The 72,089-nt window shown below is 38.3% G+C and overlaps 1 protein-coding gene across 2 annotated transcripts; it reads right to left on the bottom strand.

Moving 5' to 3' along the window:
- Nucleotides 1-31,530: 31,530 nt before the first annotated feature.
- LOC311291892 (uncharacterized protein) lies at nt 31,531-48,937 on the bottom strand. Of its 2 annotated transcripts, none has more exons than XM_084411245.1 (3): nt 48,856-48,937; nt 48,437-48,562; nt 31,531-33,441 (listed from the first exon to the last, which is right to left on the bottom strand). In XM_084411245.1, the coding sequence occupies exons 2-3, from the start codon at nt 48,534-48,536 to the stop codon at nt 32,036-32,038; spliced, it is 1,506 nt and encodes a 501-aa protein (XP_084267371.1). In that variant the 5' UTR covers nt 48,537-48,562; nt 48,856-48,937; the 3' UTR covers nt 31,531-32,035. The 2 variants fall into 2 exon arrangements, with proteins under 2 accessions (XP_084267371.1, XP_084267372.1); XM_084411246.1 differs by lacking the exon at nt 31,531-33,441 and adding an exon at nt 34,109-36,508 and having other exon boundaries at nt 48,856-48,930.
- Nucleotides 48,938-72,089: the final 23,152 nt, after the last annotated feature.

The raw sequence follows: 72,089 nt of genomic DNA, 5'->3' as shown, positions 1-72,089 counted from the left end.
AAGCAACAAAAATCACAACTAAAGAGTGATGAAAAAGCCACAAAATAGCGACAAAAAGGTGACAAAGATATGACTCACAAACTACGAAACACACGACATAAAAGCTTCAAAAATGTGACAAAAACGTGGCAACAAAAATGTTGCGGTTAGTTTTGTAGGCCTTAGCTTTCAAATGAGACGTTAACCCTGTCCCATATAGGTTTTAAGCTCCAGTCGAGAAGCTTTTAGATTTGGGTAATATGAACTGGAGAAAATGCGCTCGGTTAAGGCGGGGGTTAAGAGGTTAAATATGGAGTAACTGGTAATATTTTCTTCTATTGCACATTTAAGACTGCTAAATATGCCTATTTTCTTATTATTAATTAGAGATGATGGCTAGGGCTTTGGATGCGTCAGCTATAACAGCACAGTTTAAGCACAATTTAACACGTTTTGGTTAGTAAACTAAAAATACCTATTCATATTAGCCTTAGTATTTTATATATGGAACATGTATAATCAATGAAATAATACCTCATGACAGATTTCTTTGATACTGTTATCATCAAAGTTAGCCTGATTTCAGTTACAAATAATTTAGACCCTGGACATCATAATGTTTCTACAGGGGTGTATACAAATAAGTTTAGTCCAATATTTGACATTGAGAGACTTAAATGTAAGAGATTTGTGCAAATATGACGCTTAACTTCAATTAAACACTCCTTTTTCAGATGCTCAAAAACAGACCAAGAGACCGTGGAGTGGGGAGGAAAAGAGTGCAGTGGAGAGAAGGATGGGCAAATTCATAGCTGTGAGAGACGAGTGCCTGGGAAAGAAGCCTGCATGTTGTGCATCACACATGAGTCCCCAGCACTGAAGAACCGCACCTGGAAGGATGTCAAGTATTATGTTTACAATGAGATGATTAAAGTCAAGAGAAGGCTGTTTCAAAATGTTTAAGGATGCTGCTAAAGTTTGTCGTGGCTTCAGAGAGGAGGAGAAGTTTGATTTTCTGCTGTGGTTCTGTCAGTGTTCAGCACCAGTTAGTTGTAGCATTTAAAAGTTGTTCATTCACCCATGCACACTGTGGACTGTAAGGGACATATATACATACAAGGGACGTTTCCTTGAATTTCCCTGTGTTGGGACAAAGCCTTTTTATGCCTGTTAAGCACTTTTCAGTTGTGGATAAAACAGATTTACATTCTGTGAGCCAAACATGTTGCACTTATAAGATGAGACACAATGTATTGTTGTCTTGGTTAAAGACCAATATTTTATTTATCTTTTATTTGCAAGCTGCCAGATATTAATCTTTTTATTTTATTGATGATCAAAGCTGCTATAACTGTTTTATTGTAAGCCCTCAAATAATTTAGGTTTGTTCTGCAAAAAATATAAAGGCAAATATGCTTAAAACATTTTGGTCTAGTTTGTGGTGTTTAATTCACCTAATTCCACCACAGACCTCCCAAAAATGCAAATGAACAGTATTGATAAGAATGAACTTTTTCATAAATTTACATTAAAATCATGAAACAATTATTCTAAGATAAATACTCATTCAAACAAAACATTTGTAACTCACTTACACTCAACTCCATATAATTCTATGTACTTGTCATGTAGGCAATCTTTGGCCAGAAGGCCCTGGACTGCACTTTGTGAACCACTGTTCTACACATTCTATTTATAGTTCATAGTGTGATGGGTCCTCAGTATGATGATTAAAAACTTCAAGGGTCATTAGGTTTGATGATAAGCAGACAAGAATTGCTTGACGTGCAAACGACAAATTAGCAGCAATCCGGCTTGTGTGGAACAAAAAGGTTGAACGTCTGCTGATGATGTATAATCCTGGCTCAAATGTCATGGTTGATGAGTACCTGGTGCCAATTAGAGAGGGCGCTGTCCATTCAGACAGTACATACCCAGTAAGCCAGCGAAGTATGGCATCAAAATTTGGGCAGCATGTGATTAAAAAACAAGCTACACCTGTCAAAATACAAGTTTACACAGGCAAGTCTGTGATTGGACAGCAAGAAAAGAGGGGATGTGCTTGATGTCACAGAAGGCCTGCGGGGTCACACAATCTTCTGTAACAATTTTTTCATGTCACATGTCCTTTCCCTGGAGCTGCAAAAGAGGAGGTTTACAATGGTCGGAACAATTACAAAAATAAGACAGAACTCCCACATGCCCTGCTTGCAACTAAAGACCAAGCTTGCTTTTCGTCAATGTTTACCTTTACGGAGACACAGTCCCTTGTTTCTTACTGTCCCAAAAAAGGGAAAAGTGTGCTTTTGCTTAGCACACTGCACAGGGAGGCCTCAGTAAACAGCAGAGATGACAAGAAGCCACAGATAATCTTGGATTATAACAATTTCAAAGGAGGAATGGACAACCTGGATAAGGTTTTTTTTTATTTATTTTATTGAAATGTGAATAGTAGTTATAAAGTGAGTGCCATATTTATTTTGCAAGCAAACAGCAGCAGATGAACTAAATGTGTGTGTCTGTGTTTGTAATATTGCAGATGGTAGCCACTTACACCTGTAAAAACACCTGCTTGTTGGCCGATGGTGCTGTTTTTCAACATGCTTGATGTCTCTGCACTGAATCTGTCCAAAATGGCACTCAGGGAAAAGCTTCAAGAGAAGGCTATTTCTGGAGGAGCTTGGAACTGCTCTGGTGGCTCCCCTTATGGAGAATCGACAGCACCTTTCACGTACCACAGCCTCTCTCTGTGTCTTGAAACAAGCCAAAGGATCTCTAGAGGTGGAAAATGAAGCTTCCACATCTCATACAGAAGCAACCCCCAGGAAGAGGATGAGATGCTACCTCTGTTCCCGTGAACAGGATCGAAAAACCACGGTGATGGACAGAACCTGCAACAACCCCATCTGCAGAAGTCATGCTGTTTACCATGCCTACTGCAGTGCACTGACTCATAAACAAGACCGTATGAGATGAGACCACCAATTATCGCTCCTAGGTGTTCGATTTTTTCCTATTTATTGTTTATTTACAATATTTGCAATTTATCATCCATATCAGAACTAACAAGCTAAAGTTGTTCTTCACTCAGCCATAACCGAGCACCACATGCTATACTTCCTAGTGTGTCCGCACAGACGCATCAAACACCTCTGCTAATGCTGGAGACTTCTCAATTCATTACACATGCCCTCTTTTTTACCCTCCACTTTCACCTTCTGTGTACATTGATTTTTCTCCATGTCCAACTCTTTCATCTGCCCGAATGCCACCAGAGCCAAAAGTGCATCATCCGAAAATTGTTTTGATGTAGTCTGTGTGACGCAAAGAGATGTATAAAAAGAACCTTAACATTAGAAGAAAGCACACAGATGTTCAAGAAACCATTACATTAGAATGACATTTACTTTACTATATTGAGAGCAAATACTGAATATTTGCTGCGGAAAAATCTTTCAGTGGCCCGTCAATTCCCATACATGTTCAGAAAAGGATTTGGGGAGAAAACGACAGAGTTACGTGTGAGCTAGAGCAATGTAATACCAATGCTGAATTTGAGTGCAGTCATCTCAGTCATCTCAAAAAATGTATAAAGAAAAGATTTTCAAGAAGTATCAAGAAGCACTGTAGTGAAAGTAGGAGTGCTCCTTTGTTATGATTTAAATACTTGTTAGTGGTCACTTTGATGCATGTATGTAGGTATGTAAATATGTAGGTATGTATGTATAGGTATATGTATATGTATGTGTACATGTATGTATATGTATGTGTATATGTATGTGTGTATAAGTGTGTATGTGATATCAGATAACAAAAAAATAATAATAACATAAAAAATTGTTATTTAAAGGAATGTAAGAATTAAAGGGGTAGGAGTACATAAGTTTAGCTTCTTCCTACTCCTTTTCGCACATGAGATAGAAGTATGTTCACACAGGAAAAAAAAAATTGTAATTTGTTACGGCTTATCTGGTGTTATTTTTTCTCTTTTTTTTCTTTTATTTTTTAAAAAAAAATGGGCCTGTCCATGTAATAAATCAAAACAGTCCTGTATTAACAAAGCAACTGCTAAGTGGAATTTGTTTCAGAGTCAGAAGGCTCTTTTCCATAAGGTGAAAACCACAGAAAGGACTGATTCCATTCAGATACCTCAAAACCATATCGAGGGTGTGGATGATTGTGGTGTTCATCAGTACCCACCTAATAATGATGGCATAGAGAGGATGGTGCATGGTTTGATGAAAAATAAATCTCTGCCTGTAGACCTTCCTCAAAATTTGACAACATGGACACTTCCATAAGGAATTTTGACACCAACTAATTCCCGAAGAAACATTCTGTTCCGAATGTGAGGGTAATCACGTATTAAGTGACCCCATTCTCATTACCTCAAGAGCAAAGATTGTGACCTTTACTAGCATAGTTGGTAAATATTCTGAATTTAAATGTTCAGAATTGTGTGTACAGTTAATGTGTACAGAAAAGTGTACAGTTAATTTGTTTAACTTTTTGTTTTGTTTTTACAGTCCATTAAGGAATTTTAACTTACTACAAAGTATGTATCAACTGCAACATGATGTACAGATACCAGGAATTCACTGAGGGTATTCATAAGTTTAATGACCACTTACTGCTTTATCGGCACTTGTGTAATTCTTCGCAATGCTCTTCAGGTTTTACATATTTATTGAGGTTGGTGTTGCTTTATGCAATAATAAGCATAATGTTCTGTAATATAATATTTTTTCCTAATACTCTTTGAATTTGCTTAGTTAAAATTGCTGTTAGCAGGGTAGGGGAGAGCCGGGACAGTTGAAACGTCATTTTCTAAGATAAGGTTACAGATAGATGTTTTTTTTGTTTTTTTTTTAATCAACAACTCACATACAGTATGTGTTCTCTTAGTATCATGTTATTCGATACAAATATAGAATGATTTAAAGGGACTGTGTCTAGGAATTTCTCCCATCTAGTGGTGAAATTGTATTTTGCATTCAAACGAATCATACTCTCCAGCGCCTCACTTTTTCAAATGCGCGTTGCATCTACGGTAGCCGTTATGTACTAAAAAGCTATGACAGGATATCTTATAATAGCACTTCGAGTTTTTCTTCGGGTGAACAGGTTTGTTATTTAAAACAAACTGAAACTTGAAACAACGAAAAAAAGAATGTCACAGTATGAATTACTGACTGTGAAAAACATTAACTATGGTAATTAGTAGTAATGCCTTCTTTACTCGTTATATTTTTTGAAGTACGTGCATTGTTAGATATCATCATCAGAGCCTTCTCTAACCTTACTTTACTCAATAGCTGCATGGGCGTCAGTTTGGTTTGAAATGTGCTGGGTACAGAGACCCATTCGGAAGTGCATTTTCAGAAGTGCTGGGTACAACGACGCATTTTTTTCTCTCTTTTTCGCAGGTCATGTTTTGAAATACGATGTCCTGTAGCTAAGATTACTAATGAAAATAAATCAAAATGTATACAAAAATGTGATGATGTCCGACTCGTTTTATGAAGAAGAAAGCCTTTAGTTTTCAAAAAGCATTAAACATATGACCCACTATTCTGCTTCAGAAACCATGTTGACAATATGACATGACGCGGTTTAATGTACCTAAACAATGATTACCAAATTTCTTTCTCATATTGCTCCTCAAACCACTGAAAACGGTCAAAAAATCGAACCCAAAGTCTAATAATTATGGACGTTATCTGAAAAAAGTGGTGGGTACAAAATGACTCATGACGAAATCTGGTGGGTACGCTTACCCACCGCCCCCCCCCCGAAATCGACGCCTATGGCTGCTATTCATCAAAGAGCCTGTTTAACTTTTAACTATAAATGTTCTACTGTCTATATAATAAAGTACACAACCAAGCAATGAAAAAAAAGCTTGTAATTAAGACCGTAACATTGACTTACCTGTCGAGAAGAAAGCAGGCAACTTCAGGGTCTCTTTTGAAAGCTTTCTCCTGCATTAGCTATCCCGACATTAACCCTTGTTTTTGTAATCTCCGGTCACGTTTCCTTTTACGTCTATTTTGGACTTTTTCAACGACGAGGACTCATCCTGTGACTCAGCATATGTATGAATGAACGGTGTATAAATAACCGTGCAGTGCAGCCTTTTAAACTTGCCGCGGCAGTGACAAGCGCCTCTCACTGCTCTACTCCTCCGCTTCTGCTGGCTTCAGTCACGTGACACTGGTTCTGAACGAAAACGCGTTGTGGAAACGCGTTGGCCTAGTACTTTTTGTCCCTCTCTGCTATTATAGTTTTTCAAGATGGCGGAACTACATGGAAGCCTCCGTGGACCTACCCGTCCCATGTATATAAAGATAATAAATTCTTTGTTTACGAGGATTAGTCTGATCATTGGCATAGGTATTTGTACACCATTGAGGGCATATTTATTAATAAAAATATTGATTTTAGATAATAAAATACCTAAAAAGCTACACATAGTCCCTTTAAGTAAAAATTTACTTTGAATGGCAGTTGTGCTTTGTTTCACAGGGGTGGGACGGATGAAACATAACAGTTTAAACAGCAACTATTCATCTAATGCTTGTTTTTATGAACAATGCCTGACAAGTAACTTATGTACATATTGTTACAAAGATATTTTGTAATTTATTTTAATTTAAAGGTTCATATGAACCATTTTTGTTCTGTCGCCCAATAAACAATAGGTGATAAGCCTATGCGCATTTTGCGTAATCTTCTAATAGGCTATTTTGACGAAGACAGACAAATCCGTTTACAATTCATTTTCTTCATTTTCTTACATTTCTTCCTTGAGTCATATTGAGTGTTTGCTAGTTGAATAGCCTGTTATGATGAAGAAAACGAGGTCAACCGGAAGATGAAAAATGAAATTTATTGAAGATTGGACAATTGATGAATATTAAAGAGATAACGTGTTGCGTAATTGAGAATGAATTTGCATTAAAAGAAACACAAGTCTAGGAACAGTATTTGAATCTATGAACAGTATAGGCTAAATAACAATCTATGAACAGTAGCCTATAGGCTAAATAACCATGAACAGGTTTAATTAATGTCACAGTGATCACAGATGTAATGCTCTGCACCATCGGAGCAGGCCTTATGGGACCAGTGGAGGCAGAACAGGCACTGCACCCACACTTCCCCAGGCATGGAGGAATTAAAGGCCTCGCCACACATCACACATTCCTCCTCCTGGGAACCTGCATTTGCGGTGGCAGGAGCAACTGCAGCAAAGGCGGCGGTGGCAGGGATGGAGAAGAGTTGCTTCTTTGGACGACGGCACTTCTTCAAAGCTGGAGCAACTGCTGCTGAGGTGGAGGCAGGGGTGATTTACTTCTTCAGAAGACGCTGCTCCTGTTCCTTCTCTAAAGCCGCCTTGACTGGGGTGTCCGTAAGGATTGCAGTTGTCTTGGAACGGTAAATAGGACATTGGCAATAATTATCTTGATTTATATAGGCCTAAGTGTTTGTATCATGTTTTAATGTAGGCTAATGATAGTTAAACAACTTGGAATTCACTGCACATGACTGGAAAGGAAGACAATTCAAACACTAAACTTCACTTGCCTCCTCCTCCCTCCTCTCTTATTTTCCTTCCTAGGACCAGCCTTAGGAAAGGGAAGGACTGCCTCCGGGCTGAATTCTTGGGCAGCTTCAAGGATGTCGATGTCTGCAAATGGAAGGATGACATTTTTTAAAGAACTGTTTAATCTTAAATGTAAATGTTTATCTATCTATCTATCCATCCATCCATCCATTTAATGTGCCTGGAGTCGCAGAGGGTTCCGGCACCTGGTCTGCACTGTGTGATGGGGTAGGAGGTGGAGGAGGAGGACGGTCTGTCATGAATAATGGGTCAAAGGCATCCTTTGACAACATCACAATCCTGTGTGCCCTACAGTAGTCTATTGCTGCTACTGATGTGGGAGTGGTGGTTGTCCAGCAACAGAAGCAGCATAGACTCCTTGGACACACAGGTGTGATTAGCAAAATTCTGGAGGAAAAGCAAAAATTCTGCCTCTTGCATCCACCCAGATCCATTCGCAGACCCATTGGAGCCAGCCGGACCATCCCTGACGAAGTGCTCCTTGTATTTTTTCCTAGGGAATATGAAGAACGGGGGGACATGGTTGCCCTGCACGTTACCTGCGAAGGCGATGGTGACCAATGTCCCCCTCTCCACAGAAGTCATTGCTCCTACCTGCCGCTCCCCGTGGCGGCTATTACTCTGTCCAGCACCTGCACAGTGGTAATGCCTGCAAAAACAAATTAACTGTTAAATTAAATGTTAACTTTTAAATGAACTTGAGCACGTGCTTATAGTTAGACTAGTATTTATTTATTTATGGATGTATTGTATTTATTTATCTATTTCTTTATTAACGTGAGATTCATGAATATACCCGTCTCGTCCACATTCCAAATATCCTTTGCTGTGAATTTGTGGCAGTCCAGGACCTTCTGCAAATTGGGTTAGGAGTAGTTCACATTGTTCTCATTGAAACTGGTTGCGTGCTGCATGCTGGTGGTTTGGGGACGGCGGATGGACAGGGAGGTGGCATACTGGAGAAATGCTGTGAGCCAGTCCTTCCCTACCACCTCATTCTTCTCCCAGGAGGCAGGGCATTCGCAGCGAAATCTTGCTGCAAGTTGCTATGCAAGCCTGCGTAACTGAGGTCATGAAAACACAACGTTTTTATAATGAAACGGAACATTTTTAGAACTTATCTTGGTAATCACTGATTGTGTGTTTTGTATTCATATTTAACAAAACACTTTTTTATTCAATGCTTAAACACATAGTGTGACTACATTAACAGCGGTTTTCCTATGACCAGGTTTAACTGGCAGGAGGCGCTGTCGGGACGGTTGAAACACTTGGACACAAGGAAATCTCAATGGTTCATCCGTCCTGCGTTTCAATCGTCCCGGCTCTCCCCTACTCAGCATACTTGAAGCTACTGCCAAAACAAAATTCCCCAGGAAAGACACAGTACTCCATGGTTTCCTCCACTTTGAAGCCATGTGCAGTCGTGTTTATTCTTACACCTGCATGAACACCTGCAAGTCTCACACCTGAATTTGTGTGTTTTGCAGTCAGTGAAATACCCACACGACAGAGATGAATGCTCTGCGATTTTTTCCAAGTAAGTTATTGAATATTTAAGATAAATTAAGTTTGTGTTGTAAAAATCCCTTGGTAGTTCGCCCAATTTATGATTATTGGGCTCCATGGTTTGGGCCTAATACCAGAAAGTCAGGCATTGTTGTAAACACTGAGCATGCTAAACTACAAAAAATATAGCCCTATGATGTGCCAGATGTTGATGCCACAGAAGAAAGATTAGGTGATGAGCTCTTTAATTTGAAGGTAAGACGAACTTTACAATGTTTAATTTTTTTTAAGGTTTATCCAAATTTTGTCATAATCATGGTTTAGGTGGATGCAGTGAGGAAGCTGAGCAAGAATGTGGAGTGAATACAAATCTTGTGTTATGCTTACGAACAGAAAAAAAGAAAAAAAATAATACAGAAGATATAGAAACAGAAGCTGGTCTACAAGTTCTGGAGAGAGCATGCTGCGCGGTCACTATGTCCCTGGCAGTGGAGAATACCCTCTCTGTTGCAACACTAGTACCAGGGATGCATAGATAATGCACTCCTGGGACTTCCATCAGCTAAGGGGTTTTCTGAGAGTGAGAGCATCCTCCCCAGCAGTCGTGATACAGATGGCAGCTTCAGAACTAGCTGTGCAGCAAGGTTGATGGTATGAGCGAAACACCTTATGTGTGCAAAGTTGCTGCTATGTTAGCAGCATTATCTGTAACAATTACCTGGTTGGTGGTTGTTAGCTCCCATTATCTTGGTATAATGTCTCTTCACAGCAAAAAAGCCAGTGTGCATTTCACTCAATTTGAGTCAAATTTAACACTCCTGAAATGTATACATGACTCCCTCCATTTGGGAGTTAAAATAACACTTTCGAAAGTGTGAAATATGTACATTACTAACAGAGCACATTTTAACACAGTAAGAGTTTATTCGTAAATCCAACAGAAGTGTGTGTAACACACTTGATGGCATCATGAATAAGCTGCTGCCTGTGCTTGAATGTTAATTTCATCTTCTCAAAAATCTGGTCCTTTTCAGCACAATGATTCATACAAGATATAGCTTCCTTGCACTGGTCACCCTCCAGCTGCTTTTCCAAGTGGTTCCTGTACGAAAGCCCCCTGGAGGTATCTTTATGTATGTGACTTTGTTGGTGCTTGCACGGGCATGGACAAGTCGGGGCATGTCTGAACTAGTATCAGAGGGCAGTCCATATACATAGGTGGAGAGACTGACTTGCTTTCTTACACAAAGCGGACTGCTGCATGTTTGTTGTTCCCACCACACATACCTATGGGCAAATGCCTGTAATACTTCATACATGCTGAAATAATCCAAATAAAACCCTTCTGCTGGGATATTCTCTCTCTTGCTCCAGTTTCTCTAACCGGAAACTCCCACCACCATTTCTACTAGTGCTTAACGAACCCTTTGAGCGTCCCATATGCTCGTATAGTTCCAATTGGCTCTATGAGCTGTTGGCCCTCCACTGCCCTCATCATCAGATGTTGCACTTGACCTGGCATTCCTTGTGCTGTGGTGTTTGCTTTGACGTGAAACTGTTTTTAGTCGCCAGGATATGTATCCTTGATTGCTCTTGGGGTCATAGAAATGTTCCTTTAGATAAAAACAAAATGATTGCGGATGAGATTAATGCAAACATTTAAAAAGTCTGAACTTCTCACTATACTGGGCATCAGTGAGCAAATAGTCATTGATACAGAATATAACAGCACTTATTATAATTAGGGATGTACTACCGAAATGAAAATTCTGGGGTGAAATATATATATATATATATACACACATATAACAGGGACAAATAAAGTAGTTTAACTGTAGTGTATTCAGGTACATACATGTAGTAATTAGGCCTACTTGTAAATAACACTATAGTGTTCACTGTATAAATTAAACAAATTAAACTTTGTTACAATGACTTAGTAGCAGGTATTTTTAGGCTGCTGTCACTTTAAGACCGAAAGCATGGATCAAATATACTGATACACATCTGATTTCTTTCTCAAATCTTTTTATGTTCGCTTAAGACATAAATGTCTGTGTTTACAAGAATACTTGCGGAGACTGGTATTTTGACAATTTGTGTGTTCATGCGCACAGAGATTCAAAAGAGGAATCAATTTGCTGTTCACACACCATCTGAAAAGCGCCTGTCTGTGTGCACGGCCTTCAGGTGTGTGCGGCTATGCGCACAGATAACAGCATGTGACTGAGTACCCGAATTGACGGTGAAACTTAGCAATTAATCTGCAAAACACATGCGTGCCGAACCGTGGGGCCTGGTCCGTATGGATCACAGATCAACTACAATCCTTTTAACCCCTAGCATAGAGCAGAATATTGCATCACACCGTGCAGTGATAACAGCTTAAGTGAGAGTGAAACCTGAACGCTAAGCACTCACTCTTTTGGCTTGTTTTTTTCTTTCAGCCAAAAACCAAAAATGCCATTTTCGGCCGATAATTTTCGGGGGCTGAAAGTTTGGTCCATCCCTAAACATAAAGACTTAAAGCAACAGGAGATGTGACCTGGTTGCTGAAAACCTGAAATATGGCTTCACATTCCATTTTACAGCTTCTATTAGGTACTTTAACACAATGAGAAAAGGTTTCAATACTTACATATCCAGTTTTTGAGTATGGATCCTTGAGTGCTGGAAATAGTGTTACAATTCCCAAGGCACAAAGGTTTTTGTTTCTTTGGCAGGGATTTAAAAAGAGCATATGGGAGAGGTTAAAACATAACTTATCCGCTAAAAATGGTCTGATTACAAAAACGTAATAAATTATGAAGATTAAATCTTGCCTTACCCTTCTTTGTCAGTAATGTATGCAACTACAATACTGACTAAGTGTTGCCGCGTTGAGTCTGTGAGTTTCCCATGTTCTTTATATTCGGCCAAAATCGCAGGTCCACCTGCCTTTTCCTCCAAAATGCCATTGACAAACTATAATATATATATATATATATATATATATATATATATATATAAAAATATTTTAATATTTTTTAAAGTGCTATAATGCCCTCATAATATAAAAATGTGAATAACTGCTAAACAATTTCACTAGTAAATTAGGAATTTTAACAATCACCTGTTTTGCCTCAAAATGCTTCATCAACACGAGCACTTTCACTTGGTCCAGCACTTTCATCAGTCTCAGAGGACACTGATAGTGTGTCAGGGTGGGAGCTACAAGAAGAATCAAGGACTGGGCATTCTGGAAACATTTAAACATTAATTAATTACATGCTGGTTGTGAAAACAAAAAAAAACTAAATGTTAAGCATTTAAAAGTAGGCCTATATTTAACATAACCTAATAATATTATTTATAAATCCTGACTCATTTGAATTTAAGATGTAATTCTGCACTATAATGCTGCACTCTTCACAGCAAATTTTTTTTTAATTAGCTATACTGATTAAAAGAACATTCTTAAATTCTTAAGTAAGAAAACCTCAATTAATTACTATTATGTTTCAAAACCAAGAGCTATGGTAGAGGAACATTTTTCCAGCATATGGTGACTTAATGACAAATAATGCTAAACAGTAGCTTTGAAATACTTTAAATGTTTCTGGAATCTGGATTACTAACCCTCATGTCGTTCCAAACCTGTAAAACATTTGTTCATCTTCAGAACACAAATAAGGATATTTTAATGAAATCTGACTCCTGCTAATCTGTGATGTGACTCTCGTTTGGCTCATGCTGCATTGAGCAGACAATTTTTTTATTGTAGCGTTTGTTCTCTAAATGAAAAAAATTATTTTTATTACTATAATATATATATATATATATATATACACACACACACACACAGACTCACAAAATAAACATAATATTACAACTTACAATGGCACAAAAGGCTGTGAACGCTCAAGCGAATTTGACTGTTACTCTGTGGACGCGCTCTCTCCACAGCAACGCGCTGCGCACAAATAATTCACAGCATTCTTTTTACAGTCGTGTTCTCATTATCATTTTATGAAGCTTAGGCCTATACGACGGATTTGTGTTGCGCATGTTGCATTTAACTGTATCTTCCTTTTTGAAGTGATTCCAATCATATAAAAAAAAAATCAAATCAAATCCATCATGGTGAACAGTTCGCATCTGAAGCGTTCTCAGCTGAAGGAAATAATTATTTATCGGATTGAATATATCAGCCTAATTTTCTAATCGGATCGAGAACGATAACATTAAAAATTAAAAAATTTATATACCAATATAAAATACCGATACCAATATGGTGGCGATATATCGTGCATTCCTAATATCTTTACTACCTTTCTGGGGCTTGAAAGTGGTAGTTGCATCATGGACTGTCAATGGAGGGACAGAAAGCTCTCAGATTTCATTAAAAATATCCGAAGATGAACGAAGGTCTTACAGGTTTGGAACGACATGAGGGTGAGTAATTAACGACAGAATTGTCATTTTTGGGTGAACTAACCCTTTGAAGGCAGCAACTTTTAATGTGCTTGAAAGAGCAACATACTTCAAATTCAGTGTTCCACAGAAAAAAAAAAAGAATATAGAGCCGATTTGTTATGAAAGAGTGAGCATTTTTTGTTTATTCTGGGTAAACTATTTCTTTAAAGAATTTAATGAAGTGTGCTAGGGAAGTATTAGTATGTCATAGACACTTACCTGAATCTTGGCCAACAACTCTCCAAAGTATATCACAAGATTTCTCCTCCAGCACGCCAGTGAAAACATCCTCATCAACCTCCACACCGGTGTCATCTTGCAATATCAGATCTTTCTCAATTTCTTCTTTACTTTACGTTTGAGAAGAGATAAAAGATTTTTTTTTTCTCCACATGCAGCAACTGATATAAAGCTCAATAACGGCTTTAACTTGGGGTATGTTTTCATGACAGTTTCCACCGAAAACAGAAAACTTTTTTGTGCGGATAAAGCCATTTATTTACACGACAACGGCGTTTTGGGGGCCTGAAAACGCACATTTTTGAAAACGGGTTTCAAAGTGAAAGGTTTTTGAAAACGATGCCTTTACGGTCTCCATGTAAACAACAAAAATGCAAATCTGTGAAAACGGTGACTTCACGTGCATTACGTGTTCGCGGGGTGTTTCATGACAAAGTGACATCTCCAACTACTGGCCTGGCATACATAATAGTAGTGGGAAGTTCGGATCATTTTACAGACTCGGATCTTTGAATCTCGTTCAGCAAAATGAACAAATCTTTTTTCGAGTCATTTCGTTCATTTCAGCAGAATATAATTAAAGTGTCATGTTAAATAGCCAAACACATCTAGTACTTACGAAAATGTTGATTACATTTGAAAAAATTAAAATAAACTATAGGGTAATGCGGCCAAATCCAAATTGTAAGAAATCGAAATGTTTAATTAATTGATTAGTTGGGTCTTAAGTTCAGGCTAATGCAGTCTGTTAGTTAGTTCACCTGACCTCACCCCTCCTGATCCGAGACGTTCTTTCTTTTTTACTTTCAAATTGATCACGTCTGTTCCCCGCCTCGTGTCTTTGAGTTCGAACTTCGAGATGCACTGAAGTACTGGTTCATTTTGTGTTGACCGCACATGCGTGCAACATCCCATAGGTTCTGTATATGAACAGAGAATGTCTAATAGGAAGAGAATTGACACTCTCTGGTTACTTCCGGTTTCTGGACTGGCTGCAGTAACACGTCTCTGTCCATGCGGGGCCGCTCGCAGGCGAGTGCAGAATGAATGGAGGTCTATGACGCTATACCCATCAAAATCCACTTTTCTCAGGATATACAAATTTTTTCTAGTAATTTGAATATTGTATTCGAAAGGAGATGCAAAGAAATTACACATTGCTGGGTGTTAGATTTTTTAGAGTCACTTATTTGCTTTAAAAAGTCTTTTAAAGTGTCAATGACGTCATACACATCGTACGACCAGAGATACTGCTTAACGGCAATCCTTCAGTCACTCTGGTGCTTTCGCGCTCTGCACTTTCTTTTCTCTCGAGGCATCGACAACACAGCTGACACAGGTAAATACACGTGCTAGACGAGTTTTTGTTTTGTTTGTTTCTGGTCCCGCTTCGGATGTCACGATGCCATCAAGCGGTATCTCTGGTCGTAATCAGTCCTTCACTGACCAATCAGCGTTCAATAGCAGAATGCTAGCGTGTTATGGGCAACAACAACTCAACCTGCAAGAAATCGAAAGGACTCGTTCATTCAACTTTCAACCTATAACCCATGTTGAACTTGCAAAACCTACTATCAAATCTGAGATTTCTCAATGGCAATCGGGTGAAAGAGATGCATTTAGCCATCTAGCCCCATAGACTCCCATTCATTCTGCACTCGCCCGTGATCACCTCCAGTGGAGTTCTAATGGAACTGCAACCAAGATCGATACAATGGGGCTAATAGGAAGTGCCAAGGCTTTCCGTAGACGGGCTCTGATATGAAACAGAAATGATTAGTTCATCCCTCGAGATACCAGCGGTCACGTGACAAAAGAACAAAGACTCAGACCCGAAAGACTCGATGAACTAATCATTTGTCTTTCCGGTACTGACAGCATAGTCTCTATGGGACTGACAGGAAGAACGAAAGACTCTGAGGACCCGGTCGAGCCAAACCCGAACTCCCGAAGACTCGAACTATGGGATGTTGCGCGCATGCGCGGTCAACACAAAATGAACGAATCACTCTCTGAGACAACTCGGTAGTCCCGAGTCATATTAAAGATTCGTTCAAAATGAACAACACATCACTAATACATAATACAGCTTTTAGGCCCTGTAAGTAGACGAGGCAGACACATTACCGTTTACACCTGGTGTTTTAATTAGTCTCTTTTGTCCACTTTCAACTTGACCAATTCAGATTTCTTCGAGGGGTCTAACAAACGACATCTCGAATGTCAATACATCAAAAGTGGAAAAGTTGGTAAAAAAAAGTACATTTACAAAACTTTCAGACGCCATATATTTTTAGCTCTGCACTGTGAATAAAATCAATAGGCTTCACATTTCCAAGATGTTCGGGAAAACAGCACTCTATATCCTGAGTTATAAATATATAAATATAGGTTATTATAAATATTAAAACAAGATCTCGTACAGAAATTTTTTTTGCCCTATATATCTTGAATTTGGGAGCATTTTATTCATTTCGGAGGCATTTTTGCCACAAAACCCGATTTTTGGTTAGATACTCCTAGGGATTTATATTCTAGCGGATCACCCTTGAGTTTTTTTTAAGGTGACTGTTATTTTAGAACATTATTTTAGAACGTATTATTTCATTGCCGACGCGTCATGCAGCCACACAGACAGATAGCTAGCCTGACGTCGTCATACTCAATTCTAGTCAGAATGTGAGTCTGATACTTCTCCATTGAGCTTTGATTATGGGGCGTGTTTCAACCGAACCAGGAAAAAAAATTCCTCTGCACTCAAATGGATAGACCTACAACCAATCAGAGCAACGGAGTAAGTGACGTATGTTTTTCATTCATGTTTCCGATCGCGTTTCTCTGTTCCTCTTTTAAAATTAATGCGCTGTCGATATCTTCTATAACAGACGCGATGGCGGAATCTACACATGATGTTTTATAAACAAATTTCAGGAGGAGCACATTCAAATAATCAATCCAATCAACCGTCTATCAGCATGAGAGGAAAGCATATATTTATTCACTCGGTCAACTCACCTAACATGACAGTTTTCAGCATCCCTGCACTCACTCTTGGCTTGTTCTTCCACAGCCAGGAATACGGGGGGAGTACTTTGGGTTCGGGCCGAATACCGAGCCCGAAGCCTCTCCTCAGACAGCACGCCAAATATGCATTTATTCTATCTGACTTATTTGTAAGCGTGAACTCGTGAAATCTCAATTCTTCAGCGGCAGTCATTTGAATTCAACCCAAGCGCTCGTTGATGACGTGGATGATGACGTTACCGTTGCTTATCTGTCCATCATCGTATAAAGCCCGCCCTGACAATTTGATTGGTCCGAACAATTTTTGTTCGGGCATAATAGCTCCTCAACGGAGCGAGTCCAGACCGAACTTCCCGACCAAAAAATATTGTGGGCGGGGTTCGGGCTGGCACCCAGGCTAACAGATAGCCTTTGTATCGCGTTTATTTCCTTTTCCTTTTTTATTCAAAATATTCACAAACTTGTTAACTATACCATGAATTATATGATATATTCCGATTGTCAAATATGTGGAATTGAAGGTTTTTTGTCGTTTTAAACACCTTTATATTGATCATGTCAGTTGGTATAACGCGCAGTGAGTTTGCACTACAATTAAGAGATTCTGTCGGATTTACGTCACGTAAATTCATCAATTTTGTGGCCGGTCAACTGGGACAAGAAAAGAGTAAACTTTATTGTTACATACACAGTGTGTATCTAATTATAATTTTTATTGCATTGCAGATTATTATTGCAGATTCCATTGAAATCAGTGTATGAAATATGAATTTAACAAACTAAATGGGGCCTAAATAAATTGTTTATATAGTAGGGTACTTCATTTGAAACATCTATTTAAATGTCTGAAACCTAAAATAAACATTATGTGGTTGAAACACCAGTAGTTAAGAAGTGAATAGTTGCAACTGTATAATACTTATGGTTAAAATCGCTGTCAAATTAATATTATGAAAGAATTTTGCCACTAGTACACTTTGCTATAGAATGCGCTATGCAGAAGTAAAGACGCTGGCTGAGATTCTACCGGAAATACATCAGCAGTATTCATGCATTAACTGCTATAATGTTAACTGTTAAGTGTGAAAAATAATCACCTAACACACTCTAAAAAACGATTCGTTGGTTGAACAACCATTACTTATAAAAGTAATTAGATTAAATACAAAAAACTTAGTATTCATAACTTTTCAACCTCTACTTAACATATATAGTGTGTGTAACACAAAAATATAAGTTACCAGGTGAACTTAAATGTATGCATAAATAAAATGAAAATACATAAGTCAAATCAACTACTATAACAATTGCGTCAAAATTAAGTAAATCTAGCATAACATTGTAAAGGTATAGCGGAGGATTTTCCCGAATTTTAGAAAAAACCGCCCTCTCCACTTTTTGAAAAAATGCACATGCGCAACACTCTACCTGCTCCCGAGAGGGAACGCCTATTAAACGTGTGCACGAGAGAGCATGCACGAGCTAATCATAGCTTACGTTAACTTTTACTAGCAGTGATTTTAAATGGATTTCTCCAAATAGCATGCCAAACTTTACCTGTCAAGTAGAAACTTAGCGACTGAGGCATCAGTGGGAAGCCCAACCTGTGTTTTGAGCGCACGCCATCGTGTGAATCGTGTGCAAGGATGATTGACACTTAGGAGGACCAAGTCTTGATGATCCACCCGGAAAAAGAAAATCCTCCGCTATACCTGTAAGTAACTATACGAGCTACGTGATATGCAATTTCCCGTGATGCCTTTCCAGTAAAAATTTTTAGCCATTTTGCGAAGCACATGTGAAGATGGTGAAAAGGTAAGCTTAACTTTCTATACTAGTAACTTAGTAAAATATTAGATTTTGACGTTTTAACATTAATAAACACTTTTTATTGTGTTAGTGGGTGAAGATTTTCTGAAACGCAACGTGATGAAGACGTTTATTGCATTTTGGGTCAAGAAATGAACTTTTAAACTGAATTTCAGAATTGCTACGAATTTTCAACAATTAGAAACGTGTTACTTACGAATACGTATGAAAACGTTTGTAGCCTACATGTTAGTTAATGTAGCCTATGAAATGAGTGACTTTGTGCATGTGTATTCAAAAACATATATTTTATTAGAATTATTAAGCTAGTGAGCTTCCATCGAATGGTCAAGTGTTTATAGTAGTCAGAGTATTTATTGTTTATTTCGAAGTATATGACCATGCATCACATTTTCACGTATGCATTAAGATTGCATTAGAGGACAATTCGGACGGCGCTATTGGTAGGCCCGCTCTCCCCCACGGAGAAATTCGTACTTTACATTAACAAATTGTCACGTAGCTTATACTTGAGTATTTTTTAAGTAAATGTAGTTGTCATTTATTATATATATATGCATATGAGTAAAAAAAAAAAAAAAAAGTACTTTGCATATTTACATATTCTCTATGGATCGCGGGAAAGGGGGGTGGCCAGGCCTTGGGCGCGGGTAACTTTTGGTAACGTTAACGTACAAATATTAAATTCGAAAACACATTGGCTACAGCTCCATATATGTGCTGTGCACGATTTATCATTAAATAATGGCAATCTTGATTCAAGCACAATGTTATTCCTAAATGACAACGATGACTCTGTCTATTAAACCTTCGCAATTATTATCAAATGCCCTTTAAACAAAAGTTTAGCTTTAAATAAAGATTGTAGATCTATACACTGTTAGGCTATTCCAGTAGTGACTGTTAAAATGTTTTCAATGAGATTCGTTCAAAACCTCTGGACAAAATATAGATATATTTGTTTTTTTATTAATAAATATTATTTAATGGACTAATTTGTATATTTATAGGCATTTAATAATGGACTAATTTGTAACATTTAATTATTATTTATTTTATTTTTTAGATAGATTTTTGATCAACAGAAAAAAAAATTTTGCAAATGCAATTTAAAAGTTTGGAGTCAGTTAGAATTATTAATTTTTTTTATAAATAAATGTATACTTTTATTCAACAAGTATGCATTATATTGGTCACGCGTGACAGTATAGACATTTATAATGTTGCAGAATCTTTCTATTTCAGATAAATGCTGTTCTTTTGAACTTTCTATTCGTCATATCCTGAAAAAAAAAAGAATATAAAGGTACATTTCTTTCTGATTTTGTTTCAATACAACGTATTTTCAATGCAATGTATTTTTCGCAACAATCTGAACAATAAGAAGTGATGTTGCAAGTAAATGCAGATGTTTTTTTTTTTTTTTTTTTTAAGGATACTCATTGCAAGGAAGAGGAACTGGAACAGCTCACATTGAGGATCATCGCGAAAGGTGGCTCAACAGATGATCCTTACCAGACTGGGGTAATGCTGGAAGGCATAGAGGTAATGACAGGGTTGGCAGGTGTTGCGAAGGCTTGTGTTTTTCTACTTGGTCTAATTTATGCAATTAATCTTAACCCAGTTTTAACCCAGAGTTACCCCAAAGAGCTCAGATACTCATTTGAATTTTTTCAGAAGATTCCACCGGAACTAGACATACAAACTTTCTCCAAAGGTTTACTCTCTGAAGAACAGGCTTTTTTTGTTGAAATAATAGATACTGATGGTGTTGTTGACCATTACGACTCAAAATAATTTTGAGTCACAAGACCTGTTTAGCCAAACGCATCTGGTTTTAGTACAGTGTTTGCAAAGGTTTGATTGTAGTCTTGTTTAATTCTCAGGTTGTTTGTTGCATGTTCCAAAAATAAATGTTGGAAAAATGTAAATCTTTTAAGAAGTGTTGCAAAGGGTGAAAAAGTGACCTGTTGGAAGTGAACTTCCATTTGTCGATTTGCCACATTTTGTTGTACATTTCATGATGTGTGGTTTCAGGCTTTGCAGCCTGTGGCAAAAAAAAATAAAGAGAAAAATGTATTGTGTGTGATTTGCATGTTTAATTTATTTTAATTTCAAACAGAGCAGTAAGCAGACCTCTAGCTGAAGATCTAAAATAAGTTAAAAATGTTAAGTAAAAATGTTAACTAATTCAATTGTCTAATTTTTATATATAAATGAGCTTAAATGTTAAGTTAACACAACTAAGATTTACTTTGATCTCACATGGCCTGCACTGTGTTGGATTTACTTAAAATATATATATGCACCATTTTTGCACCACACTTTTTAAATAATCCCAACTTGGAATAATTTTACTTAAAATTAACATGAAAAGAAAACCTTTGTTATATGTACTTAAATATTTGAGTTCAAGCAACATTCTTTACTTAAAATAATATATAATATATATAATAATATAATATAATATATATACATATATAAATATATGTAACATGATATAATCTACTAAGTAATGTTAAGTTAAAACAACTTGCAATTACTTATTAGATTCTATCAAGTTACATGTCAAATATTTAAGTACATAAAATTAACATGAATATGTCATTTGTTATAAGTAAAATTATTCTAAATTGGGATTACTTAAAAAGTGTAAAGCAAAATTGGTGCATATATATATTTTAAGTAAATCCAACACATTTTTTAGAGTGCAGTACACATAATGCGTACACACTACATTGTACAAGACAGTGAGCTTGAGGAGAGTGACAATGAGGACAGTGAGCTTGAGGAGAGTAAGGAAGACTGGATCCCTGAATCAGGTTTGAGAGGCAGTTTGGAGGTCAGGGGTCAGACAGTGGTCAGTCAGCAAAGTAACGTGTGTGCGTGTTTGTTTGCATGCATATCATTGCATGATGAAGGGTATATGACACATACAAGCTTCCTGCTGTCTTTTTTAGGAGAATGCCTGTCTGTTGACAATGAGACTGAGTCTCAGGATGAAGATGTAGAAGAGGTTTATGTTCCACGTCAAGCTGTTGATGAGCAAATGGTCCCATTCAAGGGAAGAAACAGATTGAAGCAATACCTGCCATCAAAACCAAAAAAAAAAAAGTGGCTACAAGATACTCGTCTTGGCTGGCTCTGATGGTGTCCCCCACAACTTAAAAATCTAAACAGGGAAAGTTGTACAACCCCCTGAGCTAGCAGATGTTGGAGCAAGTGGCAATGTTGTCCTCCGCCTGGTCCAGCCTATACCCAAGCAAAATAACTACAAGCTTTTCTTCTCTTGTGCTTACACTGGCTCAGCAGGGAATTCACTGCACTGGTACTGTTTGTGGTAATAGAATACCAGGCGTCAATTTAATGTGAGATGCTGAGCTGAAGAGAGTGGGATGTGAATCTTTTGAAAGGAAGCTGTATACCTTCAAATCCTACACTGCTGAAGCCCTATGCAAAAGTGAAAAAAAGCCTGGAAAATCTCTGTTCCACAATTGCTGGCGAGTATGAGGAAAAGAGAAGAAAAGGACCCGCTGCTCCAATTCCAGTCCCTGATGTGCGTCTGGATGCCACAGCCCACTGGATTATTATGGCTGAAAAGAAAGGGAGATACAAGGTACCAGGGTGCACAGGTACACCAGTGCCGGAAATGTGATGTTCACCTCTGTTTTACATCCACCAGCAACTGCTTTCTAAGGTTTCACACAGAATAGAAAATCAGAGTGTGCTTTGTCAAAAAGAGAAGCACTGATTCAAACAATAACCAATAAACAACACAAACACATACATAGTCATTTGGATGTTGGTTTATATGAAATGTAAGAAACATTTTTCCATGAGGTGTTGTAATTAGTAGTAGTTTGTTTATTTGATTGTTCGATGTTTGTGATTGGTTGGAACCAAGTTGTTCTGATGCATATATTGCTTGTTTTCTTTATTCCACTTATATAGAAAACCTTGGAGTTTCAGCACCCTCTTACCACATTGTTAATGTGAGGGTTAAATTAATAAATACATGCATGCATGCAATACTATCTTTTACAGGTTCAATGCTTGCTCATGTTGGTGTAACAAAGGAGAAGCCGTACTTTGAAGTAGATGCTGTCAGAGTTTTCTGCCTGTGGGATCCACCACATCTGATCAAGAATATACGCAACAACTGGCGCAGCAGCGAGTTCACACTGGATGGTGATATATTTACGACAGCAAACAGTTTGTGATTGTGTTGCCGTCTTACGGCACATGTGCATCTCCCACCATTTGCTTCCATGAGAGTAAGTTTGCTACTCAGGTCCTGAGCCAATCCGTTGATGTGGGTATAAAGACCTTGGCACAGATAAAGCTGCTCACAGATCAGGTGCAGAGGAACTTCATGGCAGTTGCCAAATTCTGTGAAAACTTTGATGGTATATTCAACTGCTTCAACTCCAAGCAGCTCAAGGATTCCCACAAGATGAAGTCTACTCTCTCAGATGGATCCACGCATTTCCCATTCTTGGAAAAGTGTATGGAGTGGCTCCCCCGCCTGAAGCTTGTAAGCGCTCGCCTTTGAACCAAGCAGATCCCATGTGTAGAGGGGTGGCAGCACAACATTGTGTGCTTGAAAATAATCTAGTGTGATCTTCGTGAACGTCACCAGGCGCCCTACCTTTTGACAAATCACCTGATTCAAGACTGCCTTGAGAATGCCTACTCAACCATTAGGGGTATGTAAAAATAAGTATTGTATTTCAGTAACTTGCATTGCATGGTTTATTGTATTTCTTTATTGTAACTGTATTTAATATGGTGTGTGTGTGTTCAGCTCGTGGTGGTAGCTGTGACAGTCCTGACTCTGTCCAGTTTGAGTGTGAATACCAGGCTGTAACTACAGGATTGATGTTTAACAACTCAGAGAAGACTAACTGTGAGCAAGACCTTGACACCTTTTTGCTGCTGTTCAGCACATATGCCTCCCAGAAGAGTCCCCAGGTCAGCATTGACACGGAGTAACAACAAACTGTAAAATGAGAGAAGTGAATCGGTTGAAGTAGACCAGAAAGACTGGTGTTAATAAGGATAAAATATACAGAGAGGGAAAAAAATTAAGTGGAAGCATGTGTAAATAAGCCTGCACTTAATCTTAATTAATATTGTCATAATACGTCTAATTTTATTTGTGACAATGATGGAAGTGTACTGGTTTACACAGCTGGGTATATGGCCAGTAAGGTTGTGGGGAAATTCACAGACAGTGAAGATGGTCCCTGTAAGGAGTGTAAAATCTTGACCACAGATATCCCTGTTAATTCACAGTACGCATTGCACAAGGACAAACAGTACAATGAACTCAACTAAGGAGAGAAGGGCCTTAAAGTGCCCAGCATGGCACTGGTGGATTTAGTCAAAGCTCTGGAGTCTAACTTCCAAAAAAAGATCAGCTCAGTTATCCACACAGTTGGGCTGAGTAGGAAGCTATTTACCAGTAGTATGGGGATTGTGAGTGAGTGCAGGGGAGTAGTGTGTGACACGGAGAAGTGAAAAAAGTCACTCATCTACATGGTTAGAATCTTTGTACAGATCAGAATCCATCACATCTTACGCACCCAAAATCGGCGGCTCTCACAGCCAAACCAGAAGCGCAATGTTCACCTACAGTAAATGTTGTATTGTCTTTTATATGCTTTATGTTATCAGTTGTGGAATCCAACCATAAAAGAGGTAGTTTTTTTGCTACTTTGAGTATTTCCATTTTATTCAACTTTACAGATTTACAATTTCTCCACTAGGTCTGAAATATATATTGTACGTTTTAATCCCCTGGATCACGCTACATACTGTTATATATGTATTGTCGAACATTCCCAATTTTTCTGACGCATGTCCTTTATTTTATTTCATACATTGGTATTAATTCAGTGTTTATAATGCTAATACTTGAACTTCAAAGAATTTCAAACCTAACTGACACAGTTTCTAGATAGAGCAAAGGTTTTGTGGGGGAAAACAAGTGAAAGACTTAAACATGAAGTCTGTCAAATAAACTGAAGAAAAAAAAGGATTTGATGATCACTAGTCTTGTGATTGTACATTATGCTGTGTTGTCATCAATCAGGTTGGATTTCAGCTTTAATGTGTTTTTTTTTTTTTTTTTTTTTTTTTTACAAAGCAGCTGATATTGCCATAGCGACAGCAAGAAGCTACTGGACTTCCGAGGCACTTTCACTCCAAAATGGCGGACGTGTAGGGCTGCTGCTGGGCGCTGATGTTGCAATGGAACGTTCTATTGGCTTTCATTTCTTGTCAATTATAAGATCTTTGCTCTCAAGCCCATGAGCCCATTCCAGAGTCATTCCTGGCTCCCTGAGCTGCCAGCACCTCCTGCTCACCTGCCTGTGACCTCCAGGACTCCAGGGTACCCGCCCCCCTCCCCGGGTTGCGCCTTCGGGCAGGGGGGAGTAATGTCAGGGTTATGTGTGTTATTCCTTTGACTCAGTTTTCCCCATGAGTTTCATTCATTAATCCGTCTTTGTGAGCGCTCTACCCTTACAACACGTGACAGGACAGGACCAAAACTGAAATATGGACTCAGCGGAAGAGATTCTGTGTTCCATCTATCAAAATGTTTGAGCAATTGAATTGTATGTGGATTAATTTATGCAATATAGCCATCTTTCAACCTGAATGGACCAACAATTGATGGACTTGTTATGGAGTGGTTTGGATCCATACATTTCCCCATGAATGCCAGTGGGTAATTCTAGTTACAACTTAGAACGGTACTTTGATTTGGAGTTCTGGATGTATGGCTCTCCCCACATAGTTGGTATGTTCTCATTGCCAAGTCCCCCTTCGTGTCCCGAAATCAACATCAGGGTTCCAATACCCAGACCACAGAAGGCAGTGTCCAACAGTGCAGACGTGATGTAAAAAGTAGCGGATCCTTCCTTCACGTCCATCCGGGTGGCTCTGAAAAAAATTTCCCCTCTCCGGTCCCCACATCCAGAGTCTACTCCAGCCCATGAGCCTGCTTCCGAGTCCGTTCCAGTGATTGAAATGAGTGAATTTAATTCATTAATCCCATTCACCTGTGCCTTGTCAATCACCTCGATTGCTCCTTTATTTGCCTTGTATTTAAGCCTCAGTTTCAGCCTGGTTCTTGTCTTGTATTGATGTTGTTTTGAAAAATGTTGTGAAGCCTGTCTCCCTGTATTTCCCTTAAGTAAGTTGGATTTAAAGATTGTTCTCCTAGTTTGTTAGTCTTTGTGAGCACTCTACCCTTATAACACATGACAACATACTGGAAAGAGTCTGGACGTGATGATCTCAAGGTAAGTAGTTTTCATGGTGTTATCTAAATTCTGTTCCAGATATTCAACCATATTTTGATAATGAAAAGTGGATAATTGTGTTTGTGTCTGTGTATATATTAAATAATTGCATAAACATATATAGTTATATATAGTTATGTGTATATATATATATATATATATATATATATATATATATATATATATATATATATATATATATATATATATATTATTATTATTTTTATTTTTTTTCTATATATATATATATTTATTGGTTCGGAGCGTGTGTCAAATTGGGCACGTCAGTTGATTTCATGAAACGAGGCTTCGTTACATCATTACTGTTTCAAAATGTTTCAAAACTGTGATGGTTGCCACAAGGGGGTGTTGATCTCAAAGTGAACCCATGAACCAGTGTCTACTATGGTTTTAACTGATTGCGGGACAGTTTTATTATGCATGTGAATTGTTTGTACTGATCCATGATAAGTGCTCTCTTCAGGATGCCTCGTTAATCACCTGACGTGAAATCCTGCCAGATTTTACTATAAAACAAACAAGCCGAGGCCAAATGTTGTGGGTTATTGAGTTGGCAGAAAAAGTGGATGATTTGGCATTTAAAATATATTATAAAATTAGTGGAATAAAAAGACCAAGGTCGATTGTTTGGGAACATTTTGAGAATTTGGAAAACAATATTGTGAGATGTATGCAGGGCCGCATTAAGACTATAAGGTGCCCCTAGGCCTTACCTTTTAAGGGGGTCCTTCATCCACCAGAACTATGGCTGCTGCCTACTAGAGCTGCACGATTAATTATATCATTATATCGCTGTTACAAATATTCATATTATCACAGAAGAGCTGGCATAAAAGTTTATAGTTTGGATATAAAAGTAACATGGACATAACTTCATATAAGGATTGTATCAATTACATTGTTACACCACCAGGTGGCAACGAGTGAAACATTCATCATTCATTGAATCATTCATTCAAGAGATTCATTCAAAAACGCTGATTCATCCAGCTGCATCCAAAACCACATACTTCCCTACTATATAGTAGGGAAAAAGCAGTAGGCGAGCGAATAAGTATGTACGAATCCTTAGTATTCACAAAAGAGTAGGCGATAATTACCTGGGTGACGTACTAATTCTCGCGAGATTCAGGAGTGTGTATAACAGTGCGTCCGAATATGCCTTATGCCTACTATATAGTAGGAGAAAACAGTACGTGATAGGAGTAGTATGTCCGAAACCTCAGAATTCATAAAAGAGTAGACGAGAAGTTCCCGGATGACGTACTGTTTCCGGACAGATTCTGAAGTGCTCATCCGATGGATACTTTTCTATCCCAGGAGGCCACGGGAGAGGATACGTCATAATTAGTATTGAACACATAAATCACAGAGGTAACGTGAATCATGTTTGGATGTTACAGGGTCAGATGAGCAGTAACAGGGTGGCTCATTAAGGAATGTTATTACAGCACTTTTTTGATTCTTGATTTCTGTGAATATACTGCAGAGCTTTTGTGGTGGAGCAGGGTCTGCAAGACAGGGTGACAGCGGCATTTGTGAGAAGAAAAAAAATATGGGGAAACCTGAAACAAAAATATGAAGTAAGATAATTTTGTTACTTCTAATACAGAAATCAAATGACATTGTGCTGTTAAAATGACTGCTTTTGTATTATGCTTGTGCATTTTTGTAGGATCTGAAATGTCTGCAGACTAGTGTGAGCACTGATGATGAGGAGCCCAGAGCTGAATCCTGGAAATGGTGCCATGGATGAGACCCTCCATCACTCCACCTGCCCTATTGCCTCATCTGGCCCAGATGTTGCTGTGGTCTCTTAATCATCAGTGAGCCCAGAGCCAGTAAGAGCAAGAAAAAGACCAAAAATACCTTGAAGACCTAATCCGAGAGATGGAGGCGAGGAAAGAGGAGAGAGAGCTGAAAGCAGCTGAGAGAGAGGAGAGACGATGGAGAGAAAATGAGGACAGAAGAGAACAAGAGAGGAAAGACAAGAAACAGAAGCAAGAGAAAGAGAAGAGAGATGGTGCCGGGAAGCAAGTGAGAGAGAAAAGGAGAGAAAGGGAGACAACAGAAAGGGATGTAAGATTCCTTTCCGTCCTTGAAAATTCTTGCAAAAAAATAAATTCTAAGACAAAAACATCTTGTGATCATTTACACATTTGGGTTTATGTAAAGAACAATCATATTTTAAAGTAGAATTAAATTAAATTACTCGGGCTTACTCGGGGCCAACGGCCAGGATTTCTGGCCCGTCGAATACCTTGGGCCAAAGCGGGCCAGCTCGGGCTAGAGGAGTGGTTACCAACAGAGGAGGAGTTTACCATTGGGAGACGGCAGCGCCGGATGATTCTGTCAGCATTTAAGACTTAAAAATAAAATAATTTAAATCGCGTTCATGTTTGAATGCCTTCTGTTTGTGATGCAAAAGACTATGCGCGCTCGCCGTTACCATAGTAAACATAGTAAACGCTTGAAGATACGCATAGTAAAAAACAAAAAACATAGCGAACGCTTGAAGAAATCAGACCAATCTTAAAGGCTATCACAGTCATGTTTTTATTTTATCTGTCATAGCCTACGTCTCGTCTCTTTAAACCGGACTATAAAAAAATAAAGTAACTTTTTTTTTCGGGAGCTTCCTCTGTTTCTCTGACTGAAAATATCTGTATGGGAGTCGAGAGAGTGCTAAAGCTCCTCAGGTCGTGGCATATATTTGTAGAAATTATAATTTTTTCTAAATGTGATGTAAATTTGTCCTGTAACTAAGTTACCAGATAAAGAAACAGACGCGACTGAAAAAGTAAGTGTGTCCTCTTTCTTTTGTGAAATAGACCTAACGGTAATTTATTTCTGAGTGACTAATGTGCAATTTTTACATAAACTAATTCATTATGATCAATGTATCACTTTTTATTGTAAACCTGTGGTAAAACATCGATGCTTGGGTTTTAAATATTCAAGTAGCTGCTAAACAAACAAACAAAAAAAGCTAGCAAACGGCCGCTTTTATCGTGTTTGTTTTCAACGCTGTTTCCAGTGATTTCTGATTAGTTTTCTGATAAAACTTCCATTTGTTGGTGAAATGATGGGTTAGTGTGACGTTGTTCCAGAGAGGCGTGTTACAGGCGTGTTTTAGTGAAGCGCTGTGGAGCTTCTGGCCCGACAGTGGAAACGCATGCCCGGTGCTATTGGCCCGAGGCTATTAGCCCGGCACGGCCCGTTTAAAGCCCTGGCCCGACAGTGGAAACGCGGCTATTCAGACGTTATTTTAACTCACCTGCGGGCCAAGTTCCATGGCAGGTTCCTCATGTGAACCGAGGTCTCCCTCAATGACATGACTGATTTATTTCTGAACACAGGCAAACTGTTGCATTAAATGGATTCACAATGATAAGCAAACTGTTGCGTGCTTAGTTAAATGCAGATTAAAGGCCCTTTGCCTAATAGTGTTAGCTTTCTATCTCAAATGTAGTCTAGCCTGCGAGCCTACTACAGCACAGGACTATATAACAACAAATTACTATAACACAACATACAGTCGTCAGCAATGCTACACCACACATTGTCTTTCAAATCATTGTCCTTGTAGTTTTTGTTATTTTTGTCAAACAAAACGGGATGCGTCGACACACAAGCAATCAGAAGATCCGTCATTGTTGCTGTGACGTCACCTTTGTTTCCTTGTATGTGATTGGTTGAAGCCTTTTCTGTCGCCACAAAAGTAAAAAGAAATCGACATCGAAGCGGAAAAAAAAAAAAGTGTTATTTTTTCGACACAGCATATTCGTGTTCGGTGTGGAAGCACTCACTACACAAACAGCTGATCAAAAATAAAAAAAAACAGTGATTTTTGATGCTATCATTGTAGTGCCCCAGCACTCCCATTCAAAAGGCAATTTCACCAAAAACGAAAATACGGTCAAACTTAAAAGTGGCGTTTCCATTCTAATTCTGCTTTTAAACGAAAGTTTGCCTCGGGTAGATTTACAAATAGACCCTAGGTTGCATTTTGGCAACAGTTATCCTTCAAGTAGAAGTTTTGTCATTCGGTGTAATGCAACTTGTCTGTTACACCACAGGGTCATCCATTACACTGAATAGCAGTGTCACTGTTTAGATAACATTTTTAGCATGTTATTTATATTTCAGATAAATGAGGGATGTTTAGCACTAAAAAAAATATTAAACTTTATAAATATTAATGTTTTGATGCATTTTTGTCTTTTTATTACGGATTTCTTTTAGATGCACACAAAGAGAGAGTTACATCAGAATCAATGCTACTTTTGAATGTGGACCATCAGTGCAGATTGACTTCCAAACCCTCCAAGAGGTCAGTGGAACAAATACAGAAGCCTCTGTGACATTGGAACCTGATGATGACTTATCCGGCAAATTTGTGGTGGTCTTCTATGATGGCAAGCCCTTTGTTGGGCAGGTTTTGAGGACTGAAGGTGATGAATTAGAGATTAGTCAAAAGTGTCTGAACCTGAGCCATTAACCCTGAGGAAGTCCAAATTCACTACAGCAGACTGGGAGAAATTATTTTTGCGAATAGGCAGCTCTCTCTCTCTCTCTCTCTGTTATTGATGAAATTAGAGAAATGTATTGTATTACCACCATTTTTTTCACAATTGTTAAGGTGTGTGTTTGTTTGTCCTTCAAGTTTCAAGTTGTATATGAAATGAGGATATTACCACCAGTTTGTTTCAAAATTGTTAAGGTGTGTGTGTGTTTGTCCTTCAAGTTCTCAATGAAATGAGAGACATTGATTATACAGTATTACCATCAGTTCAGTTCATTTTTACAAATATGATATGCATTGTGGAATAAAGTGATTATTCGTTTCAGGATCTGCTTCTGTGATTTGCTCAGGAATTTAATGATACAGAATAATATTCAAAACATTGGAATAATGGAAACAATGACAATATTTTCTCCATTTTTGTCAAAATGTCATTCAGCGTAACAAACCATGGTCATTCGGTGTAACAGATATATTTATGTAAAAATGAAACAATATACTTATTCTGAGCTGTACTAAATAATATGTGCTCCTACTAAATTTTTGTATATTTTAATTGATTTTCACTTCCTTACAAAAACATGCTGACTAATGGGTAAAACCTAATGGTTTAAAGGAAATTGGCAAAGTGTAAAGATTTAAAATGACAAATAATTAGTATTTGGGGGCTGCACTTTGATCTTTAAATAGAGTCCTGTAATGTGTCATCAAATGATAGTTTTACTAAAAATGTCTGATAAGATTTTTGTTGCATAAAAATATATTACACTGAATTACATTTTAGTGGGTTTCTTCTGTAAAATCACAGTAAAAATGTATGGTAGTAATTATTTTTTGCTCAGAAAAATATAAAGTTAAACAGAACATATTCTAATGTATGTGAAAGACACAATTAAAAGCTCTTTTACACTCACTTTTATTTTGTTGATGCTTGACACCCCCTTTTCATCTTTATTTGAATATTTATTTATCGGTTAAAACACAATCACACAAATAATATTTAATATGGATCAGATTTAATAGTTTTTTATTTTAAAAGTTAGTTACATCATCCAAAATAAAATCAAAGACATATTTTTCAGCATTGCAAGACTTTTATTTGCATTATCCACTCACAAAACCCCAACTACCCACTGCAGTGATGCTGAGGCTTGTAATGTTACATCACTGATGGTCATTTGGGCTCATATTTGGTATTAAACATGATATTACGTCCTATATTTTTCACTGCAATTGTAGTTTAAAAGGCAAAATCAGCCGTTATGACATCTTATATCGTCACAAAAGAGAGTTATTATATACGCTTGAGGCTGTCTACACAGGACGCATCAAAGCAAATGTGCCAATGATTTGTCCTTCATGTAACAATAACTTACAATAACTCTTGTAAAATGTGAAAATAACTCTCTGGTCCGAGTTCTTATGTGATCCTTAAGGTGTCCTTAGTGTTTGAAACTCTTTTCACATTGAGGGCATGTGTTAGGCTTCTCTCCAGTGTGAATTCTTATGTGACTCTTAAGGTGTCTTTATGAGTTCCTTCTCACTCTGATGGCAAGTGGAAAGTCCATCTTCTGTGTGAGTTCTTATATGCCACGTCAGGTTTCCTTTATGTCTGAAACTCTGTCCACAATGAGGACATATATATGGCTTCTCTCCGGTGTGAATTCTCATGTGTTCATTAAGGTGTCCTCTATGAATGAAGTGCTTTCCACACTGATGGCATGCGAATGGTTTGTCTACAGAGTTACTTGTTGTGTGACTCTCAAGGTTTCTTTCATTTTTAATATTCTTCCCACTTTGATGGCATGTGGAAAGTCCATTTTCAGTGTGATTTTTTTTTATGTGCCACGTCAGGCTTCCTTTATGTGTGAAACCCTGTCCACAATGAAGGCATACGAAAGGCTTCTCTCCAGTGTGAATTCTCAAGTGTTCTTTAAGGTGTCCTTTGTGAATGAAACTCTTTCCACACTCAAGGCATGCATGCAGCTTGTCTACAGAGTGAATTTTTAGATGAACTTTCAAGTATCCTTTATAACTAAAATTCTTTCCACACTGGGGACACGTGTACGGTCTCTCTCCACTGTGAATTCTTAAATGATCATTAAGGTGTCCTTTATGAATGAAACCCTTTCCACACTGATGGCATGTATGTGGCTTCACTCCAGAGTGAATTTTTATGTGAACATTCAAGTATCCTTTATGATTGAAACTCTTTCCACACAGATGGCATGTGAACGGCTTTTCTCCAGTGTGAATTCTTAAATGATCATTAAGGTGTCCTCTATGGATGAAACTCTTACCGCATTCATTGCATGTGTAAGGTTTCTTTTTAGTGTGGATTCTCATGTGACTCTTAATTTCTTCTTGATGCGTGAAGCTTTTTCCACACAGAAGGCATGTTAGAGGGCACTCTTCAGTGTGAATTCTTGTGTGAACCTTAAGTATTCTTGCATTTGGGAACCTCTCCCCACACTGTTGGCATGTGGAAAGTTCTTCCTCTGTGTGAATATTCATGTGCCACGAGAGGCTTGCTTTATGTGTGAAACTCTTTCCGCACTGATGGCACGTGAAAGGCTTCTCTCCAGTGTGAATTCGTATGTGACCGTTAAGGTGTCCTTTATGAATAAATCTCTTTCCACACTGAGGGCATGAGAAAGGCTTCTCTCCAGTGTGAATTCTCATGTGAATATTAAGATGTCCTTTTTGTTTGAAACTCTTTCCACACTGATGGCATGTTAAATGCTTCTTTCTGGTCTGATTTTTTATGTGATCCCTAAGGTGTCCTTTTTGTGAAACATTTTCAGACTGTAGTAGGTTACTAAAAGGTTTTTCTTCCGTTATGAAACTTTCAGATGTCTGGAATTTCAGATTGTCCTCCGCTTCATTCAGTTCTTGACTTTCCTCTTTCACTTCCATCAGACCTACAATTAACATTTAATGGTTAAAAATCAGTTTAAGAAAGGTGAAACAAGAAATACCCCCCCAAAAAAGAGACTCATATTTAAAGATAAACTGGCAAAAGACCTGAAGAAAGGTCTGCTAGAGTACTCTCATACAATTTTATGTATTTTATATGTGTATACAGTAGGTATGTTCTGTATAATTTGTAGTAAATTTGTTATTTTACTGCTATTATGATTTTAGGCCAGTGGTTTACAATTTTTAGGTCAGGTACCACCTTCAACTAAATCCAAGTGCTCAAGTGCCACCTAGTCACCAAGTCTATTTGAGCGCGATTAAAGGGTTAAATAGGGGTGGACAAAGTGAAGAAAATCTTATGCCAAAATATTTGAGTAATTCTATTTCAAGGTAACAATATAATACAGTTTTTTGTTGCTTTAAATACGGTTGTTATGATACCAACATTTCAAATACCACTGAATTTTCAAAATTCAACAATTTCAATCTCATAGAACCGAATAGCTTAAAGACAAGTAAACTAATAAAATAAGAACAAAGAAACAAATTACGAGTAATAGGACAAATAAACACAATAGTACAAAGACATTAATTCAATAAACAGTGCTTTAAAATGATCAGATAGGTCTATCAGAAATACTTAAAATGAAACACTGCATAGTCTTCACTGTATGAAATATACACCGATTTTTATTGAAGTTACAAAAGTAATTCAGTCAAGAGCACTGAGTGATTTACAGACACCAAAAGCAACAGCTATATTAGTCTGCCGTTCCTTAACGCACAGATCCAATATAATGACAAAGATCAGATTTTCTCACAACTGTTTATGTTCACTTAAGACAAAACAGAGTTTCAGTGAACACTTTCTAAGGCAGCCATTTTGACAACTGTGTGTATTTGACCATTTAAGCACAATAAGCAGCAAACAAGAACTCGATTCAGTACTCTTAAAAGCTGTGTGACCAAGTGACTTTATATGAATGCTTCAGGTGTGTGAACATAAATCGTGTCAGTAAGGACTGCCCGATAAGAAAAAGATGTAGCTGTCAAGTCAGTTTTATATAAGGCTTTATTTATACACTCACCGACCTCTTTATTAGGTACACCTGTTCAACTGCTTGCTAACGCAAACATCTAATCAGCCAATCACATGGCAGCAACAATGCATTTAGGCAAATAAAAATGAGCATGTCAATCTGCTCAAGTTCAAACTGAGCATCAGAATATGGAAAAAAGTGATTTAAGTGACTTTAAATGGTTGTTGGTGCCAAACGGGCTGGTTTGAGTATTTCAGAAACTGCAGATCTCCTGGGATTTAAGCACAACTATCTTTAGTGTTTACAGTGAATAGTCTAAAAAAGAGAAAATATCCTGTAAGCGGCAGTTCTGTGGGCAAAAATGCCTTGTTGATGTCCGAGAAGAATGGACAGGCTGATTCAAGCTGATAGAAAGGCAACAGTAACTCAAATAAGCACTCGTTACAACCGAGGTTTGCAGAAGAGCATCTTTGAATACAAAACGTGCGGAAAATGCATCGTTACAAAGCTCAAATCCTCTCAGACTGGTTTCTTGAACATGACAGTGAGTTCACTAAACTCAAAACGGCCTCCACAGTCACCAGATCTCAATCCAATAGAGCAGCTTTGGGAAGTGCTGGAATGGGAGATTCACATCATGGATGTGCAGCAGACAAATCTGCAGCAACTGCGTGACGTGATCATGACAATATGGACCACAATCTCTGAGGAATGTTTCCAGCACCTTGTTGAATCTGTGCCAAAGAATAAAGGCAGTTCTGAAGGCAAAGGGGGTCCAAGCCGGTACAAGATCTACCTAATAAAGTGGCTGGGGAGTGTATATATCGATAATGTACATTACTTCAAAGCAGCTTTACAGAAAATATTGCTGTAATAATAGCTTTAGTTACAGGTCATAATTCATAATTTGGCAGTTCCATTTATAGATTAATAAAAAAAAATGCCTTAATGTTTAACTTGATGGCCCCAGTTCAGGGGGTCATGAACTGCTCTGATATTATGCTTAAGGCTTCACTCTGGTGTGAGATTTTATGTGATTCTTAAGTAGTCCTTTGTGTTTGAAACTCTTTCCACATTGATGGCACGATGCGGTAAAGTCAATCTTCAGTGTGATTTTTTTTAATGTGCAATGTCAGACTTCCTTTATGTGTGAAACTCTGTCCACAATGAGGGCATATATATGGCTTCTCTCCAGTGTGAATTCTCATGTGTTCATTAAGGTGTCCTCTATGAATGAAACTCTTTCCACACTGATGGCAGGCAAACGGCTTGTCTACAGCGTGAATTCTTTGGTGAACTTTAAAGTATGCTTTATAGCTAAAACTCTTCCCACACTGAGGGCATGTATACGGCCGCTCTCCAGAGTGAAGTCTCAGGTGAACATTCAAGCATCCTTTATGACTGAAACTCTTCCCACACTGAGGGCACATGAACGGCTTTTCTCCAGTGTGAATTCGTAGGTGTTCATTAAGGTGTCCTTTATGAATAAATTTCTTTCCACACTGAGGGCATGTGAACGGCTTCTCTCCAGTGTGACCTCTCACGTGAATGTTAAAGTGTCCTTTATTGCTGAAACTCTTTCCACATTCTTGGCACAGGAAAGGATTCTCTCCAGAGTGACTTTTCATGTGATGCTGAAGAGTTCGTTTACGAGCAAAGCTCTTTCCACACTTATAACATGAAAAAAGCCCTGCAGTGTGGATTTTCATGTGACGCTTAAGGTTCTCTTTATTTGTGTATCTCTTTCCACACTGAAGGCAAGTAAAAGCTCTCTCTTCAGAGTGAATCCTCATGTGAACATTAAGATGGCCTTTATGTTTGAAACTCTTTCCACACTGATGGCATGTTAAAGGCTTCTTTCTGGTCTGATTTTTTATGTGATCCCTAAGGTGTCCTTTTTGTGAAACATTTTCAGACTGTAGGTTACTAAAAGGTTTTTCTTCAGTTATGAAATGATCAGGTGTCTGAAAATCGAAGTTGTCGTCGAATTCATTCAGATCTTGATTTTCTTCTTTTACTTCCGTCAGGCCTACAATTAACATTCAGTTGTTAAAAATTGGTTCAAGAAAGGTGAAACAAGAAATACAAAAGATAGAAGCCTGATAACAAAAGATATGAAGTAGTAACTTGTGTTTCTTTTTATGTGATCTATAGTGTGCTAATAGCTCATTCTGACATTGTGCTAGCAGATTTGATGGTGTTTTTCAACCATGGTCCTGGGGACCCACAACGGGGGTTATGCACAACAAACTTTCGCATTCAGGTCATTTAACACACCTAATTCAGCTCATTAGAGCTCCATGAAAAGTGTGCAGAGCGTTGGGTCCGAAGGACCAGAACAGAAAACCACTTTGCTTGACCACTAACATATGTTATGTAATTTTAGATGCATTTTGGTGTGTACACTATTAAAGACAGTTATTCATCAGTTTATGTGTCAATCACAGATTATTGCGCTTGAACAGTTTAAAATTACTTGAATGTTTAAACTGATAAGGCTTTAAAACGAATACACACGGTTTCGACAATAAGGACTGGCCGATGGTCCAAGGCCAGCATGAAAAATGCTCGGGACAGTTGGCGGAATTCTCACTGGCCCATTTTTGGCAAGTCATGCCAAAGTTTATCACTTGCACCTGTTTTTTAAGTCCTGCCAATTTAAACATTCAAGCCATTTTAAACCATTCAAGTGGTTTAAAATAGGGTGCACACAGAAAGCCACCTCTCAGACAGAGCAAATACTGAATTGAGTTCTCTTTCATGTCTTCTTGCACTTCATTGGTTATACAGACATTATCAGAATGCCTATCTTGGCGAGTATCAATTGATTATGCCTTAAGTGAATGTTAAATAGTTGAGAAAGAAAATGTGTATAAGTATACTGGATCCATGCATTAGGTCTTAAAGTGACAGCAACCTTATAATATCTACTGTTGTCTGTGTCCTTAAACGTTGAAAATAAAACAGGGTTTCCCCAGGTTTGATCACCCCAAATTTAAGACTTTTTTAAGACCTTTTTAAGACCACTTTAATGAAAATTAAGACCTACATCGCACCCATTATGCAGTCGTAAAACACCAGATCAAATCCCAATAATGACTATTACTAACAAATGTTTTAATTAAAAATACATTTATTATAAAAAAAAACTCATTCAACACACTGCAAAGTGATGTTTTTGGTAAATATCAAACATTCATAACAATAAACAGATAAACTAACTTTACAAATCGTCTTAGTAAAGTTTCTCAGCATTCAAATTGCTTCAACCATTGCTTCAGAGGGGTAGACAGGTAAGAGAGATATAGATAGTAGGGGTGTAACGGTTCACAAAATTCACGGTTCGGTTCAATACGATACACTTGTGTCACGGTTTGGTACGTTTTCGATACAGCAAAAATAAATAAATGCCAGATATTTTTTTTTTTAATTATTATTATTTTTTTATTTATTAAAACTAACACACTTTGACCAATGATGGAGCTATAATAGACTCTTCTTAGGAGCATAAACAAAACAGCACCTTGGAAAAAAATGAAATGTAGCCTAATATTGTAGTAGTTATAAACAAAGGTCTATTTTTAGTTCAGATTAAAATTTGAGGGGAGCAATTGTATTCATAATGTCAAAATAAAACCAACGTAATGTTACTTGAAAGCATTATAGCCTACTATTCCTGCCAAACTTCCATGGTTGCAGTTAGTGTTACTACAGTAAATCCATGGTGAATGTTGCTGATCTGTGGACGCTCGATAGTTCATTCATGGCACAATGTTTCTTCCTGGCTTCCACGCGCTGTTTGATCCGTTAATAACGGAGAAATGTTTCTCACTAGATCTCACAGCGATGTTATTACTTCTGTGGCGAATTCAAATGATTTCTTTACTGGATCTCTTATTACCGCTGCTGTGTAACAGTGTCGCTTGATCAAGATCGCTCGCGCTGCACTGGTCCAAACTGATAAGCGGTCCTTCAACCACACAATAACGAGTAGCCCAGTTTCGTTCCGCTTACATTACGTTTGCACATTTGATGTTGGACAATGTTGTGGTCGCGCCGGCGTCTCTTACATTATGAGCGCGCTTGCCACGCGCAACGCGCCTACATTTGAAATAATGAAATTTTGGTCGGCAGGAAAAATGGTCTAACGAACCGTTCGTTTTGAAAATGCGTACACCGAACCGAACGACACTTCCCCATGATGTCTCTCCTCTCGACTGATTGATTAGAATGTTGTTCCATTGCCGCCGGCGCGAAAACCCAAACTATTGTTTGAGACGTTCTCTGACGTTACACTAAACCCTGTTGAATTTTTTGAATAAATAGGCTAGTATAATGAAATTTAAGACCTTCATTAAAAAAATTAAGACTTGGACAACGGAATTTAAGACTTTTTAAGGCCTTAATTTAGGAACATGACATTTAAGACCTTTTTAAGACTTTTAAGACCCCGCGGCTACCCTGTAAAAGAGAAAATCACTAATGCGGAGTAAATTTAGTAACTTTAATAGAGTTAATATCAACCCACTTTTTCAGCTAACTTGGTTCCATAAGTATTTTCTTCTATTAATTTTTTTCCAGAGTTTAAAAAAAAGGTCTTTGCTAAAGCGTTATAAGCCATGAACTAAGCCAACCAGCTGCGAGGTGAATCACAACATTACAAACTTTTATTCAAAACAAAAAAGTATTTGAAAAGCGGACAAAAAGAAAAGGTACAAGACGTAAAGGCTTTAGTGAAGGAAAGAACTACAATCCCATGAAGCAATGAATGATCATCAAAAAAAAAAAAAAAAAAAAAAAAAAGGATGGAGAAATATGAAACTATTCATTTAGGGCTGCAACTAACAATTATTTTGATAATCGATTAATCTGTCATTTATATTTTCGATTTTGGATAAAAAAAATCTAAAGATAATTATACATGAAATAAAATTTTATTCTAATCCATTATTTTAAACAATGTTATCCCACATCCTGCCCAATGCTGTCCTCCAAACAATGTGTAGTATAAAGCCTATGAAAAACAATCCAGTGGATGAATCTATGTAGGCTATGCTGTACATTAGCACAATATTGGAAGAAATTGACATTGCAGTATTTTTTTCCTGCGATATATATTGCGATATGAAAATTTCACTAGATGATTTGAATAGCCCTATTTGTAAAGAATTAATAACTCTAGAATGATTGGGGTGATTTTGTAGACTAGTGCATCTGAATAGAAAACAAACAAATTACAAGCATAGATAAATACAATACAATAAAGACAACAAAAGAAATTCAGGTAAATCTAACTGTATTCAGTTACAAACATAATAAAATGTGCCTTTAGTGCCAATAGTGCCTTTTACTGTTATTGCTCTCATAAATATGATTACTTGTGTTACATGTAGAATTTAAAAAATTTCAGTTCTAACAAAAAATATTTCAGCAAAATGTGTTTTAGTCAGAATTATTGCATTATTGCACTTCTGCTCTACTGCACTCCGTCTGTTTGACACGCATGCGCACACCGGCAATCGTTCATTGAAGATGAAAATGGAAATACTAGTGGGACTTTCTAACATTTACAGATAAGGATAACACCATAAATTGTAAGTTATGCACTGAGGAAAACACGTTTCGGAGGCAGTAAACTGTCAAATAAATCTGTCAAAGCACGACAGGGCAAGATGCGGTAAACGCTTATGCTTTTGTTTGAAACGCTTATAAATACAGCCTAGCCTAAAGCATTCTCATGTTTCAGAGAACTTGGATCAAGCATCTTTCCTGCAGCAGCTCACTCGGTGTAAGTCCTTCGCTATTTTCCATATGCGTTTTATCCATAGAAACGTGTTATTCACTACTGTAAAGCGTCGCGACTGGCTGATGGTTTCCGAGCACACAGCGCACAGATGTGAATCAATAATCAAATTCATTGTTGATTAGGGCTGCACGATTAATCAATTTATAATTCGCACTTAAATCGAGTTGGCTCATCGCGATTATTTTTTATGCGCAGCTTGTCATTGATGTACGGCTCTGTAAAGAGTTTGTCACTTATAATGTGCATTTGAAAAAGCAACAAGCATCAAACATCTTTCCGAACATGAGAAGCACTTATGAAACCTCTTGTCCAACAAAAGACAACATTTAATAACATGCTTTTACTCCAAACTCACTTCATAACGACAGTTGAGCATCCTTCTGTGAGATATGGCTTCTTACACAGCATAAGGCAGTCGTGTATTTATTAATCACGTTTAATAACTACCATTTTATAACTAATTTTACTATTTTGACAGCATAGCGAGACCGAATTGATTACATCATTCGCATTGCTTCATGGCAGTGGGTGTTCCCTGCTAGCTCTTTTGGTGTGATTTGCTCACTCTGACTTGATTGGTGGAATTTTCATTACAGCATCATGGGAAATGTAGATTTTCACCACAAATTCAGCTGTTAAATGTAACAGTTTCAAAAAATAAAGTAAAATAATAATGCTGGGTGATGGCTTCAGCAAAAGCATATACCATTGATTAATAACCTCTGAGCTCAGAACAGGTCTGTCTTTAAAGATTTCATAAGTTTTCATAAACTTACTTCTGGAACTGAGCCATTCTATAAGGATTGTCCTATATTTAATAGGGGTGGGAATTGGCAAAAATGTGAGGATTCGATAGTATTGCGATATTTGGGCCACGATTCAATATTATTGCGATTCTTAACATATTGCGATACAGCAAGTATTGCGATTCGATTCTGCGATATATTGCGATTCATGCCCCCCATATTATTCAAAGGCATTACAAAAAATGAGGAAAATAAGACTGCTCAACTCACTTCAAATGTCACATTTAATTCTGTGAACATTATCTTCTACACATTAACTTAAGTGCAAAAACTTTTATATATATATAATTCCACCAAATCAGCTTATCATTGTAAAATGGCACAGCTTTTTATGTACACTCTTAAAATCAGTAAATCAAGCATTATATTATGATAATCAAGCATTAGCCTATTTAATGATATAACTTCAGTAATTAGAACTAAAACTTGATAATCATGCATATTTGTCATTTTAACTGAACTTAAACTGAGCTTAAACTAAACTGGTAGTGCTTAAGATATTGTTGGTCATTCAGTGTTTATGTAAAAAAAAAAGATAATAGTAATTATTATTAAAAGATAATCCTACTACTAATTCTACTACTAATAATGACAATATACAACCATAGTCTATAAAAAATATACAGTATAGGCCTACAATACACGAGCTGCTGGGTTCATGAGTGTTAATCACCTTGACAGCATTCGTTCGCTCTGATTTGCTGAAATTAAAACAGGGATGAGTGACATCCAGTAAGATTGCCGTTTGCGCATTAGTTCCGCCCACTACCAGAGAAACCGGCATCTCTTTTTGTTGTTCTTAAAAGCTGAATAATCCCAGATGAACTCCATTATTTTGACCGAAAAATACTAACAAGAATATCGTTTACATGTAGCATGTCGATTTTGCGTGGTATAATGTAAGACTCTCTCTCGCTCTCTTTGCGTGCGTGAGAGAAACGCGACGGCGAGTGCGCGCCTTCACACTACAGTGCGTTTACGGTACGTCACACACAGGTACGCTGAGCTGAATGATCGCTTGACGGAGAGTGAAACTCTCAAGTGCTCAGTCAGTGTTCAGCGAGTGGAAATATATCTATGCTAAACTTATACTTGGCATCTACATTTTCATTTGAATTTCCTGTTGAATGCACGACAACAAAGCACCGCAACAAGCGCTTCATTGTGGATGTAATACGCAAATGTAAATTATCAGAGTAAACTCCAAGAAAACCCGGAAGTAAAACAGATAATTTTATAATTAAATATTGCGATACTTTGCACTACTGTATCGATATAATTGCGTGCGCAAAATATCGCGATACTGAACAGAATCGATTTTTTCCCCCACCACTAATATTTAATCGATACAGTAAAGACTATGCAGTGTTATTTTAGATTTGATTATTCAAATTTCTCTACCTTAATACTACTGTTAGACTAACTTTAAAAACTTTAAACACTGTTTATTTCATAAGTATCTTCGATCTATAGTATTTATTCCATTTATATCTATACGCTGATTTCACGCAGCCGTTATTTTGAAATCGAAAGCGAGGCTCCGGTGGGAAGAAAACCGGAAGTGTCGCCTTTAATCATAGGAGAGTCGTGAATGCGATGGCGTATTGTTGTGTTTAATGATGTTGTGTCAATTCTAAAACTGTACATACATTTCTTTCATACTTTAGACTATATACAGTGAAATTTATTTATAAATAAAATAAATTTTTTATATATAATTCAGAGAGTAAAAAACGAAGCAGGAATGAACTATATACATATCCTATATTAGAAATTATATTCCAATAGTGTAAATCGCGGCAGCAGCTTCAGGTTGGTAGTCCAAGGCATTGTTGTTTATCTGTACTTCCGGGGTTCTTCCCACCGGAGCCTCACTTTCAAGTTCAAAATGGCGGCTGCGTGAAATCAGCGTATTGCTTATTTGATTATTTGTTCTTATTTTTATTTTTGACTTTTTACTTGTCTTTATAATAATTGATCTTCATATTAGTTAGTCCAGTAGTTTTTGCTGTGGTATCGAAATTGGAATACAAAGTTATATGGGTCAAAAAGAAAACAATATCTTTTTTTGTAGCCCATACCTAGGGGTTAGTTCACCCAAAAATGTGTAACGTGTTAAAAATCAAATTAACTGCAATTCAGTAAAAAAAAAAAAAAAAAAAAAAATTAAATTAGTTAGATGTGCTAATTATTGGACTCGTATCGCAGGACTCGTTCTCTAGCATGCCTCACAGCACTCTCTCACAGACCTGCGCTTTAAAGTGTTTTGCATAAGCGCTCTGTGAAGAGCATAAAAAGTTTCTATTTACATGTTTTTGCAGCGTTGAGCTTTGTAACCAATCACAGGCATGTTTGCATGTGTTTTTAAGCATTGCGGTTTAAAAACAGGTTATTTTAAACAGTTGGAAAGCAGTAAGGAGCAAAAGAGGAATTATTGCAGTATATGCGAGTGCTGCTGTTACTCAGCGCTGTCTTGAGAGATGCGCGACATGAAGCCGCTGCTCATAGAGCATTGTGTTTTTTGCCACCTTATTGTGCTTGAACAGTTAATTACACATACCTATGTGTCAAAGTGACCATGTATTTGCAAGTAAACAGAGCCATATAATGTCTTAAATGAACGTAAACAGTTGAAAGCTCACGAGTATATTGTATCTGTGCAGTCTCTGTGTGACGGCATCCAAAATTTCCCTGCTGTCTTTAATGTTAATAATAAATAAATAAACACTGCTCTTGACAATCACTTTTGTAACTTTAATAAGAATAAATGTATATTTAATTTACACAGTAAAGACTATGCAATGTTTTTTATACATTTTATTACTTTATATATTTTATACAGTTTTTCTAGTTCTTGAAAGTTTTTCAGGCAGGTCTATTTCATTTGTGTCTGTTATATTGTAGTTTGTTTAATGATTAATCAAATTAGTGATTTTCTCTGTTCCCTTGGTTCTTTGATTAACATTAATGACAGAGAGAATTAGTGACTACTGTCCCTTTAAAACCAGTCGCTGCTGATAGAGACACGGATCTCACAAGCGACTCATTCTCTCACAACTCTGCACGTTCATTTAAGGCTTTATTTAACTCAAGACTGCTCTTATGTTATGAGGATACTCGACAAAACGGATATTTTGGCATAATTGTGTGTGTTACTGTTCGTTCAAGAGCAAAAGAGAACTGTATTCTGGCGCAGGCCTGGTTCTAGGCACATACAGAAGGATGGTCTGGCAGATATCCTGGGTGGGCTTTTTATTTTGTGGGGGTGATAGATAGATAGATAGATAGATAGATAGATAGATAGATAGATAGATAGATAGATAGATAGATAGGAGTTATATTTATTTATAACACTTCTTCCATGACATGACCATTTCTATCTTATTTTCACTTTAAATATAATGCTAACATTTTCACTTTTCTGCTATAATTAACCTACAGTGATAATTTGGAAAGAAAACACAATGGAAGTCTGATGTTTCTATAGCAATAAATGCAACTTTGATTGTGTGGAAAGGGGCTATTAGATGCCACACAGAATGTGTTTTTTCATTCCATTGCAAAACTTTTCCATTGTTTTTAAACATCACCCTAGACGTGTTTGACTGTTGCGCTCGCATCTATTGGCTACTCGCTGAGTATCGATCGTGCATGGCGCGGCTTTCTAAAACGCGGCACTCAAGTTAAAATAAAACTTTTTTTAAACGCAAAAACACGTCCTATGTGAATGGCCCCTGATTAAAATATAAACAGCACATATTTATTTCATATGTGTTCTGTACACTGACAGTTCATTCGGTGTAACAGCATCAACAGCAAACCAAAGAGGGCAAGGCTTCAACTGAACTATATGCATTTTAAACACTTTATGTTCTTGCTCTGTCCATGCAATAAATACATGTTCTTAAATGAGCAAAGTTTTCTAGCTTATTTCCTCTTGGTATGAATCAAATCAAATCAAATCAGAGCTGTAGCCTATATTAAATATTTAGGCTACACGTAAATATGGTGATACATATTCACGGTGATACATCTCTTCGTAATCACAGCTTGATAGCACACACATTTCTGGCTGTTTCGTGCGATTGTCAGCCTGTGCTTTTCACTACAGACTGAAGTGCATGACGCGCTTGGCCGTTACTTTCAGTTAATAAAGGAAAATACTTCAAATTTCTGGTGTTATTTTGTGATTGTTTGGGGCATTCTACAGCTCTTCATCAAACCTTTCAGTACAGAATCCACCTCAGATTGCTTTTAAACAATGCACAAATCATAAAAACAGATTAACTATCGGTTCCTAAATTCTGATTGGGTGGACAAGGCAGACGCTTAGGTGGGCTTAGCCCACCCATGCCTAGAACCGTCCCCGTACTGGCACACGTGTGTGTGTGTGTTTGTTACATAGACATGACATTCACAGGCAGTGCGGTCTCTTTTGTCGTCACGCTTGAATGGTTTAAAAGCATTTGCATGAATAAGAGCGGGCTCATATAATGTAAAACTAGCCAAAGGATGACAAAAAATAACAGATGCTGCATTAAATATTCTAACGTTAAACTGTAGTCCAGCCACTTCTGCTGGAATTTGCACGTTCCCATTTTTCTGGTCTAGTTTTATTCCTGTCCACCGCTGTACAAAATGCCCACATCACAGCAATTTTGCTTTTTAAAGCCCTGCAGAAACCCTGTATTCGTTTTTTTTTTATTTATTATTATTATATTGAAAATGGTGATAAGAATTATGAAATTTCAATGGTATAAAATTGATATCATAACCTTATTTAAAGCTAAAATAACTATATTGTGATTTATATCATTATCGTGAAATTAAATAACTTTAATTTGAACTGATTTTGGTCATATCGCCCAGCCCTAATTGCCCCTAGGAGTTTTCGTAAGAGTGCAGCTTTGTGTACCTCGCGTTGTAATCAACAGCTTCAGTGATTTTAATGGCAGTGATAAGGGATGTTAACGATGACTCGACGATTAAATTAATTGTCGATAATACATTTAATCGATAAAGCTTATCGATCGTCAATAAAGCAGGTTCATGCGCGCGCGTGCTGCGCAACATGTAAAGCAGACAAGAGGGAAAATGAAGCGAGCGTGCCGGAGTTATGTTTGGGACCAACAGCTAGAGTTACACCTTCATCATGACTATAGGTTTACGTGTAGCCTTTTGATCCGTCATACTGATACAACTGTCTACTTTCATTGGAGACATAACCGGCTGTTTTTACATGAATACTCCACGATGGGTATTTTGACAAAATTGTGTGTGTACCGAGTTCCTTTTCAGGATATATTGAGCTTATAACTCTTTTTAACATCAAGCACGTCCTGATCTTTATATTCTCAAGTGTCAATAGTGCTAAATATTTACATACCGCGATAGAGCCTACATGATATAATCTCTAACGATTAGGGGTGCTCTGACTGATCAGCTACCGATCGCTGTCGGCCGAGAAGTGCTTTGGGGAGTTTGATCGGCAGTCTCTATAAAGGCCGATCTCATGCTGACGATGCATAAAGATGCAAACCTGCTGTTTGAGGTATGGCATGACAGGCAGTGGCACCATCTAAATCTGGTAATATGAGGTAAAATCTTATTTCTTTATTAAATAACTTAAAGCAATTTGAAAACTTTGTGTTAGACGAACAGCATGAGTGAATCATGAGAGGGCGCTCTCTCCATCTCAAAATGCGCAAATGGCTTCGCGTCACCACATCGTGTCTGCACTATAAGTGAGCTGCACAGTTGACACAGGAATTGTCACTTACACAATCTAGGCAGTGTCGCATCGTCACAAAAAGAAATGCAAATTATAGACTTTAAAGTCTTGCCAGTGTTTAAACCTCTCAGCACTCGTGCGCTCTTCTAGTGTTCATGCACAAAGCGCACACACATAAAGCCGCCACACAAACAGCTTGCGAGTATTAAATTGCGCTTAAATGGTCAAATACACACAAACGTATGTACAAAATGATTAATGTCTTGATGAGTATGCACGTAAACAGACAGTTTAGTCTTAATTGAACAGTTGAGAAAGTTGTGTAACAGTATATTAGATCTGTGCAGCTCTTAAAGCAACACCAGCCTTAAATCCTGCTGCTGTCTCTGATTTTCTTTGTCTTTTGTTGTGTGATTAACATTAATGACACTCAATGCTCTTGAATGACTAACTTTTGCAAACCTTAATTGTAAGGATTAATCTGTTTTTAATTTATTCAGGGAAGACCATCCAGTATTATTTTACATTTGATTTCTTAATAAATTTCTTTAATATTCTTACCTCAATACTACTGTTCGACCTACCTGGGAAACAAAACTTAACTTATTTCATCTTTATTCTATTTTATTTATTTGTGCTACTGCTTGTAAATTGTTTATTTGTTCTTATTCTATTATAAATAATTCTACATGATAAAAAAAAAAAAAGGGCTTCAAATAAATCTGTATCGATGATCATTTCGGCAGTTACTGCTTCCTGTGATCTACGATCGGCTCCAAAAATCCTGATCGGAGCACCCTTACTAACAATAGACATTTTATACCATGGTAACAATATCGTCATAGCGCCCAGCCCTAATGATAACCATGGCAAACAGAAAAAACAATCTGATACTATGTCAAATCAGTGCATTAAGATTTTGAGTGTAAGTGCAAAATAATACTCGACCTGTAATGTGTTACTTTGTTGTTCAATTTATAACTAACTTCTCAAATCAGTCACTCAATAACTTTTTAGATGTAAATGTAAAGATTTTTTAAGTATAAAATAGTTTTCTTTGTTTTATGATCTGTCCTGACAGTGATTGAGAGATATAGATATATATAGATATATAATAAATGGTTAAAGTTATTACAAACATTATATTTGCTTCTTTGTTGAGGGAGGGATTTATTGTGTGCATGAATGGCCGTGTTCGTCCAACACCACCAAAGAACATTTATGACCCAGGAAAAAAACCAACATTATTTTAATTTTACTGCCTTTATACATTGCACCACATTGAATTCAGATACCATAATCTGTAAAAACAAGTCTATAGATGCATACAGTTATCAGCTAAGAAAATTGTAATTAGATATTATAAACGAAATGTTTTATATTAACTTTAAAGTGTAGCACCTGAATGCACTCGGCGTTACGTAAGGTGGTAACGTTAATGTTTTGTTTTTATTTACTTTAAGAAAAACAAAAACATACCCGTCTGGTGGTACGTTTTGCACAGTTTGAGAACCACTTATCAAGTCGCCAAATGAAATAAAAATCTCTCTCAAATGCACACATGTAATGTCCTGTTCCTGACAAACAGTTACTGGCAAATCAATGGACACCAACCTAGTAGTTCCTCGGTTTCCTCTTCTTTCACTATGCATGGTTCTGAATCACCGATGTCCTGATTCTCCTCTTTAATAAACTCCATGTTTATCTTTGCCATGCAACGTTAGATCTCAGTTGTTTCACCTGGAGTTCACGGAGGAGTTTGATGAGAATTAACAGCAGAAAGAAAAAGAAAGTAAATTAAATCACAATGTCCCTCATGCGTGGATGCGTTTTGCGCAGAAAATGTAACGTAACACAATAAAAACACATTTTGGCGCCATTTACGAGAGACCAACTATCAGCAAACAAAGCAAGCATTGCCATATTACGTTGTTTACATTAATTTAGCTTTGGGGATAAGTCATAAATAATATGGTTGTGGAATACATGTGCTAAAATCAAATTTCATTCTTGATGAAAGTTGTACTACAGACCTTAAATCCTGACTGGCTCAGAACAACAACCTTTCCATCTGTCGAATAACAACAGGCGAGGCGGCGCAGTCCCGGAAACGACGTAATGACGTCACCGCGTTTCAAAGAGGCAACATAAAAGTCAATTTAAAGTTCATAAAATCACGAAATCTGTGGGACAATCCTCGTTTAAACATAAACGAGACAACTATCAAAAAAAAATATATATAAATAAACATATATATATATATATATATATATATATATATATATATATATATATATATATATATATATATATTCAAAAGCGTATATACATTTAAACTTAAAGACCCCGTGAAATCGAAAGTCAGTGGTTATTGTTAAATGTTAGACAGTATTTATTTATTTATTTATTTATTTATTTATTTATTTCAGTGTTCCCATTTTACAGCAGCCTTGGTTCCGGAAATATGAGGTCAGTCACAACATTACAAAGTATGATTTGATGCAAAAAAAAAAAAAAAATCCACTTAACGGCTTTAATAAGCTAAAGAACTACAATGCTGTGAAGTACTGCAAACAACATAATCAGGATAAATATGACATAAATATAAAACTATTAATTTAAAGATATTTAATATAGAGACAATATGTTTTTATGTCAACTGCAAAATATATTATGCATAAAATATAGCAATATCGAAAAACCACAGTGGACGTTATTGAGTGCACTCATTCAATCCCACATTGCACCGCAATAAAGTGTATAAAATAGTGTACAGCCGATGTGCACTCAACAGCTGTCCGAATTCACTTATTCGTTATCATTCACTCACTAAGTGAACAGTATTAGTGGACTAATGCAGTGTTAGATTTTGCTGTATTTGGCCGAGCAGTGGTTTGGGTGGCTTGCCAATGTATTCGATTTCTCCAATACATAAAATAAGTAAGCTTGACCAGAGTTCTTGTGGGGAGAATCATTTATTGAAGGTTTGTAGTGTAGCAGTCCTTCAGCAGCGATGTTAGCATGTCGCCTTCAACAATCTTAACCCTAAGTTCTGTCTGACTGTCTGACTGAACTTTATAAATGAAGACAAAAGGGCTACAAACAAAGGAAAACTGTTAGGACCTCCCACAAGAGATCGATCTACACTGCAATCTACCCTGAGCATTGTTGTTTCACACCCATCAGTTTCTATGGGCCATATGTCTTTATGGCCCATTTGATTCACACCTTTACAGACGCCGTTTCAATTGATTGGATCTTGAGGCACTGTAACAATGTAAATGCATCTGAATAAAGTTAACTGAAAATACACATAATCTTTCAGTAGGGAATAGTGAATGAGGGTTTAGGGGGCAATTTCCGATTTAGCCATTGTAATAACACTGATGAATATTTCCGCCGACGAGACAGAGCTGATATCTTTTTGACATTACTTGTTATGACATCTCCAAATTCTCTTTGGCCAACTCACATGCACGGTGCAACTTAAAACGGAACTCTGAAACATAGTCAAGAATGTTATGTGGACTCGTGTCACTAGTCCAATGATCTTTAATCAGCTTCAGTGGGCCACGGACAGTATGCCCGAACACTAACTCGGCCGGACTAAAGCCCAACGACTCCTGCACTACCTCCCTCACTGCGAACATGACCATAGTCACTCCTTCGCCCCAATCTTTTTGAAACTCCAGACAAACGCACACAGCATTGATTTTAAGGTCTGGTGGAACCTTTCGAGTGCTCCCTGGCTTTCTGGATGGTATCAGCTTGACGTGCAGTGTTGGATATGCAATTGATCCTGCTTAAACACACGTGACAAAATTCGTACCTTGGTCCGATTGAATAGTACGCGGAAGGCCAAACAGTGAGAAAAATTTGATAAGCGATTTTACAATCACTGATGCAGTAATTTTACGCAGAGGAATTGCCTCTGGAAAACGCGTTGACGTGCACATTATGGTAAGCAAATTCTGGTTTCCAGACTTCGTACGAGGCAAGGGACCAACACAGTCAACCATCACACGCTCAAATGGTTCACCAATAGCTGGAATTGGATGTAACAGAGCAGGTGAAATATTCTGGTTCGGTTTTCCCGTCATTTGGCACACATGACAGCTTCGGCAATAACTTGCTACATCGTTTTTCATGCCAGGCCAGAAAAAATGCCGGAGTACACGATCATATGTTTTATTCACTCCTAAATGACTGGCAAACGGGCTATCATGCACAAGACTCAAAATTTCAGAGCGATATGAGGGGGGAACTATTATCTGCTTAACGATTTGCCACTCATCATCAGCAGATGCAGTCGGTGGTCTCAACTTCCTCATCAACACACCATCTTCAACAAAGTATCCTTGCGATACATGTTTGAGTTGCTCAAAAGGAACAACAGCTTCAAAGAGGGATGACGCTTTCTCCTCTTTCCTCTCAACAGTAAGCTGCTCGTGGGACAGAGACAATTTATCGAGCCCCATAGAATGTTCATCTCGTTTATTAACGGCGATGTCTGAACCGTCAATAGAGTTTGAGCACTTAACCTCACCAAAATCTGAATTAGAGAGGAACATATTACTCAAATCAAAATTCCACTCACTTTCTTACTAAGGCTTTTATCTTTCAATCTCTGGGTCATAGCGCGAGTAACAGCACATGAAGGAAATACCTCAGGGTATATCTGAGCCAATGAATCAGGAGTAGAACAGGGAAGAGGAACATCAGGTACCTCAGGGCTGGCAAAAACTTTTCCTCCCGCTAAGTCATGCCCTAAAATAAATGTGACATCTCGAACGGGAAGACATGCACTCTAACAACAACATGGCAACAACAAGGGAATTTTAATTTCGTCCAAAGGCATGTTCATAAAGCCCATTTCAAATCCCTGTACCAAGACGCTTGAACCAATAGAGCTCTCATCAGACAACGGCAATATTCCTTCCAGAATAAAACTCTGAGCAGCGCCTGTATCACAAAGCATCTTGACTGGTTTGCGTAAGCTAGCATTACCTGTCAAAGATACAAATCTGTACATTATGAGCGGCACATACCCCACGTCTTCACACGTCAGCTTCAGAAGCAAACAACTCCAGTCCCTCCGCCTGTGGCGAGGACGTCATCAATAAACCTACTGGTTCGGGAAGACTTTTCTTTTTTGTGTCCACGTTTCTTACAATAAAAACAAGCAGGTGAGGACACAGACTTATTAGAACTATAAGTGATAGTGATAGATCAACCAATGATTGATTGATTGATTGATAAGTGCGTTCAAAATTACGCTGAGAAGATCGATAACTGTTGCTAACCGATGGAAACTTCTGTGCAAAGCTAAACACGTTCTTATGTGTAAGCACATATTCATCAGCTAGTGCAGCAGCAGCAGAACATTTCAGAACTTTTTGCTCATTTAGATAAGTTACAACACATTCTGGTAAGCAGTTTTTAAATTCTTCTAAAAGAATCAGTTCACGGAGCTCTTCAAAAGTTTTCACTTTCATGGAAGCAAACCAACGATCAAACAATGACTCTTTCTCTCAAACAGACTCAATAAAAGTCTCATCAGTTTTCCAAAGATTACAAAAATTTTGCCGATAAGCCTCGGGAACCAGTTCATACACTCTGAGAACGGATACCTTCACTTGCTCATAAAATTAAGAGACTCTTTGACTGGCAAAGAAGAAAAAGAAAACATTTTCATAAGATTTGCTCTGTTAATTTGAAACAGCTCGACTTGCGTCGGATTCGCAATAAAATTTGTTAATTTGAACATGGTTAGAATTAAACGTCTAATAAGGTTATTGAGAAAAAAGAAAACGAGCACTTCACAAGCCAAAATTCACATCAATCGACTGTGATTCAACAAAATGTCTTGTGCAGACACCCAGCAAACAAAGAGGAGAGAGAGACTGCCATCAATGCCGTCCCAGTTTAAATAACAGAAATCCCGATGAGGTCACTCCACTTCTGCAGTTCAGGGAAAATCCCTTCTCACGACTCCACCTACAAGCTAAAATCTAGAAATCACACACAGAACCCACGTAACAGCTAGGTTAAAGAGATGTGTTTTTTTAGTCTAGATTTAAGACTATGTTAGGAAGACTGTTAGGAAAAGGATCTAACGGCAGCAGTCGATTTTGATATTCTAGTTATTATCAACTGGCCAGAATTTTGAGATCGCAATAGACGCGAATGACTATAATGCGTTAAGAGCTTGCTCAAGTATTGTAAGTATACTTTGTAAGTATCAGCAATACCCTTACGAAAAAGAAGTATAGCCTACTTCAAGTTAATTTTATGAAGTATACTTAAGTAATGTTCAAGCATATTTTTAAGTATATGTAGTAAGTGGCTCAATTTTAGTGACAACGCCACCCCAGGTTAATGGGGAAAAACAACCCAAATAAAACACACAAATATGTTCCACCTAGAAAGGCAAGAGGCATGGGCTTCCGTACAAAAGTATTTCTTTTTATTAGAGCTAAAAGTTGGCCAACAATTATTTAAAATCAACAATTAACAGGTGACATGGTCGAATTGAACAAAAAACGAACAAATAATAATAAATAAACAAAAATTTACAATAAATCTTCACAGGGGCTGAGGCCTCCTATAGGGAGCAGGCTAGTGACAGCAGCAGGTCTACAATAGGAAGCACGCCAATCCAAATCACACCCACCAAATTCACTGCAAATGACAAAAGTAGTGACACGGCAATAATGATACTGCAATAAGGACACCCTTGGTGAAACAAAGCCTGTAATGCAACAGACAACCAGCCCGCTCCAGGAAGTCCTCAGCTCTTAAAGAAAAGAAGAAAGAAAAGAATCAAATTATTAATAAACTGAACAATTTAAATAAACAAAAGAAAATAAAGAACACATTCAAAGTCAATTTATTGACTTAAACGTGACCAATACGCAAAAAACAAAAAACTATTTACAATATACCCCAAATATACAAAGTATGAATACTGTAAGCACACTCACATTAAAGAAAAACAATAAACAAATGCACTGTCACAACTGCAGAAACTCAAACCAAACACCAAGTTAACTGCAATACACCTGGAAGTTATTTCAGGCAGACACAGACAATCAGAATCACATAATAACTGCAAAACAAGTCTACGAAAACAAAAAATAAAGAAATACTAACAGAAAAACTAAATAAACCTTCAAGCCCACATAGGCATGTTTAACTCAAACATAACTGGGTGCCAAAAGCAGCAGCGTGGCTTTAAAGAGCGAGGGGCGGAGAGAGGGCTGTTTAGTGCGACTGCTCTCACTTAGCCCGCCTTAGTGTCCACAAAGACCCGAGGATGCAGTAAAGTAACACTTCGAAGACATATACCAAAGAAAATCATTCAACAGCCTTGTTGACTGCAACAGCTGATGTTCCGACCATTTAAACTGCAATGCCACACCGATGGAAGCCCTGAAGGCACACCGTACTGGGAGTAAGCAGCACCCCACATGCACAAGCTCTCAGTAACCCAACGGCACACTCCGTAGTCGGCTTTAGATCATGACGCCCTCCAAGAGGCATGAACAACAAGTTTATATACTCCAATGGGCGACAGCTCATTGGCCACATACCAAATGATAGTGACGTGATGAAAACGTCACACGACTTCACTACATATACTTTATGTAGTAAGTATACTAATATCAATGTGCACTTGTAGTAAACTTGTAAGTGTACTATTTCAATATCCAAAATGGCGCCGGGATGGCTGCTTCGGTTTTGAGCTCCTCAGTACTTTTACTGTTTTTGTTTGTTTGTCCTGTTTGATGTAACCTTTTCCCCGTCAGTTTAACTAGGAACGAACTCCCAGACATCAGGAACAACACACCAAACGACATTTTGCCGACTTTTGAGCATTCCGACATTTTATTTGACATCCTAGTTGGCGGAGCTGCGATCCTGTACAAGCGCTTCAAAAGACGCAAATGAGGGAAACGCGCGGGCGCGCTCGTGAAGTTTCGACAGCGCGGATTCAGGACTCCGCTGCCGAGCATTCACTTGGCAAATCTCTGCTCTCTAGCAAATAAAACAGACGAACTACTACTTCTCACCCGCACAAACAAGGACTTTTCAAACTCGGCTGCTTTTTGCTTCACAGAAACATGGCTGAACGGTTCCATACCGGACAGTGCGCTAAATCTAACGGGCTTCCAGCTGTTCAGAGCGGATCGCCTCGCCGAGTTAACTGGGAAAACGAGAGGCGGTGGATTATGTTTTTATATCAACGAAGGCTGGTGTTCAGATGTGACAGTGTTGACGAAGATGTGCTGCCCTAATTTGGAAGCTCTCTTCATTAACTGTAAGCCTTTTTATTCGCCGCGGGAGTTTTCCTCATTTATTCTGGCGAGTGTGTACATCCCCCCTGACACGTGTGTGAGCGCAGCATTGCAACAGCTGGCTGATCAGATCACACAAACGGAGCAAAGTTACCCGGACTCTTTCACTATCATTCTCGGCGATTTTAATAAAGCTAATCTCACCCGTGAACTGCCTAAATTCAGACAGCACATCACCTGCCCCACCAGGGACACTAACATACTGGACCATTGCTACACTGCTTTAAAGGACGCATACCACTCTGTCCCCAGAGCAGCTTTGGGACTCTCTGATCATTGTTTGGTTCATCTTCTCCCAGCCTACAAGCAGAAACTTAAATCTGCTAAGCCAGTTGTAAGAACTGTAAAGAGATGGACCAGCGAAACAGAGCAGGTCTTACAAGGTTGTTTTGACTGCACTGATTGGAGTGTTTTTGAGGCTGCAGCCACTGATCTGGATGAGCTCACTGACACTGTGACATCTTACATCAGCTTCTGTGAGGACATGTGTGTCCCCACTAGGACTTTTTTAACATATAACAACGATAAGCCATGGTTCACTGCAAAACTAAAACATCTTCGTCAGGCCAAAGAGGATGCCTACAGGAGTGGGGACAGAGCCTTGTACAAACAGGCCAAATACACACTGACAAAGGAGATCAGAGAAGCTAAGAGGAGCTTCTCTGAAAAGCTGAAAAGCCAGTTTTCAGCTAACGACCCTGCATCAGTGTGGAAAGGCCTGAAAGCCATCACCAGCTACAAAACACTATCCCCCAACACTGTTGAGAATCAGCGACTGGCCGACTATCTCAATGTATTTTACAGTAGATTTGAAAAGCCTGCTCTCACACCCCACACCCGCTCTGACTGTCTCTACACACAACCATCAACACCCCCCTCCCTCCCCCCTACTGCTTCTCAGCCTGCACCTCAGATCAGTGAGGAGGATGTATGCAGAGTCTTCAGGAAACAGAAGATAAGGAAAGCCAAAGGCCCAGACGGTGTCTCACCAGCCTGTCTCAAAGCCTGCGCTGTCCAGCTGTCATCCATCTTCACACTGATTTTCAACAGATCACTGGAGCTGTGTGAAGTCCCCTCCTGCTTCAAACACTCCACCATCATCCCGGTACCCAAGAAACCTAAAATCTCTGGACTTAACAATTACAGACCTGTTGCTTTGACATCTGTGGTCATGAAGTCATTTGAGAGACTGGTGCTGGCCTACCTGAAGGACCTCACTGGACCCTTGCTGGACCCCCTGCAGTTTGCTTATCGAGCAAACAGGTCTGTGGATGATGCAGTCAACATGGGACTACACTACATCCTCCAACATCTGGACAAACCAGGGACTTATGCAAGGATCCTGTTTGTGGACTTCAGCTCCGCTTTCAACACCATCGTCCCGGATACCCTCCTGAATAAACTAACCCAGCTCTCTGTGCCCTCCTCCATCTGTCAGTGGATCATCAGCTTCCTGACAGGCCGGCAGCAGCTAGTGAGGCTGGGAAAAGTCACATCTCGGACCCTTACCATCAGCACTGGTGCCCCCCAGGGGTGCGTTCTCTCCCCACTGCTTTTCTCCCTCTACAAAAATGACTGCACCTCCAAAGACTCCTCCGTCAAGCTCCTGAAGTTTGCAGACGACACCACAGTCATTGGCCTCATCCAGGACGGTGACGAGTCTGCTTACAGACAAGAGGTTGAACAGATGGCTGTCTGGTGCAGTCATAACAACCTGGAGCTGAACACGCTCAAAACTGTGGAGATGATAGTGGACTTTAGGAGAAACCCCCCTGCACTCCCCCCTCTCACCATCATGGACAGCACTGTGACAGCAGTGGAGTCATTCAGGTTCCTGGGCACTACCATCTCTCAGGACCTGAAGTGGGACAATCACATTGACTCCATTGTCAAAAAGGCCCAACAGAGGTTGTACTTCCTTCGTCAACTGAAAAAGTTCAACCTACCACAAGCGCAGATGACTCAGTTTTACTCAGCTGTTATTGAGTCGGTTCTGTGCACTTCTATAACTGTCTGGTTTGGGTCAGCCAGCAAATCAGATATAAGAAGACTACAACGGACTGTTAGGACAGCTGAAAGGATCATTGGTGTACTCCTCCCCAACCTTCAGGACTTGTACAATGCCAGAGTGAAGAAACGGGCAGGGAACATCATCACAGACCCCTCCCACCCCGGCCAAAACCTGTTTGCACCTCTGCCGTCAGGCAAACGTTACAGATCTCTGCGCACTAGAACATCTAGGCACAAAAACAGTTTTTTCCCCATGCTATCTCCAGCTTAAACAGCTAAAACAGCAATTAACACCTGCTGTATAATTCATTCAGTACTTGAGAGAGAAGCAAGAGTTTTTTTTTTTTTTTGTGTGTAAATACATATACACATTTTATTTATAGAGCTGTACACACAATGCACAAATCTGTACATAACTGTTTCAGATGTATACTAAAACTATTATTATTGTTTATTCTATTTATTTATGTTCTCATTTAAATGCCTGTTCTAATGTCATATTATGTATGTATGTACCAAGAGCTCCTGTAAAAACCACTAAAAATTCCTTGTGTGTTTGTGCACACTTGGCGAATAAAGCTCATTCTGATTCTGATTCTGATTCTGATTCAATACTGCTTGGGACTAAATTGGCCAACTTTTAGTATATAAAAGTATACGTTTAAGTGTACTATAAGTGTAAGAGTAGTAAACTACTTAGTTTACTATTTTAATACAAGTAGTAAAAAAAATAAAAAATTTAAAGTAGCCTACACACTGAAGTGTACTCTCAGTAAACTACTAGTTTAGTAGTTTATACTGCAAGTATACTTGTAAGTTTTCTTTGTTAACATAAAATTATACTTATAGTTTACTATTTATATTATTTTTGCACTTGCAGTATACTTCTATGTTCAAATGAGATAATATTTTTTATACTTGAAAACTACCTTTAACTGTACTTTAATTTTAAAAACATTTTATTAACTTCATGCATCCTTTTTCAATCAACACTTGAATGTTGGTAAGTTTCATAAAGAAAGGCAATATTTTAAACAAAAAAGTTGAGAAAATCACATTTTTGTCAAAGACTACGCCTTGATGAGATTCAGAACGATGATCAAAACACAAATGGAGTAGATTGAGTCCAACACCCCCAAAGCTTCACAGTCATTTTCTCTTCATGAGCTATGCTTCATTTTTATTTGGTAATATTAAGCAGTTTTGATTTACACGCTGTTTAATGTTTGATGATCACGTTATTTTACATTTGAGTGAGCAATCTTCTATCACTTGTTTCAGCTTCTTCTTCTCCTGTGTTTTGATCCGGAGATTCTGTACCGGAGAAGACGTGTCATAGCGCCCCCTACCGTATAACAGTGAAAAGATGGATCGCTGGAAAATTCAGTCAATGGTGGGGAAAACTATAATTAGAGTTAATTCATATAGACTTCCAGTGGACTAGCCTACATAAAAATTCAGATACGCAGAATTAGAAACATATCTGTTTTATATCAATATTCTAATCAATATTTTCAAACAATGTAAGTTTCATAAGGCGATGTAAAAAAAGTATATTTAATAGGCTACTCGATCAAAAGAGTTAACACAACTACAAGCCAAGTATACTTTGAATACTTAATTATACTTTTAAGAATATCTCGATCAAAAGATTACGCTCAAGTAAAGGCCAAATATACTTTTTCTCTCAGTATAAGTCAAGTACTCTTAAGTGTAATTTTGAGTATATTTCTGAGAAGTACATAAAGTATATTTTTTAGAAGTATATAAAATGTAGACTGAAAGTATACTTTCTTATTTTTAGTTTAAAAGAAGTATACTAAAAGAACACTTGAAAAAAAATATTTTTCGTATGGGTATTTTAAAGCTGCAGTCCATAGCTTTTTGGGGTTAAAAATTATCCAAAATAAATTTTTGAGCAAGTACATAACCAGCCAGTGTTCAAAACTATCTGCTTGCCGTAGCTCGATTCAAAATGGTAAGCTTGTAATAATGTTTTTAATTCCAGTGGTACTGGTGGATTTCCGCGGGAAATTCGAGCATGTCTTTGCGTCATTACGTCACATCTGTACACATAAAGAAGGTGTTTCGGCTCGTAGGCTATATTGAGTGTGAGGATGTTGGTGGTGGAGTGACAACTGGAGATTCACCCGTTGTAAAACGCGAAAGACTTCGGACTTGGGAGAAAAAAAGAGACTGCAACCAGGCCCATGCGAAAACAAGGACAAATATCGGAAGGGCATTAAATGTAGTCACGCAATGCTGATGTTGTTAACATTAACAATTTGAGAACAAAGTATCATTTGCACGGTTTGATATGATAAGCAATCGTTAGATTTAATCGGCGCGATTTACTGCAATGCTTTTTTCCCCTTTGTTGGTCAGAACAAAAGTGGATGTTACTTACTTGTTCAGACGACATTTTCCGGTGAAAATTCTTATGTTGGTCATACTTCCAAAAAGTAGAATCTGTGATTGCGAATGACAGTATCTACACCACCAGCGCGGTGATTGACAGCCGTACATTCTCCTCAAAACATTGGATGCCATGCTGAGGCACAACGCACGTAAAGTTGATAATTCCGCGAATAACTGCAATTGCAGATTTCGAACAGAGATGGCGACAAAGAGGAAAAACTGCGGACTGCAGCTTTAAAGGGGTCATATAATGGTACATGCACTTTTACAAGTTGATTGTACTGAAATGTGTGTTGGCAGTGCCTGTACACAACCATCATAAAATGATAAAAATCCATCCAGTGTTTTTTTAAAAATCTTCTTATATGTTTTCCCCCATCTCAAATCAAGCCGTTCGATTTTGTGACGTCACAAAATTGCGAATTCATTGCGAAAACACTTGAAAGAGCTGTTTTCAACCAAGTAACATCCTTCTTGTCTCTGAACAACCAGCTGGATGTTGCGCCCGCTCCAGGCGCTACCAAGCCAGGTGGTAATCGCAAGTGCTCCTGAAGCGGGCAGCTCAGAGATGGAGTGAGAGCTTTTGGAGATGGTACCGATCCACTCCCTTCCCCCGGTGGAGGACCAGGGGGAGTCTTTGTTTATGTATGTCTGTTCCGCCGCTGGATCCCGTAAAAGCGGGGCCAGCAGTACCTACATTTTCAAAGAAAGAGCAATTTCCTCTGTTCCTGAGTCCAGAGAGGTCTAGTTTGTTGGTGTGCGACCCTGTACAGCCTTGCAACCTTCCACTACCTCTTGTTTCACCAGCCAGCAGTTGAGTGCGGTTCGAGGAGCCGGTATCACCTTCTCACGCACTCTCTGAGGTCATCTAGAGATAGGTAAGAGTCCGACACACTCAGACCCTGTCTCGGGCCGCCTTCGGGCCTTTCGAGCTGGGTCCCTGTTTGTTGCCTGAAGTGTGTGGTATCTGTGGTCCTCTCTGCTTCGCCAGTTGTAGCACTACACGGTGCTCCTGGCTGAGCCGGCGGTTCCCCTATACCTACAGACTCGGCTTTATTAGCTGGCATTGAGTGCGTTCGAGGACCCGGTCACGCCTTCTCACGCATTCTCTGTCGCTACCTAGAGACAGGTGTTTATAACTCAGACCCTGCTTCGGGCCGCCTTCGGGCCTTCCGAGCTGGGTCCCTGTCTCCAACACACTGCCTCACTCTGAGTAGGTCTCTGATGCATTGGGCCCCCTTTGTCGGTCCGTTGTAGCACTGAAAGGTCGTCGCTTCCTACTGGTGAAGGTTGCAATCGAGCCGTTCCTCCAGCCGATATGAAAATAGGCTACTAAGTGAGGCCTGTTCTTCATTGTACTCAAGTTATAGTGAGTTAGACCATCAGGGATCTGTGTGCTCTTTTTTAAGCCTCCGTTCAAGTTACTACACAGTACGCATTAATAATGCCCATTCCTACATAGCCAGTTGGGTTCAGGTCAACTGGGAAAGAGTAACTCGTCTACGGGCTGAGGAGCTTTTTTCCATTACGGAGGTGGACTTGGTTTACACGCTTCTCAACTGAAATGTGTCCGGTTGTTGCTAGAGGGGAGAAAGAGTCCCACTGAATAAACTTCAGAGGCTCCTGGGCCATTATGTGAGACGCAGCCGCATATAAACGGTTTCCTCCATATGATGATCGCTTCAGCACTGACTTTATGACCAAGTTCCTAGGTGGGCGTGGCAGATCAGCACGCTCCGTGTGTTAACAACACCTGGTATGCTGCCAAACTCTTAGCAGTGTTCAGACCTATTGTTTCACCGGGCTAATCGCTCCTAGAACAAGTGTCTATTAAACACTAGCTCAGGGGCCATGTATAACGGGCATGCAGTAAGGAGGGCTTGGAATTACCTAACACTGCATTGGCATTCAGTTGCCTCGAGTGCCATATGTTGTGCTGCCCACAAAATTTGCTCAGTCCATATGTGTTCTCCACATGTTACCTCCTTCGGGCAGGATGTGGCTTCCGCAGCGTAGACCTTCCAAAGAAAGGTACACTTTCCCAGTGGTTCTGTGGAACAGCAGTGACTTTCCTGGCCTAAGCCATATCACATTCGCAAGTGCGGAAGATCTGGAGGCTTTTGTCTAGGCACTGGAAGGTGGCAGCACTAGTGGCGACTTAGTAGGTTCCCAATCAGTTGACATGTCGACTACGTCGAATGTGCCCGACTGAAAGGGAACGTCTCGGTTACGTATGTAACCCTCGTTCCCTGAAGGAGGGAACAGAGACGTAGTCCCCTAGCCACTATTGCTGTACCACCGCTGACCGGGTTCCGCTCGGCTCCTCAGCGAAAAACAACTGGTGCTTGAATCCACTTCTGTATTTATACCCACGCTGCGGGGCGGGGCGTGTGATGCGATTCATGCACGCCAATGTCCATTGGCTGGTTTTTACAATACCTGAAGATGACAGGCTCCCTAGCGTGATCCCAAACAGTCGACACGTCGACTACGTCTCCGTTCCCTCCTTCAGGGAACGAGGGTTACATATGTAACTGAGACGTTTTCAATGACATGCAATTTGAGAGTATTGTTTATAGTTTAATATCTTCTTTCTTAAAGGTGGATCAAGACTTCACTCTCCTATTTGATGCTGAGATATCCTCCAGACTACTTCAAAAGTGGGACACGTTCATCAGGCCAAATGTCATAAAAAAAGCCAAGCGTCTATTATCGACAGCAGAGTTGAGTCAGTTGTTGCTGTCAGTAGAAGGTGATCTTGAAGAGGCAAGAAGTAAGTTGTATTTGATTTATTGTTTTGGAGCATTTGCTAAATTTGCAGTTATAGTTACGTGTATTGTTTTGATGAGAAAAAAATATATAAATTAGCAACATCAGATAAGTCATATAACACTTATAACACCTATAAATTGGGTGTTTTCCAGATTAATTTGTTTAATCTGGAAAACTAATTTTAGGCTAAACAAGAACAAAACAGATGAATGTTTAAAATGCTCTCTGTTCTTAATCAAACTTAAAAAGTATTACATTTGAAGTTTTCAGTTAATTAATTCATGCTAATCTTTGACTTCAGTCTATGACCAGGAAATGGCATCCCTTCTGTACCACCAGGAGGACTTAAGTCTCCAAAAATCAGTGCATGTGATGCTGTTAAAGGGTCATGAAACCCCCCTCTTTCAGCTCAAGTCTAGCTCACAATCTTTTTGAAAAATGCAACTTAAATGGGCATGGTGGCTGTGAGAAGAAGGGAGGGGAGGGGAGTGGGTGTGGTATGGCACGGCAGGGGAGAGGTTCCATACATGCATATCAACTGTCACTAAAAGTCAGTGGTAAATCGTGAGGAAATGCTAGATTTTTTTTATAGCTGGCAAAGTTAAAGTCTAATGAAATACACGGACACCTTATTTTTGTCCTTTTGTAACTGAATGCCCTGCTACATATATTAGCCTACAGTAATCATAATTGTATTTAAAAACATATAAATTGTTTATACACACTATAAATGTTTATACACACTATTTTCCGCAAAAAAAAAAAAAGTTCTGTACATAGCCTATATCTACGCGCCCCCTAAACCCACATAATAAAGATGGACAGTGACATAGAAATTTTCACAAATTAAGCATACGTTCCATACAATTGAGGTATTATCGAAATATCTAAACTTAAATAACGAGTGATTATTTAACAAAAGGCAAGTAAACGGTTAGGGTTACATTTTAGACACACACACACACACGCACACATCTGTGAAGCGATAGAAAAGTCCTCGGGACCGCATCACTAGACGAAACCTGCATTGGTGTACAAGGCAGCTGAATGGTTGCTACACACACATAGTTTAGATGTGTCCGTGGTTGATGGCCAACCAGCCGCCCGCAGTCAGAGTCTAGCCCTGGCAGCATCGCGGGGAAAGATGCACTGGAACTTTTGCACCACGAAAACAAACGCGCGTCCCATCATTGCTCTCTCATCTACTACATCTATCATCTATCACAGTTTGACATGTCTGTCATTGGAAAGTTCCACGTGCTGTAATGAATAATTAAGAGAAAGTGTCTTCTCATTGGATAAGAAAACTCAGTACATGAATAATAATGAGACACCGATGAGTCATCAAAGTACTATAGTGCTCTGCTACATCACAGCCTGTGACGTGGACACGATGAAGATTTTAAACCCGGAAGATGAAAATAGCGGAACATTTTTTTAACCATTATTCATTACCATTAAACTTAACCATTTTTCCCCTACTATTAAATCTAACTGATGCTAACATTGTCTTCAATGGTGTTTGTTGAGGCAAAAACAAGTAACTAACAAAATAGCATCAGGCATAAGAGACATCAGGATTCAAATTGTCCTTAAAAGATATTTATTCTTGCAAGAATGTTCCCAGTCCATCCACAGTCCAGCTGCAGGCGGAGTGAGACCCAGAGCAGAGGTTGGCCAGCATTTTTATAGTGTTATCTCTTGTCACCCTTCACAGCACAAGGAACAAAAGGGACCCCCCTTGACCCCTCTTGACCCCTCCCCAGCACGGGAATCTCCTTACCTCTGAAATCTCACACACACACACCCTGCAGCTGTATCAATATCATAAAAGAAACTCAAAATACAGCCAAAGAACGCATGGCATTCGTTTGTTAAATTGTTGAAAATAAAATACAAAGAAAAGATGAATTTTTCCACAACAATTCCTCCTCTTTATCATTCTCTGATAAACAACATAGAAAAAATTCACTCTTGTTTTCTAATCAAACCCATTATACTATTAAATCTTTAAGAATAGAATTAATTCAAGTCTTAATTCAAGAACAGTTATACCCTTCATGTATATCAATACTAAGCCCTAATTTGATTCAATCAAATAAAATCGCAAAACTTTTCTTCAACCATTAATTGGTCAACATTTTCTCCAGATATGTTGATCATCTCGTTGCCTCATGGACGTTCCATCTTCACCAATATGACACTTTGCATGCCGTAGAGAGGATTTTTTTTTTTCAACGTTGGCAGGGGAGATATGTTTCTAGCACATATCATTGATCCCCTACTTTATTCTTTGCGCTGGCGTGTGAGGTTGTTGATGTTGGTTGGTATAGTTTAGGTCAGATGCTTGGACCCAGGTCTAACATCCTTCAATCATTTTCAAATCCTTACAAGATTTTCCCTTAGATCACGATCGCACCCCCACTGGAATGAGTCATTTACTGTCTACTGTCACCTGCGAATGGAGGCCTTAAGTGATTTTGTTAGTGAGCGCGTGTCTTGTCATCCCTTTGGTGTGACCTGTGAAATTTTCAACCTGAAACATATCACCGGATAATTTCTTGCTCATTGAATAGCACTCAGGGTCCTTGTTCCCCTGAAAAAAAACATTCAACCCATGTTGTTCATGTTAACAAAACAATACAGAATCAGTTCTGTTTGGTTCAATCCATCCTGACATCCTGCAAAATGAAAATTTTAAGTTAGGCATTACACAGGGTTAGGCACTGTTTCTTCACTTTGCTCATGCCATGCGCAAAAGTCTGCATCTTCTGTAAAGAAAAACAAATGTTGAGGTTATTGTCACATAGTTTTCTTTTGTCTGCTGTGCTGCCACATCTGCTCCGCCGTTTCCTGTCAAAACAATTCTTGTTATTAGCACACTTAAAATACAAACAATGCACACAATTAAACCCAATGTCCTCCCAACATTTATCTTCCCACCTGTGCGATGGCTTTCAGCAAATGTGAACCCCTTAGTAAACCAGATCTAGCTGGTTAATACAAATAAAGTTCTTCAAATAAACCCCTCCTGGACTTTTACTGTCCTCATATACCGATGAGGTCAAAGCTAGATAACCTCTCAGCCTGCTGTGAAGTCAATGGGTTTAGCCCTCCCCCCCTGGATTTACTGTTTTTCCCACCTGTGAGGCCGAAATGTCTTTGTTTGTGGCCTGAATACAAATTATTCATACTAAAAAATTCAAAGACTCATCTGACCACTTGTTTTACTGTGCGTTCTCTTGTTCCCGCCATGAGCATATTCATCCTCCTCTTGATGCACAACACCCATCTCGTGCATAAATTTAACATAATTGTTTGGATGAAGTTTGCTAACCCAAACGTTGTCCTTCAGCCAAATTTCCCATCTTTCTCTGCCTCTGAAATAAAAATATTACTTAAAGCCACAATTTCATCTTCTTATCAAATTGTTTTTTAAGGCAACGGCCCCTAGTCTCACAGCGTTTCTTGATTTTCAGGCCTATTGTTTGGTCTCTTAATCAACTGTCATCTACGAACATTCTCCAGGTCATCAATTGGTCAGGTCAGGTCGTGTACACTTTGTCAACGTCAGTACACTTCGTCAACGTCAGTCGAATAACAATCTTCCCCTTTTTACAATACATAACTGTTAAGGGCTCTCTGGATAATCTGATATTTACTTAGCCTACTGTACGTGTTTGTTGCTGTCAAATTTATAACTTTTTCTCAACACATGACTGACGGCTATCTACGACTTCACAATTCTAATTTATCAATACTTAAACCTGTCCAGAAAGTAATTCAAATCTACTGCACATCATGAATGACCAAAATAATAATTAACAGACAGAGCTCGATGATCAATCAACTTAAAGCTCATCCTGTTCTGTGTTGCCTTCTCATCAGATTGACTCACAATCCTCAGCTTACTTTCAAATTTGTCATTCGCCTTAACCCATCTATAATGCTAAAACACTCTTTCCAGAGGTTAATGACAAATTTATACACACTATTCAGACAGAACAGTTGTCCTAAACTAACACATACTGTACAAAACATGAATTAACACTCACACTCATCCCTGACTATGAACTGCTCATATTTCTTATTCATATCTTTTCTCTAAAAAGATTTAAATTTTAAATGACATTTTAACCTTACATTTTCCTGTATCTTTTATCTAATGTTTTTATGGCCTCTTAACCAGTTTCAAAGCATGTCTGTTCATTATCTATCTGATTTTAGAAAAGTCAGCTGGATTGTTTTGGTGCATAATTATTACTTTGCTTCAGGTTTCTTTGGCTGACTGATAACAGAAGAACAGACAGAGTACCATCCCAAGCAGTCTCTTTCACTCTCACTATAAGCAAATAATCTTTTCAACAGCCTCCTAGGACTGTAACTAAAATAATCATAGTCATATTCAATCGGTCTATGATCTTTTCTAAGGTTATCTTTAGTTTAAATACTCAATTTACCTAACCTTTGTTTTTCCAGAAAAATTCTCTTGAGTCATCTTTAGCCACCACCATGTCTTATAATGGTCCTTTGTCATGTCTAAATGATCTACAGGAGTCAGAACTGACACATTAGTTCAGCATCAACACAAATCTCTGTGTTTTCCTTGCCCATCAGGCAACTAACATTACAACTTTTTTTTTTTTTTTTTTTACTTTTTTTTTTTTTAACTGTCTCCACAACAGATAACCACTAGTTCAATGGTCTCTGCTGGCTCCTGAATGCCCATTCAGATCAGCTCTTAACCTATAATTGTCTTTTCTTCAGGGTGTTGTCCCCTGGCATAGTTGCAGACACTTGTCAGAAAAACAAGCCATACAATCAACGCGGTTTCTGGTGAGTGGTATATAGAGGAACTCACATTTTCTGGGTCAGACGGCCGTAACTTCTTACAGCTCATCTCGCCTCTCAATGATTTGCTGATGCTGCTGGCCTCACAGTTACCGCTCAACTCTAATACCTTTCTCACATAAAAACACCTCCATCAGGAAATGCCCAGTGTTTTTGCGTGACCCCTCTGTCTTAGGTTGTCCTTTTGGCCTAAAAGATCGTACCCGTCGTTGAAGTAATCACTCGTACACACTGGTAACCGCTTTTCCCCATTACAGAATCTGTGACCGTTTTCTTCAACATAATCTGTTGTTTTCTGGAGCTTAGGAAAAGGCGCATTCAAGAGTCATCAGAGCCATTCGGACCTAATAGTGCTCACAGGGAGACAAGTTAATAACAACAGTATTTAATCACTTAAATTCATTAATCATTTTAAAGGCAGCAACTGCTTAGATTATCCTCAGTGAATTTAGATCACAATCGTACATTCAGTGTACTGTTACTTCTGTAGCCGGAGCCATCGACCCTGTTTTATGGTGGAAGCTAAAATGAGAGCTAAAAGTCTCTGGTCCTAAAATAAGCAAGTCCTAAACAGTGTTATTGTAAAGACTTCTAAAGTCATTCAGGTTTACTTCTAAAACATTTACAAATTGTCCTCTAAATTTGTCAAATCTGAACTGCCTGTAGCATGATTTGTTTTAGCTTTTCCGCATCTATGAATCTGTTCAACTGAAACACTGTGCTTTACACAGGCTCAGACAACAGCTTTCAGCTGACATTGAATGAGAGAGAGAGACTCTTGAGGCATCAGGACTGGTACACTGCATTCTCATAAACTTTTAACTTCAGACTTTATCTACCATCTTTTTCAACTGTAGCTCATCTTAAGGCATCTTTTCCATAAATTACATGTATTGTAATTTAGACATTACAAATATCCACTCAGAATGAGTCTCTGTTGCACTGAAACTGTGGCAGTTTCAGTTACAGCACATGCCAGATTCAGATAAGCAAACCTGTTTTGGCCAAATCACAATCTTATCTTTTAAAATCAACATTAACAAGCCTTTGTTTAATCAAATGCCTTTTACACATTTTACATTTAGCAACTGTTAATCCTGTAACACTGCTTCTGTTTATTTTATCTTAAAGAAATAATAAGAATTATTCTAGTTCTTAATAACGTTTAAAATTTCATTTCAATTTTAGTTGTCAGGTTTTCAATTGCCATAATTTAATACCTGACTTCAATGTTTTCTCTAGGAGTTTATCAATCTGCTTCTATGATTCAACTTTTGAGGCTGCGCTCCCTGCTTGTGATACATTTTTTTGATTATCATTATAAATCATTCATTAGATTTGTCTCTCCATATCATCTAAAACCTTATCAAAGCATTTCATTCAAAACACAATCATCCTTTTAGTGACCGGTACTTTTAAAATATTTTGCAACTCATTTAGTCTTATCTGTAATTTTATGTCAACCGGTACTTTTTATAGTTCTTTCCTTTCAAAAGGAATTCCTTACACTTAAATCTTTCAATCTTCTTACAACTTTCAAAAGTTCGACCTATCAACTTTATTTCTCCCTCATTTACTTTTACAGTCATACAGTGCGCATACAGTCACTGAATGACCCAGCTGACTGCAATAAAACACTCTCTGTTATTCTGCCTTTTATCTTTCTAACAGCTTCACCCTATTTTGCACTTCTGAAACATTGTGTTGTATTCAGGAAATGCAACAGAGCCATTGATAAGCAGCTCTCTGTCTTTTCTTTTACAGTTGCAAATTCAATTTCAATAGCTGAAACAATCTTCATCATATTAACATTGATCTACTTTCTAACCCATATTAACACAGACTTTTCTCTAAATTTGTGTCATTTTGGCACTTTCTTTGTTTGGAGCCAATTAAGTTATTGTTTATCTTTCCAATCACAATCAAACTTTTACAAAACATCATCTGCAAATCTCTTCAGAGCATGAGCAGAACTGCTTACAGCATTTGCTCTCTTTTATCTCACTATTTATCAGGACTGTTCAGTTACTCTTCATACAGTATTAAAACTTTAACGTGTCATTAATTTCATCAACACTGGTTTTAAAAGCTTATTCTTCTATCAAATGGTTAGTTTGCAGATTCAACATAAATCACAAGATTGTATTATAATTATTCAGTCCTACTTATCTCTACTGTTTCACAGAAAACACAAGATTCTCTAAATCTTCTCAGTCTCTAAATTACACAGACAGCTATCTTAGCCGCTTGCACCTTCAACTCTTGTTACAAAAATATGGCAATCTATTCTTCAATACCCTTGTTTTCATAACATTAATACAATAAAGCATTCACATCGTCATTATTGGCAGAACATTAATTTTCATAAGCGACACGGAAAATCTAAATATTCTAAACGGGTTTCACAAAGTTTCTGATTAACTTTAGTCACACGTGTCTGGGGAAATTATCTCCAACCCATAATTTCCTTTATAAAACAATATATTTCCTTAAATGGCTTAATATCAACAAAATATCCAATCTCTGGACATTTTCTAATTTGATATTATCATCAACAACACTGATTACAAAACAAGTATACATTTAACATTCAGAAGCTGGTTTGAACAAGCAAGCGCTGTTGCTGTACTCCCAGCATAGCTGGACCCTTTAGGTTCAAAAGACAATCGTTTTACTTAATGAAACATTCCTTATCCTTATATCATGCCAATCCCTGTTAATCATACTCAACGCCCCATTTCCATCTAAAACTCACTTTTCGTACCATTTCAACTTAATTTGACTTAATCAGGCGTTCATAAATAGTTCCATGAACTCTATCGTTCCCTACATGTCAGTTCCTTCTGCATCGACTCTGTTCTCTTTTATCTGCTTCTTTCCCATCCAACAATTCACTGTCCGTTCACAGTTTTATACTCATGAACAAACTTCAACAACCCTTTCTGACTAGTAACGGATAAGTTAGCATTTCAGAAAACCCTGTAGGCTACCTTTGTACAATCTCATATGCTCATCATTCACAACACTGCTCAAATCATCAGTCATAGCTTTGCTCAAAGTTTCATCAGCCACACATAAAGATTTCCAACCGTTTTTTTTTTTTTTTTTTTTTTTTTTTTTTCATTGCAGGTAGCAGAAAGTAAATCAGCGTATGCATTCGTGTGTGCGTCCTTTACACACATGTTTAACACACACATAACAACCATTCTGTTTTCCCTCGTTCTTTTCTATTGATTCTTTTACGACATTGTGTCTTATCTTACTCAAGGTTCCCGCCTCGGGGAAATACATTTACATTTACCACCATCATTATTTATCCTTTGACAGAAAATTGGTGTATAAAAATGATCTACTTTACTGTTAGATGACCCCATTTTGGCTGAGTTCCTCTTTTCTGGATTTCACAATTCGACACGTGTCTTACAGAATCTGTCAAACGTCTTCGACAGACCCGATCTTTTACTCCGAGATCGGACGGACCTCTGCTTGTTTACGTTCCACTCAAAGTTTTCTCACGTGCGCTTGCTCGCTCAATTCTTTTTACTTGATTAATTCAACCTGGTCTTGTAATTACGTTCCACTCAAAGTTCCCCCACGTGCGCTTATTCGCTTGACTCAATTCAATGTGGTAAAACTTCGAGTAGAGCACAATCACCCAGAAACTTCTTAATCCTGTTTTAAACTTTCTCTAAGGTTTACATAAATTTCGAGTAGAACGTAATCATCTCAGCAGCTGTGATTTCTCTGAATCACCAGTGGATCCCCTGTCCACTAACGAGCTAAGTGAGGCAGAAACTGGTCTGCTTTGTCAGATCAATTTCTCCCCATAAACATTTGTCATTAACTGACTCACCTCTCGCTCGTACCAAAAAAGCAAAACTCAGCCAACATGGTTCACGTTCACTCACAATTATCAAAATAATTTAACTGTCTCTTACCCTAGATGCTTTTTCTGCCTCCGAGTTCTTTCTGAATCCAGTGGGTTCCTCCTGGCCCTGATAGCAGTTTTGGCTCTTCTCTCTCAATTCGGCGAGGTAAGACTAAAGCCTTTTGTGCTTTAGGGTGATCAGTCCGTCAATACGCTTTCTCAGGGCCAGAAGAAACCTCATGGATCCCACTTCTGACACCAACTTGTTGAGGCAAAAACAAGTAACTAACAAAATAGCATCAGGCATAAGAGACATCAGGATTCAAATTGTCCTTAAAAGATATTTATTCTTGCAAGAATGTTCCCAGTCCATCCACAGTCCAGCTGCAGGCGGAGTGAGACCCAGAGCAGAGGTTGGCCAGCATTTTTATAGTGTTATCTCTTGTCACCCTTCACAGCACAAGGAACAAAAGGGACCCCCCTTGACCCCTCCCCAGCACGGGAATCTCCTTACCTCTGAAATCTCACACACACACACCCTGCAGCTGTATCAATATCATAAAAGAAACTCAAAATACAGCCAAAGAACGCATGGCATTCGTTTGTTAAATTGTTGAAAATAAAATACAAAGAAAAGATGAATTTTTCCACAACAGTGTTCAACACACATACCTCTGTTAAAATCTCAGAAAATTTGGTTTAGGGTTTCATGACCCTTTAAATGACTTGTAATCTTTCATAAGGTAGTGGCATTTTAATAATGTGTTGTTGGTTGCTCAAAACATGAATGAGATTAAAATCAAGTCTTCATAGGCATTCCCATATTTCACTTGTCAATGAGTCAATGTTTGAACAATCACTTTTATAATGTTGTTTTCTCTGTGACTGCACCTTATGTTTGTGCCTAATGTTCAGTGTTCATTCTAACCCTAGTCATGCTGCAGTTTGGAGGAGCACCTCAGAAACAACCAGCATCAGCACCCGTACCTCC

Source organism: Rutilus rutilus, assembly GCF_951802725.1.
Source record: "Rutilus rutilus genome assembly, chromosome: 6".
Taxonomy (NCBI): Eukaryota; Metazoa; Chordata; class Actinopteri; order Cypriniformes; family Leuciscidae; genus Rutilus; species Rutilus rutilus.
Note: the sequence above shows the minus strand (reverse complement) of the source record. Positions and strands in the feature narration are given on the sequence as shown.

Excerpts from the sequence above, each read along its gene's own strand:
- LOC311291892 (XM_084411245.1), bottom strand. The coding sequence starts at position 48,536 with ATGGCAAAGATAAACATGGAGTTTATTAAAGAGGAGAATCAGGACATC. Across the intron at positions 33,442-48,436 it reads GGAAACCGAGGAACTACTAG|GTCTGATGGAAGTGAAAGAG; the intron begins GTTGGTGTCCAT and ends TGTTAATTGTAG.